The 72,089-nt window shown below is 47.0% G+C and overlaps 4 protein-coding genes across 4 annotated transcripts; all 4 read left to right on the top strand.

Moving 5' to 3' along the window:
• The first annotated feature begins 16,383 nt into the window (after positions 1-16,383).
• LOC144145517 (uncharacterized) lies at positions 16,384-18,281 on the top strand. The gene is made up of 2 exons (XM_077677170.1): positions 16,384-16,395; positions 17,838-18,281. The coding sequence occupies exons 1-2, from the start codon at positions 16,384-16,386 to the stop codon at positions 18,279-18,281; spliced, it is 456 nt and encodes a 151-aa protein (XP_077533296.1).
• Positions 18,282-26,879: 8,598 nt separating this feature from the next.
• On the top strand, positions 26,880-28,770 carry LOC144145516 (uncharacterized). Its single transcript, XM_077677169.1, has 2 exons — positions 26,880-26,891; positions 28,308-28,770. The coding sequence occupies exons 1-2, from the start codon at positions 26,880-26,882 to the stop codon at positions 28,749-28,751; spliced, it is 456 nt and encodes a 151-aa protein (XP_077533295.1). The 3' UTR covers positions 28,752-28,770.
• A 5,760-nt stretch (positions 28,771-34,530) lies between these two features.
• On the top strand, positions 34,531-36,410 carry LOC144145515 (uncharacterized). The gene is made up of 2 exons (XM_077677168.1): positions 34,531-34,542; positions 35,979-36,410. Exons 1-2 carry the CDS (start codon positions 34,531-34,533, stop codon positions 36,408-36,410), a joined length of 444 nt encoding a protein of 147 aa, XP_077533294.1.
• Positions 36,411-46,073: 9,663 nt separating this feature from the next.
• LOC144145514 (uncharacterized) lies at positions 46,074-47,782 on the top strand. The gene is made up of 2 exons (XM_077677167.1): positions 46,074-46,085; positions 47,381-47,782. The coding sequence occupies exons 1-2, from the start codon at positions 46,074-46,076 to the stop codon at positions 47,780-47,782; spliced, it is 414 nt and encodes a 137-aa protein (XP_077533293.1).
• The last annotated feature ends 24,307 nt before the right edge of the window (positions 47,783-72,089 follow it).

Here is a 72,089-nt window from a genome sequence, read left to right as displayed (position 1 = left end):
AGTAGCTATAGTTTTCGCAGTGCTTCCAAATGCGAAGAAGAGTGAAAGCGTTTATCGAAAGTGTTGATTTATTTATTTATTTATTTATTTATTTATTTATTTATTTATGTATTTATTTATTTATTTATTTATTTATTTATTTATTTATTTATTTATTTATTTATTTATTTTTGGGTTTAACGCGCCCACGGAACGCCGACGACGAGGCGCGCCATAGTGGAGGGCTCCGGAATAATTTTGTCCACCTGGGGATCTTTACGTGCGCCGAAATTTCGGACACACGAACGTTTTCGCTTTTCGCTTCCATCAGAAAAGTGGCCGCCGAGGCCGGGAATCTAAATCGCGTCTGTGTGCTCAGCAGCGCAACGCCTTAGCCACTGAGCCACAGCGGCGAGTTTATCTAAACTCTTGAAGAGCTGCTTTAACTGTACCTGCAAAATGTTTTCTATGGTAGTGTGACGAGTATGTGGCGCCGACTGCCAAGCGTGGCAGGTGGCATTTAAAGAAATTTCCTTCTGCTCATCTTTTATCTGCTAACAGAGCTGTTAGAAAGAAAGAATGGATACAAAGACTCATTGGGCGGCGTGTATAGGACGGCATTGGATAGGGAACCACCGGAGATAGGAACTTGCTAATGGCCCTTCAGCGACTGGTGACAGCAATTGGGCTCTAGGAAAGATGATAGCCAAGTGAAGTCACAAGCAGCAGTAATGATCACTTGTAGAGAGAGAGAGAGAGAGAGAGAGAGAGAGAGAGAGAGGGGGAAGTTTAATTCAATCGAGGCAAAGTTTCAGAGAGGCGACTGAATCGACAGCCTTTTCCATCATGAGCACCTTATCTTCCAGGCCGGAGCTGGCCATGGCTGTCTCCCAATTCTCTATGGAAACGTTGAGGTTGGATGGATCTACGGTACACTTGTCGCAGCCGCCTACTATGTGGATGATGTTCCCAGGCTCTCTACAGAAGCAACGAAATGGAGAGAGTTGTGTCCTGTCAAATAGGTGAAGTCTGGTGTTGTGTGGGAAGGTGTATGCCCACAGGGTGCGGAGTAATCTTTCCTGGTCAATCGGTAGCGATATGTGCGGGGAGGAATACGTTCTATGGAAGAGGCCATAGTGCTGAGTAACTTCCTGGTCTGTGACTGCAGGATGCATGCACTCGGGCCGGGCTTCATCAGCGCTGGCTAAGCGAGTCAAATCTCGACCCACGAGGTTGGTGATCTTGTTTGCCGGGGATGCCAGTATGAGCTGGTGCCCATACAATCGTGACCGGTCACGTTGGTGGTCTTTGATTGATCATTGGAAGTGTTGTAACATGCAATCGACTGTTGGAAAAGTTGGGCCACTCCTGCTAAGAGTCTGTTATGAGAGTTTTGGCGCCGCTTTGGCTAAGCGCACGTGCTATCGCCGCTTCCTCAGCTTAGAGGGGACTGTTTTCGGGGGTTGAGATGCTACACGTGTGGGAGGCTGCAGAACGGTAACAAAAAAAGAAGTTATTGAGAATGCTATCGGGCGTCTTTGCATCAAACCAGTTGATCGTCCTTCCTTTTTTTTCTTGCAGTTTAGTTTCTTTCCAACTGTCTCCCCTCACATATACACACGCTTTGAAAACCCTTTGATGAATATAAAATATGCATTAGGCAATTAGTTATTAACTTTAGTCCGAGATGTCAATGTTAATATAGCAACAACATAATAGCGCAATACCGGCATAAAGAAAGACCTTTTGTAGCATTCAGGCGGTCGTCACATAATTACATAATTTTGGGGCTTTTTTGTGCGTGACAAAATTTCCTGATTGGTGGAGAAGGAGAACGCTGCAAAATTTCCAAATGCCAAGGACCCCAAAGATATCATGTTTGGTCCGACCGTCGAATCCGCCTTAATTGACCCGCTAATTCCTTTAATCCAAATTAATCAACACACCAGTCCCACTAATTCACATTAGCTCATTCACTCACCTAACTAATTCACCCCAGTCTACCCGCTAACCCGCACTAATCGACTTCATTCCATCCGCCTTTTAAGTTTAAGGTTGAGCAGATTCAAGATAACATGAAAATGCTATCAAATATACTTTAAAAGTGGAAATTATGATTCCCCTTTTTTTAATATCTCATGTTCTCTTAGAGCAGTAACCAAAGGACACAACGGCACTGTATACAAGAAAAAGTGACGTTAACTTTGAGAACTGCGAGTGTTGGTGTCTCAGTGCTGTTTGTATATAACTGCCCATTCAAACTAGAATAAGTGGAAGATATGGATTTATTGTTGATGGTGTCCCTGAAGGCCTTCACAAGCGGACAGGTATGCATGCGAATTAACTGCACATTGAAAACTTTGCACGATTTTAAACACCATGCAGATAGAAACCATGAAGAATATTCCATGATATGTTGCCTCGTAATATGCCTTATAACTTAAGTTACGCTAAATGTAAAAGACAATTGGGAGAGAGGGGTTGTACCTAACGCAAACTGATAGTATATGCGGACAACTTTACATTAAATCGAGGGCAATAATTAGAAGAGAACATGATGGGCCTTGGGAACTGCAGACTACGCAAAATATTTCATGGTTCTGTCTGGAGAGTGGAAAAATATCTTCAGACGCAAGGTATTGTACCGAAATGGAAAACTATAGAATTACATTTAGAAATTACATTTAGAAATTACAAATTACATAGAAATTAGAAATTACATTTAGAAATTACAAATAGAAATTACATTTTTGAGGCCCCGGAACGGGTTCGGAACGGTTCCTTCGATTCGTTCCGGTTCGGGTTCAGTTCCAAAATGGCGGAAAAAATACGGTTCCGGTTCAGTTCCGGTTCCGGGCAAAAATTCGGGTTCGGTTCCGGTTTTCGGTTCGGTTCCGGTTCCGGTTCGACACCCTGGTTTCGACAAAAGGACACATCGTTAAAGCAGTCGCTTCAGACCCAAACGCAACGCACTCGCGTGCGGCGAGGAGAGGGGATTCCCCGACAGATCGCAACCGGCTTGTTTTGCTCAGGTCTGCCCGCTGTTGGGAACTTTAGGATTAGCATCGCGGTGGATATTTGACCGCCACTATCTCTGCAACTGCGAATTACAATCCATAGTACATTTTTTCATCGCACTAAAATCTGCGTTCTCGCATGTGGAAGTTCTTTTCCACGATAAGATTGATTTCGAAGAGCGGCGATAAGCTGTTTCTGCCGTGGTCTGGGCCGGTCCGAGCCGCTTGCAGTGCCGCGCTGGCAGGCGCGCTGGCGTGTTTGCAGGCATGGCCGACGTGCGCGCCGATCGTTCCCGGGAGCTGAAAACGCTTCATGACTGCCTGATTTATCCTTTTAAATGCAGAGCATTTCTTAGCCTCGCCTCTTCCTGCGTCGGACGGTGTCAACAGCTACGCGTCTGCAGCAGGTGCGCCTCTCCTTCCCTCCTCTCTCTCAACACCAGCTGGCGCGCGCATGCGTCGTAGTTAGCCCGTTCGCTCCGTCGTGGTCTCAGCGTAACAGGTGCGTGATAGCAGCGCGGTGGGGCGTGGAAGGGCGCGCGTTGTTTGCGCATGCGCGCTCTCCTCCCCGTACTGCTCTCCATCTACTGCGCGCGCTGCAAATATAGCGGCTAGCGGTCGCTCGTGTTTCAGTCACTGCGTTGCTCCTTCCTTCCTTGGTTGACGCTCGTGCCCACGTTTACTCGTGTCTGCTTCTCCAGCATCACGGAAGAAGCGATGGAAGCAACAGTACCTTCAATCAGTACTGAGGCCCCAATGCTCTGCATTTACTCGTGTTCCCCTAGCGGGAAGGCGCGGGAATTTTTTTTTTGGCGGACAACGCGTGGAATTTACAAATTTAGCACGGCTTTTGTCGTAGTTCATGGGGTGTATCGGGAAACGAGCCGCTGCTGACGGGTAGTCGCGCTGATTGCGAGAGCGACGCAAAGAGACGCAAACGCCTCGTTTGGGCAGCTTTGGGGCTCCCGCTATTTGGGAACCTTCGTCTATCCGAACGCCAGCAGATTTTTTTTCGCCCCCGCTCATGCGCCGGCACTTGCGTACGAACTGACTTGTCCGATTTTGTGCACTGCGGCTGCGACAACTGCGGTTAGCATGACTGAACTGAGGTGGCAAAGCTCAGTTTGCGTTAACCATGGTTAGCGTGGTAACCGCAGTTTTGTCTGTCGTGTACCGCAGCAAACTGCGGTTTTGTCTAACCGCGGTTCACTTAACCGTGGTTAACTGTGCACGTGTAACTAGAGTATTACTCTCATCTTTGACGGCGTTTTCCGCCTCCTAAGAACGTGTACATCACGGTCTACCCTGCATTGGTTAAAAGGGAAAGGGGGGGGGGGGGGGTTTGCGTGCCAGCGCCGCCAGGCTGGAAATGCTCACCGATGAAACCATTCGCCGCTATGCCGACTATAAACTTACACGGAGTTGCAGTGACGTTTCTTAATAACGTTGCTCACAGTGAAGTTGTAAATGATGTTGAAATGTAAGGTAATACTGCTCCAGCTTCAATTGCTAGCTTGGTACTGCTGTTCCAATTAGGCTGTGGTTATTACATTATTTCAGAATTGCACCTTCAGCAGCTCTGTGCTTATAAAATTTCACTGGGGTCTTAATGGTTACTAATAAAATCAGTTTACAAGAGCCCTGTTAATGGCAGGAATGATTGATGCGTAATCACAAAAAAAAATGCTTCGTAGCTTGCGGGGAGCACTCCATCCTGTAAAAGTAGGTAGAAGCTGGCACAAAATAAAATGGACGTAGCGAGCAGTGGGGAAAAATCATCGGCGTGACACCTGCGGCCCAGTGGCGAAAAGGGGGCGGGGGGAGTCACACCGGGCAAGTCACGGAGGGAGAGAGAGAGAGAGAATCAACTTTACTGAGCTCGAAAATTCGATGGTGCGCGCAGGCACCAGACGGGGTGGTTCCCTATTCACGGGACCCATGGATATGTCTCCAGCAACTCCTGACCCCTGGCCGTCAGTGCTAGCTGAGTTGGCAGGGCGGGGCTGGACCACAAGGTCTCCCATCGCTCGGGGGGGTTGGGGATTGCGGGTGTTGGGGGGAAAGGGAGGTGGTGGGTTCTTGAGGTCTTTAGTCACGGCGGAGACGCGCGTGAATGAAGGCGGCCGACTACAAGGTTTATAGAACCGCGTGGCCGTGCTCCACGTGCGTTCCAGGCAGAACGTGGAACCTATCTCTTATCTAAACAAGGTAAATATACCTACTTAACTATTCTTATGAAACAATATTATTGATTTTTTTCGATGGGCGTAATTCACGTTCACCGTTGTCTGATAGAAAGCGCCGAGCTAAGCAAGAGAAGACGGCGGTACAGGGAGCGATTTTAATTATTGGATAGAAAACAGGGAGAGGTCATACAGGCGGTGCCCTGATATTATGTGCACGAGTGAGAGGGAGTGTAGAAGATAGCAGGTGTGATGCTTATGAGATGGGGCTGAGGGTTTAACATCATAGCAAAAGAGAGGAGTTCAGCGTGACCTAAATTAACCGCGTGACAGCGGGTCACAATAATGGAGCGGAGATGAGTGCGCGTGGGTGGGGGGAGGGAAGCAGAAATAAAAAATTCTCCGCATTTCCCCTAGGGGAAGAATGTGAAAGTGCGAATGCACGAGTTGAATTTGCGCGGTTCGGTAATGTTCGCGAAAGAGAGATCCCACTCACACACAACTACAAAGAAAGAAAGATGCATTTATTCACAGACACCTATTTGTGTTGTCGTTGTACTTGATTGCTAGAGCGGATCTGAGCTTTGAAATTTCGTGTCAGTACTCCTTTAAGCGGGTGCATTAGCCCTTTTCACGCCCGATTCCTGGCCAATCCCCCACGTGGGTATGTGCCATGTCAGCGGCCAGGCAGCGCGCGCCCATCTCCCCCCGTTGCCAAGGAAGACGAGGAGATGTCTGGCCAATCCCCCACGTGGGTATGCTATGCGGACATCGCCGGTGGACGCAGGTTCAGGGTCGCTTAAGAAGTGCATCGCACTTAAAAAGGTAAATGAAGGAATATGTCTTAGAACACACAGTAAGTGGGCTGGTTGGTGGATGTTAAAAACGTGACAAACACCACGAACTGATGGGACGCGAACTGGCGGGACACACGGCGCTAAAGTAGTTAGTCAGCGCCGTGTGTGTCTGTGTTTCTTACTCTGCGCCCCATCAATTCACGCTATTTCTCATGTTTTTGAATGAAAAGGTTGAATTCAAATTTGAATTAAAGCAAACAGCCCGAGAGATTTTCCGCGAAGCGAGTGGTGTTTCGTGAGAACGTTTTCTGGAGGTAGAGAACAGTGAAAAGTAACAAAAAACAAAAAAAAAACAACAGGATGGCATAAAATGTTATACCAAACTGAAAGCCATCTCCAGAACCCACCGCCTCAACTCTCCCGGATTGTTGTACGTAATTCCTCAGCCACTGGGGCGGAATATTATAATTTTAAACTGTCTTATTTTACAAAGGTGCAAACTAACCGGTTATGGAGGCGAAATTAAAAAACGCCCGTGTTTCGAGATTTTAGCGCATGTTAAAAATCTCCAGATGGTCATAATTAATCCGGAGCGCTCCCCTACGGCGCGCCTCATAGCCCCGTTTTAGCTTCAGCGCGTTAAGCCCCCCCCCCCCCTCCTACCTCCCCCCAATCAGTAAATCAGTCAAGGAATTAATCAGCCCGACAGAATATCTGTGCGTTTTTCCCTCTTATGCACTTCAATGTGCCTCTTCAAGACGAAAACTGATTTCATTGCTTCCGCTGCCCCATGTCTACAACTGAAATATGACTGATTTGCTGTGTACATGACGTAAATAGTGTACACAATTTTTATTTTTCGCTGAAGAGGAACGGCTCCTTTCTGTCAGGCTCTTGTGCCAAACTGACTCTTAGAATCGCACTTGTTTTGTTCATGTTTGCCTCTTATTTACGCATCTCGTTGATGCTGCCTCTCATTTCGTTGATTCTGCCTCTATTTGTACTCGCGTATTTAGTTCTTCAGCTATTGTCAACTGCAAAATGTTTTTATTTTATATTCAAATTGGTTTTCCTTCCAAGTGGTTTTTGGCTTCTAGCCCTGTCCGTTTACTGGCTTTAAAGCTTTAAACCTACATGGCTTTGCTAGATGAAGTCAGCTCCCCACATTATTTCCCTCCTTCCTCATTCTGAGAGAGGGAGTGTGGAATTTTAAAGGGCAAAGAGCCCTGCAGTGATACTTGTGGACACTTGCGCTACTCTCTTTGTGTTTGTAAGTACTGAAAGCTGTAAGTACACTGTAAGTACCACCAACCGAGAATGGCACTGCATGTTTTGCCTGATACCCTTTTAGTCTTTGGAAGGCTAGCTGAACGCAGTCATGCCGTGTCCAAACTGTTTTTAATGCGTAGAATTCTTTGCCGAGGACCCCCACAGCCAGGACCCTCTGACGCCGTGCATTTCCACAAAAATGCAGATATCGCGGACGTTCCACCTGCAATCGCTATAATGGCGTAAATATAGATAACTGGTCGCACGACATTTTGAAAAACTAAAAAAAAAATAAGAAGAATATAAAAAATTGCTGGAAATCGCGAAACGTGTAACGCCCTGCATTTCCACAATAAGGCAAACTTCGCGCCAGTTCCACCTGTAATAGTTTTAATAGCGTAAATAAAGGTAATTGGTCCGACAAAATTTCGAAAAAACTGAGAAAATTACAAAAATAAAAAATATAGAATAATTACGGAAGACGGCGAACTATGTAGCGCCTAATAGTGCAGATTTTGCGAAAGTCCCAAATGTAATCTTCAGTATAACGTAAATGAGGTAATTGGTCAGATGATTTTGGCGAAACTCTAAAAAATAAGAAAAATAAAAAAATTACACAAAATGGCAAAACGTATAACGCATGGTTATCAACAATAACGGAGATTTCGCGATAGTCACACCTGTAATCGTTCTAATAGCGCAAATGGAGATAATTGGTTGAACAAAATTTTCAAAAACAATAAAATAAGAGCTAAACTAATTACGGGAATTGGCGAACTGTGTAACGCCCTGCATTTTCACAATAATGCCGATTTCGCGAAAGTTCCAAATTTAATCCTTATAGTAACGTAAATGAGGATAATTGGTCGGGCGAAATTACGAAACATCAGAAAATAACAAAACTATTAAAAAAGTATGGAATATGTCAAAACGTATACGCACGGCATTTCCACAATATTGCAGATTACACGAAAGTTGCACCTGTAATTGGTATAATAGCGAAAATGGAGATTATTGGTTATTGAAAAATAAAAAATAAGCAATATGTAAAAAAAATTGCGGAAATTGGCGAACCGTGTAACGCCCTGCATTTAGACAATAACGCAGATTTCGGGGAAATTTTAAATGTAATCGTAATAACATAAGAGGGGATAATTGGTCGGACGAAACCATGAAAAACGAAAACAATAAGGAAAAGATATTAAAATATTACGCAAAAAGCAATCCGTATAACGCATAGCATTTACACAATAATGAAAATTTCGCGAAAGTTTCATCTGTAGTCATTATTAGCCTAAATGAAGATGATCAGTGAAACAAAACTGTGAAAAAATAAGAAATAATAAAAATTTAAAATAATTACGGAAAATGGCGAACCGTGTAACACCCTTCATTTTCGTCAATAATGAAGGTTTCGGAAAAGTTTCACCTGTAATCGTTATAATAGAAAATTGGAGGTAATTGGTCGGACAGGATTTAGAAAAAAAGAAACTGGAGAAAAATTTCCACTCAAGACACGCGGCATAAGAATGTTGCGGATTAGTAGATAATTCTCTGAATTCTTGCAGAATTTTTTCGTCCATGGCGCCAACAGACTTTCATGCATCGACATTTGTCAAGGCGGAGTGGGCGGAACACATTCTGCGCATGCACCACCGGCACCGGCTTGTGGGAAAATCGTGTTATTCGGAGTTAGTGGTGCTGTTTTGTATGTTTCTACTTATCTCCACTTTGAAAAATGGTGCGCCGTATGCAACGTTTGCGATTGGATTTGCAGGGTTCATTGTTCTTCTGTTGGTGCGGTTGCAGTGTGTTACGAACTGCTTGCAGGTTTTATTTCTGGTATTGTCTCACCCCAGTGAGCTGTAGTTTGTTTTCTTACATTTCCCCTTTTCACAGGAACCAAACATGAAATTGTCATTGCTGTCACGCCGGCGACTGACCGATGCGAGAAAGGCCTGGATTTTTTGAAGAAATTCGTAGTTTTTTTACACTAATAATTATTAATCCCAATCAAACTGTAAATCATATAATAAAGTGTGTGCTAGTGTGCTGCAGTCAATTCAATAGAATGTTTGTGGTGATTGTGTTTCGATTACTCTGAAGATTGTGCAACATACGTATGGTGCGCGGTGCATTGTATTTGGTCGCGCAATGCAGTATTTCCGTTTTTTCGTTCGACAATGGTGTGTAAAGCGAGATCAAGAGTCCCGTGATTGTCGTTTATCAGGCCACCTGTATGCCTATAATATCACAACAGAGAGATATCAATGGTATATTCACGACCAGATATAAACCATTTTGGAGGCGTTTACAAGACTTCTTATACACCGATTCAGTACTACACCAAAAACGAATTTTACAGGTTCTTCTAAATCCGTATTCTAAACCAGACTTTTTCGACGTTTACAAAGCCGGTTTTAGATCGTATGGAAAAGGTTGAGCCAGCCGTACATTAGCAGACGTATAATACGTGCTCTTGACGACGGGCGTCTTTTCCGAGCTATTTTGTAGCCATTTGTTTTCGTCTTGTTTTGTAACCTTGTAACCTTTGTAACCTTTGTAACACTTTTGTAACCTTTTTGTGGTAGCTGGGTGTACACGCATACATCCAGTGTTTGATATGAGTCTGCTGAGTCGGACGTTTTGGCCTAAAGCTGTTTTTTCGCCACCGGTGACCTCCCAGCTTTGAGAACCATGTGATAAGGACAATAATTCCACGCGAAGGAACGCGAAGCAACGCGACTGGGGTGTAAAGTTTGCACACGCATTTCTTGGTAGCATTGTCGTCTTCAAACTTCTATTCGCTACAGAAGCAAGCGGTGTTAATCAGCAGCCAACGGAGCGCAAAGAGACAATCAGCTGATGCATCCGGGGGGAAGGAGCGGGGGGGGGGAGAGAGGAGGAATGCGAAACGAAATATGGCAGCAGAGACAAGACAACAAGGAACAATCTACACAGGACTAGCGCTGGAGATCAACTGAATTCTTTTACCGCACACAAAAGAATACATACCGAAACAACGCACGCGTGAACACTGCTGGCCGGAGTCATGCTGCGTCCTGGAGACGAGAAGCCTCGAAGGGAACGGTGAGGCGTTGGGACGAGCTCGCTGTGACGAGGAGCGAAGTATGCGGCGGTCCCGGCCACTGCGAAGTTTTCGGGAATCGAGTGCGCCCGACCGACGGGTACTGGGGAGCGGGAACTGGGCACTCGACCGCCCACGCCAACAGAGCCAAAGCCGGGCGACATCCAAATCCAGTGCGACCGCCCGCGTGGACAAAGGGCCGCCGAAACGAAGTCCCTTCGAAGCGGTGGAGCGCGAAAAAACACTTCCCCTCAGCTCCGAAGCGATGACTAAAGTCTCCTGACGCATGCGCAAAAGCTAGCGCCGAGCGTACGAAGTACGTGCTACTCAACACGCAACCCTTTTAGGTTGCGGGGAATTCATCACTGCATATAACGCGTTAGCATGGCATAAAGTTGGCTACCTACCGCAGGAACAACTGCACACACGAAAGTTGCCCCGCGGTATTCACTGCAACGGAGGCAGCCATGATGGAATTCCTTGGTTGCTAGGTGGATAATCACTACTGCCACCAAGTTTAGTAGGCGAAAACACAGCGGGCAACGCTGTAAGGGTGTCATTATGGCTGCGCTAGGGTTTAGCATGGCTCAATGAACGGGCTGGCCGGGCAGCCTTTCCTCTAGAATCAGTAGTATTGACTTTATACACTGAGCCCAGCACTCTCATTCTCCTGTGTTGTTTCCGGTTTGGTAACAGCTTCGCGGCAGGGCGGATCGCGAAAGCGTCAGGATGGGAGAAGTGTTCGGGAGCAGACGACATGAGCATTGTTGGGGGCCGTACAGCATGGCGGTCTTTGTGCGCTACTTGTCAGCTGCGATGAATTTCACTTCACGTGGATAAGTGGCTGCACTGGTTTGCAAATGTCGGATGGTTGAGTCCAGGGTTGCCGGTTGCACCCGGCAAAACTTGCTGAAGCTCCTAACGCGCTCATTCTCACCGGCAGACCGATAAGGATGGAAAACGACTGCGCGGAATCGACGAGATATCGCCGCAAGAGAACTGCAACTATGCTCACCGACGACTCCAATTATGAGCCATCGCATGTTGTCTTCGAAGGAATATACACCACACAGGAAAATGCAGTAGAAGAAACTGTGCGAAATCAGCTGTAATGCACAGGTTGCAGACGCCGATGACGCCATAGCGACGGGCGCTGTGTAGCCAGCGTAGCCAGGCAGCCACAGTCAAAGCGCCGTAAAAAATGGCCCGGGGCATTTAGCCAGATTTAGCCGCTGCAGCAGTAAAGAACTAGCAACACTGTCTATGGGCTCACTAAAATTTACGTCGTTTCCTCCGCTCTTTCTGCAATGCATTGGGATGCTAGAGCCGCTCATGAGTATTTTTTCCTCCATGCTGGCGAAGGACATACAAGCGCACGCAAAAAACTGACAGCAAGTACTGGGCCGGAAGGTGTCGCGCCAAAAATTCTTGCGCACCGCTGGCTTGATTCGTTTTAAAGACGATAGTCTTTCCCGGGCTACTTAAACACAAAACGTTTGGTCTGTCTGTCTGCCAGTCTGCCCTTCCATTGAGCCATGCGGCAAGAGGCAAAATTAATTCTTGAACGAGACGTTTATATAGCCATAGACTCTCCAGACCATTAAGCCTGCATGCGTTTTTCACGCTTGTAAACATTGTAGAGGAAAAAAAAACATTGGGCATAACTGAATGGAAACATCAATGCATAACGTGTTCTTGCTGTGTTTTTCTTATTTAAAATACACGTGTCCTTCATGTTTGTGATAGCATATAATTAATACGTATTGAAAACAATATTGTGCCTGAAAAAAAAAACAAGAGCTCGCGGGGCACTGGAACGGAGAAACGCGGGAAAATCAATCTACGTTATTTATTTATTTATTTATTTATTTATTTATTTATTTATTTATTTATTTATTGTTTTATTTATTTATTTATTTATTTATTTATTTATTTATTTATTTATTTATTTATTTATTTATTTATTTATTTACACTGAGGGCATTACCCAGGGACATTACAGAGGGGAGGGGGATAACAAAATTATTTGAGAAATATACAGCAAGTAATAATATGATGACAACAGCTCTTTACACAAACAGTAAAGACACTGCGATAGTTATATCAACAGCTGCTTTCTTGAAATCGAGGGTTGGACAGAAACCGGTCTCGTCAGGAAACCACATGACAATAATAACTGCCACCGACCAAGAATGTTTAAAATCCAAAACACGGCAAGCACATTTTCACTCAAAAGTCTGGAAACTGCACGCCTAAAAGCCACGACGTCCAATATTTCGGAAACTGCACATGGTAGTTGATTCCATTTAACAGATGTCCCCGGTAGAAATGAATCGTGAAAGCACTTTGTATGACAAGATGGAATGCCTACTTTGAATCGATGATCAACGGGCGCTGACATGTACGATGGATTGGTTAGTAGTCTGCCCTTAAGAATGGAATTCCCATGATATATTTTGTAGAAGAGCACAAACGCGATATTTTCCTCTGTTTTTTTTACTGTGGGAGGATCCAAAGGAAACGAAGACCACGAGATTGGGCGGAGGAGAGCAGACAGCCATTCATGTGGCAGGTGCTGCAGCTGAATACAGCGTTTCGGTGGCATTTGCAGAAAAGTGAGGAGACATGCGACCATTTTTTTTTATTTTGTCGCTGCCTGTGCTTCTGTGAAGCCATTGGGCACCACTGCGCACGAACGGCCATTTGGGCTGCAGTTATTCTGTAGCCGCAGTGGTTCCTGGAACAGCGACTAATGCAATTCATACAGTACAATTACGCTTTAAATGGCGACAAAGAGGAGCGTTGCATCATTAGGAATGCATCATTTTGACAGAGCAAAAAAAAGGAAAAAATAGCCAATTTTTTACGCAGATATTCATACCATACTCGCCAAAGTATTTTTTTTCTGTAATTTGGGCAATGCTAAAATGGGTTCGGGTAACCGTGAAAAATAAAAAAGAAAACAGCACAAGGATTTATGAACACTTTTATACCCTGGTCGGGGATTAGGACAACAAAAGGTTGGCAACATTGCTCAAGACAAGGTGGCGTGCTGCATTGGTTAAAACAGAGACCTAACGACGGCGCGTTAGAACGTTGCATGCAATTTAAGTATCACTCATCTACAACCGCCCTCCCCGCCCCTCAACCCCCTCCCCCAGGCTTTTCATCCACAAAAGACACATCGGGCAGAGGTGGAACGAAGCAGGGCGTCTTGTGGCCGCCCATGCTTACAAAGGGTAGGATGTACGTTTTCGCGGTACATCAATACGTTGGCGCCGTACTGGCATATGAGCTACTTGAGTGTGCACAGACCATTTGTAGCTACCGCTAGACAAGATCCGCTGGTAGGATCCGTAGCATGATGACTTAATGTTCGCTGCCAGAACAATCGACATTGCGGCTGTGGCACGCTAATGTTTTGGGAACGGGTGGTGCTGCGTGCGGGGCGAATAAGAGAGAAGGGTAATATGAACCAACCGTCATCACCATGCTTAATGTTTCCTCAAAGCGTACAGTCATCCGCAGGCTTAGCTGGAGCATGACATTTGTTTTAGCGTGCAATAAAAAGTTTATAACGAAAACTGTTCAAACGAATATGGAGGGCACTAAGCAATTTGAAAGAAATGGTGTAGTTGTGACTAAATTACCTTACAGCAAAGCAGGAAGAGACGATAAGCGGGTAAAGCGTTGCTCCAGCTAAGCCTTTGGACGACCGTATGTGCATTAATGGAACAAGACTGGCACCGTTGGCCTAAGGGCCCTGAACGGTTGACTTGTTAAGCTTCCTGGGAGCAGACAAAAGTTTCAAGAGCAAAAATACTTGGAAGATGCAAATAAAAAAACAGACATGCTCTTTCCAACTTAATTTTTATTTTCAAAACGACACGTACACGTGCAACAGCCGTTAAAGACAACTAAACGAGGTGGCTGCGCGGCATATAAACACCCACTCGTTCCTCATCCCGTATACATGTTATGCGCGCACCCTTTTTAGGGCCTCCTTTTCTTTGACTGCGAAAGAGATGGGCTTCCAGGAAGCGTACATGGCATAGTGGATAAGGAATGAGTGCGCGCCTGTGTACTGCGCCGCTACTGTGTTTTTTTAGGGCTGTTGCCTATACATTTGTCGTTTTGAATATAAAATTTCATTTGGAAAGCGCATGTCTCTGTGCTTTGCGTCTTTCATCTAAATATTTTGGCGCTTGAAAGTATTATCATTGGTTACAAACTTGGTCGTATCCACATGTTGTTGAGCCGACGGGGGTTTTCAGAATAGTTCATAGGTTACGTTTCTGCCTATTTTAAACATTCTGTTGCTGGCGCAGCGTGAGGTGCATGCTGCTAACCGATGTCAGAATTATTTGGGATGTTCTCAAGCTTCCTGAATTTAGCCGTAGATGCCACCCCAATAAGCCTTTTATCTACCGGCGAAGTCGCCTGCGCTGTTGTGAACAACACCTGAAAGAGTTAAATGGGCCATGAGACAAAATACCGCTTTCTTTACTTTGACATGACTAGGCTTAAGTACGTCGTACAGTTACATTCCATCCACAAAAGATGTTCTTAACCAAAAAAAGGCAAAAGTCGTAGTAAAATGTCAAATTTCGCGCTACAGTAACGTGTTATGGGCATCAGTGACGTCATATGAGCGAGCGATAAAAACATAATTTCCGGTGTGCTGACTGCACGTTTGCACATTGAAGTTATACAAGCAACAGGAACTAGGTCAAGACCCCACTACGATCGTCCAATCATGTCTCTTAGTGATGGGTAAGATAGGCGGTGGCCAATAACACGGAGATTCTGTGACGTCATAGAGAAGTTTCCGAAAAGTGGCTCGGGAGTCGCCACTGCTTCCCATGTTTGCCTTAATATCTCCATTATTTGTTCGAAGTTTGCGATAAAACTGCTGTCCTTCTCGTCGGGACAAAGCAGTATTTCGCGTGAACCAAACCTGTATTTTGTCTACATGGCCTCTTAAAAGCGTACGTGTCGCTGGTGTGGGCCGGAAAACACCAGAAGACAGTTTTCAACCATGTACGTAATGTACTTCCGACATACGTTCCTGTACTCTACGCAGCCGGGAGCAGATATATGCAAGGGAACAACGTGCACGGGCCTATGCCTTGCTTCATTTTATAGATCCTATAAAAAGTCCAGGATTCTCCACCGTGTCTATGTACGGGCACTACTTTAGCTAGCGCCCTGTAACAAAAGGAAGCTCACGGCACTGTGTATAGGTATATGCTCATCCGCCTTCTTTTTCTATCACCGCATTCTCTATACGTTATGTTTAACTTTCCTCCTTTGTCCAAGCCTAGGCATATCAAAGGCAGAACGCGACGCGGATTTTTGTTCGAACGTGTCTTTGTTTCTTTCCATTTATTTCCCCTTTTTGATTCAACGTGATTTCTATTCCATGCGATAACTACGCTCGACGACCGATACTGATCGGAAGTCTCCGCAAAGCGTCTCCGCGTCTTATCGAAGGGCTCTCTCGGCCGTAAAGCTGGCGTGCGGCTATTTAGCGCCGCAGGGGCTGCCTTCCGTGTCTGATGGAACGCACGCGGCAGTCACCCCCTTGCTCAGAGCGGGCCCTAGGAGTAGTTCAGGCTTGTTTGCATAGTGACACAAAAACATTGGGCTATTTAGTAGATGTAGAGATGTTAAGTATTCATAACTCCAAAAAACCTATACCGATGTGACGGCAAGAGATATTATAAACGATTACTAAGACCTTCATGCGGAGGGTGCTGTCGGTGTGTAGCGCGGCGCCGGCACGTAACCATACTCTTGGCGGCAGAAAAATGGCGGAAACAGAGGTTAAAGCGAAGCAGTTTCTGTTTCCCTACGAGGGTCGTCGTCACCTGAAAAGTCGCCCGAGGCGTGAACGGGTTGTATCGATGCGTGCTCGAAATTAATGTGAACCCGCCCTCGTAACAGACCCATGAGAGGGTTCGAGGAAAACGCGTTTTGTATAAAAGCTCGCTCGTTGTAGTGAACCAACATCCGCTTTCGTCGGGACATCGTTGAATCCACAGTCGAAAATGAATGCTCTGGTAAGAATTCGTGGTGTTTGGTGGTCTCGGTACCGAAAGTAGATGATATTACGTTGTTACACTTGATACTTTCTTTTGAATGAATAGACTAGGCGCGCCCACGTTCTTGCATGTTAATATTAAAATGAGTGATTCGTACATATCACTGTTACGGCTTTACGTCTGTAACTTACGCGGAGCACCTGTATTCGGATTATTGGTTTTAAATTTAAGCTTTAACCCTCCACTGATGTTTTCCGTAGTTCACACTAAACGCTCTGCAGGAATGTCAACTTTGTCTGACGATGATGATTATCCTGGGTGCAGTAAACAAAAATAAATTAACCAATCAACACTTTCCGCCGTCGGAATGAAACCCGGGTCCGACGCGTGTTGAAGCCGATGTCTATCAGATTTCGTCATTGCAGAAGGTCAAAACAGTTTGGATTTGGCAACGGATACACAAACATGCAAAATTAGACAGAAAAAAGGGGGAGACATGGAGTACCCGTATCCGTAAAGGACTAGAGAGCACAATTGCAGTGCAGCAAACCGTCCAGATAAGAGACAGGCATTGGCGTAAAGAGGGGGGGGGAGGGGGGGAGGGGGGAGGGGAGGGAGCATAGTTTTGGAAAACTTCGCGTTCCGCCATTGCGGTCGTTTCGATATTTTTACTATTGCTTTGTCAAATATCTTTCAGTGTGTCCGTTGCGGGCGATAACTGAGTTGTATCAGTGTAAAACGATTATGCGTTGGCCACTTTAACATCAAGTATGTACCCCAGAATAACGGGTGAAAAACGGCGCCAGTGTCTAAAATAATGAAAAGGGGCAAACTTTAAAAGGATACGAACACAATGTGTCGATATTCGTAATGATCCTACCGGAAGTTTCGAAAAGCCAATTTACATGATCAGGGCAGTTGTTAAAACCTATGCCGAAAACTTAAGGAGATCTCTTTGCACTTAGACCCAGTGCTCTTGCCTTTGACACATTGCACCGCCACGTTGGCTGCTCACTCAGCCCATGTAATGAAGCCGTAAGGTGTAATTATTTTCATGGGGGAAAGCCAACTAAAGATGTGCGCGAAACCACTGGTGGGTGGGAGGAGGGTTGCCCTCTCTCTGCCTTTCCATATCCGGGCCGAAGAGAAGATTGTTTTTGCACCTTGTACCAACCATCACCAACACCCCAACGCCAGCGCAGCCTGGCCCTACAAGACGTGGGCCCACTGCTACGCTGGAAACTATGTAACGACATGCGTCTACAAACGCCCTTGAGTCCGATCATTGGTTGATTGTGTCTCAAAAGAAAAAAGTGTGTGTGGGGAAAGAACGCGCTTGGAATGAGTGTACGCTGTTGCAGCTGGCGACCATTATGCAACATGTTTGGTTTTAACTACCTCTTGAGACCGCTGAAGCTTGTTGCTCCGGCTAACATTATTTTTCTTGTTTTTTTTTTCAGAGCATCGCCCTGGTCATCTGCGCCCTGATGGCCACTACAATGGCTGGTGGTCTCATTGGCGGTTACGGAGGCTATGGTGGCGGCTACGGCGGCGGCTATGGAGGCAGCTACGCAGGTAGCTACGGTGGCTCCTATGGGGGAGGTTATGGCGGAGGAGTTGGCGTTGGCGGCGTAGGCGTCGGTGGCAGCGTGGCCCTTCTAAACGGAGGACCCGGCTTCACTAAAGTTGTTGCTGGACCAGCCTTTCTGGTGAAGACGGTGCATCAAGTCAACAAGCTTCACGGTGGAGGCGCCATCGTCGCGCACTCGGGTCTTGGAGGAGGATACGGAGGTGGTTACGGAGGTGGCTACGGAGGTGGCTACGGAGGCGGCTACGGCGGTGGCTATGGATATGGTGGCGGCTACAGTGGTTACGGATATGGCGGCTACGGCTTGAAGGGCTGAGTAGGCTGACAAAGTTATTTATTTTCCCCCATTGGCCCTGTGCTGTGGGAGAAACAATGGGACGCCGACGACCGTGTTGGGAGATTCCCGTGTTAATAGACGACCCTGCAGAGTCTGCCTGACATCCCACGAAGGATTCCAACTTCAGTTCCTGCAGCAGCACCAGCATCATCTACCTTACACAACTTAGTGGAAAGAGTGAACACGAATTTCAGGTTTCCGCGTCGTCAGGGTGCTTGTATATAAAGACAATAAAACTCTGTACGCAAAATATGTCGTTAACAGTGCGGATTCATTATTTCGAGAAACCTCACTGAGGTTTATCATTTGTAAACCATGTGATCACAAACGGACGCAAAGACGATGCACACAGTACTTCGGAAAAGTTTACCTTTGCTTGATATTTCGCAGTGCTGTCTGGCTATTTGTACTGGTTAGTTGGATTCATCCTTTCGCTTCCTCTGGTGTAAACGCAAGACAGCCCCGTCGCCGCGCCATCGATGGCGATACTGAGGGTCCAAGCGCCGGTGAATCAGCCTTTAAACTCTCGCACAGGCACGTGGTTCTCTGGCGCTGTACCTCACACATAGACGGGCCAGCCGGGGCTGAGTGATCAAGCGCAGGAGAGGCAGCCGTTTAACTCTCGGCTAGTAACGTGGTGCCACTGCAGCGAAGCTACAGGCGAGAAAAGTATTTGAAAAAAATGCACAGCTGGCACACCGGGGGCTGAAGGTCACTTCCGAAGAGATGAACAACCTTTAATTATGTAGAGTAATAGACTTTTTCGTGCAATAAACTTTGCCCTTCAGTACTGCGCTTGGTTTACGAGCGAAGAGCCAGACGGAAGTTGATTATATGGGAAACGCAATGAGAAAGAGGTTACCTTACAGGTTCAATACGAGAAACGTATTCATACCTAGGAAACCTCGGGCATTATATATTAAAACAATAAAATAAGCGCAAAGGACGTGGACAAAGAAGGACAATTAGATTTGACGATCGCTTAGACTGGAGGAGCGTGTAGTTAGGTTTCTTTCTCCAAGTCCTATGCGATCTTTTTAGTTTTTGAAGCCATAAACCAACTGACCCATGAAGCACTGAATTAGTGTCTTACCCATAGATTCCCTTGGAGGTAAACGGCCTAAATGTCTAAATTCGTACGTCCATTGAACACGGGCTGACCATGCCGCTTCAAATCTACTGCCCTGAGTATTGGTTGCCATACTGCCTGCCACGGACTAAACATTCCTCACAATGCCTGCACCGCTAACGACCACGAGTGGTTAGTTAACCCAATGCTTAATAGACAAACTGTGTGCTCAAAAGCAGCCACTCCTTCGTGTACGTCTACCTTTCCCCTTAAACGCGAAACGTCAAGGCAGCGAAGAAGGACTGATTGCAAAGGCATAGTTGAATAATTAGTCAGGGCTCGTGTGGGCTTGTGTGTTCTTGTCTACTTTAAATTCTATCTGCAGGCTTCAATATATGCGCATCGTCTTGACCCACTGAACATGCACAGGTGAGGGGGAATGAGGTGGTTCACGCCACTGCGCGTGTACATATACCCTGGATATTCCGTAAAGGGGAGTTGGCCCGTACCAGTCGCCACAACGCTTCCCCGTCGATACGTGACATCCAACACCATTATTGCATCTCATGACGGTCACACCACCTCCTGCACCGTAACCTCACAAAGGAAGAACGACCACTTGATGCCGCTTAGAAAGAAACACCTTCCTACAAGCCCCCGCTGCCCTAGCGCTACAGGAACCACATTGTTCAGCTAAAATACAAATTCGCAAAAACCTCCTTCCTCGTAGTTTCCTCACCATTGAGCAGTGTAAAGTTGCACTGGCGAGCTCCTTGGGGAACACCTGAAGACCCTAGTGTCTTCAAGCCCGAACAACTGCCAGGTACTCCACCCACAACCGAAAGAAACAGCCCCACTATTCGCCCCGAGATCGAACACAGTCGGCCCCTGGCGGCGGCGGGATGAACCGCTGCTAGTGTGGATGGCGCTCTCGCGTCGTCTGCTCGTTCACGTTGCGCTCGGCGCAAGATGCGCGCTGCACACGATAAGTAATGAATATGTGCACTTGTTCGGCAGTAAGCAATGACATAGTTACCTCTTCTTGCCCATTTCCTTTAGAAACGCAATAATCAGCGGCCGTTGCGGGTTAGCGCGCTTGTTGAATTCACAGAAACATTTTCGCCGTGGTCACCGCTTGAGTGTGAAACGTGTTGTAAACATCGCTTCGACACATTGCAATTTTCTTATTGATGAGTGCAGTCGTCCGGCGTATCGGGAACGTCAAAGGGTGCTTTCTGAAGGGGGCGTGGTGGGTAATAAAATGATAAGAGAATACACGAAACGGGTAAGTAGCGAGAAGGCGTGTGCATACCCGTGGATTTGCCACACCTTTTTAAAATTGCTCTGTGACCCAATAGAAAAAAGAAAAAACAAAAACAAATACACTGCACACGACCCGTGCGCTATCGCCCATACATAACCGGGAACGTATTTCACACCCGCAAGCGTCTGTGTGATCGAATTCTTCCCGTACCTTCTCGAAAAAAATACAATTTATTGGCAGTGGTTGCTTATACTGTGTTTCTAATTTTACGAAATAATTAAAATACGTTTCTGTGGACGCGCAAGAGTATTTCGAGGTGATTCCTCTTTAAAATTAAGCAGTTGTCGGTTTGCGACTGTCCTGTGGCACTTCGTGTGTTATTTTTATATATCCCGTTTTCTAACCCATTGCAACGCTTACCACGACCAGACTGGCAACTTCATTTGCGGAAATTCAAGGCAGAGAGTCGCAAGAGGCTTCAAGATACCACCCCAGTGGGTGTACTGGGCCCGCTCAAGACGCTGACACGCTCGGGCGAGGTGGCAGCTAATAAGATTTACGCTAACAAGGCCCTAACCCCTCATGTACTACATAAATGGACCCACGGAGTCAGCTCGCACATCCAACGCTGCCCGCATTGTGACGAGAAGTGTATCCCTAACCTGAATTATTTGATATGGCACTGTGAGCACTTCAAGACCGGTCGCGAGCCCCTATTGGACCTCGGTTCTCCACCCGGGGATGAAGAAACGCACCTGCAACGCGTTCGAGAGGACCCCTCAGTGCTTGAGAAAGTTATTGAATACGCACTAACCAGTGGTCTTTACAAGCTAGTGTAATAACCAGGACCGACACCTATAAATATCGTCGCACCTATCTCTTCACGGTTTTTGCGAGCTATATGTTCACGGACTTTAAAATGCTATCCACCATTTCAGGTGATTGAACCTTGAGCACTGTTCTTTTTTCGATTATTCCCTCCCTTCCTTCATGTCCCTTTCCTTCCCCAACAGGGCATTCATGCCCCCTCTGATAATAAAGGCATTCCTCCTCCTCCTCCACATGAATCACCTTCTCCAAAAATGCGTTTCACTCAGCATCACGAAATGCCTAATATGGTCGCGTCTTAACCTCTTAAGGTGGACATAAATTTAAAGAAGGAGGAAAAATCGCGACTCGCTGTTTTTTTCCCACAATGATCGCTTTCAATAAAATCATGAAAAAGGCGAGCCACAATTCCTGGACAATCTCGGGCCAAGAGAGGGTTAATGTGTTTGGAAAATGCAGGCGTCTACTGGTTGAAGTACTCCTTTTTCTGCACTACGGAACATGACGCCTAGCGTACTTTCAATTGCAAGTTATACTGATAACCAACGTTTGGCTTTTCGCGTTGCATGCTTTCTCTTCTCGCTGCACTTGGAACGTAGGGAGAACCCTCCCCCCCCCCCCAACCTCCACTACACAAAAAAAAATGCACATAACACTTTTATCCGTGCCCTTTTCAGAAAAACCAATACTCAAGAATTAAATGCCAAGACAAAAGCGAGGGGATCAGTTTACAACACAAATTAGTTACCGGGAACCCATTGCGCTGTTTCATAACGAGAAATAAAAAGGAATGTTTTACTACATTTGCACAAGGGCAACTTTATTTGACATTCTTATGGATTGTAAGCACCATTACGCAAGAATGAAAACACAGCGCGCGGTTCTAGGAGCCTTTTAGATTTTAAAAAGAACGCAAATGGTCAACAGTGCAGCCGTAACAGAAAATCTGTGCTTACTGTGAGGTTCCAGAAGCTTGGTTGACACACTGTACAGCCGGTAAAAGGCTTGTCTATAACACAGCGTTCGTACTCTCAGCCCTATCCTGCCCCGCCGGAGCGGGATTTGAATAAAACTACTGCGGAATTCTGAAGTCTTAGCCATTCGCTTTTGCCTCCGACATGTTTGGAACGAGTATGTCTCGGCAGTTTTCGGATGTAGCTGATTGAAGTTGAAATCGCTGTTATAGACAAGCGTTTTACCGGCTGTACACCTGCTTCTCACTTGACAAGTCTAGTTAAACATGAGATGTTGATTATACTGCGCGCGTTAGCAATTTAATTCTCAAGTTCACATGCGACGAAAGACTTAAATAAGGGATCCGACACCGTCATTCATGAAACCTGCGATCAGAGCGGCCAAAAATGTCATTTAACTAAAGCGGCGGGCAGAAGACCCTTCAAAACGGTTGCATTTATATCTCTGCGCTGTTTAAAATTCAGTTATTCTATGTTGTCTTTAGAAGGCACAAAACTATCGTAAGCTCTTAGACAAACTGTTGAGGTCTAGTTAAGTGCTGTAAACATTTCAGGGCATTTCACATATGCAAGAATACGTCATGCAACCAGCGAAAGCGATTAAAGCTGGTGTTGTCAACTGAATTCCTGAGATCGAGGCTTCCTGATCTGTATCTATCTGATTTTATTGAAGGCTCAAAGCCATAGACTGGAAATATCGAGCTTGCTACAAGCCATGGCGTACAAGTTCATTGTCACTATTGCGGCCGTTCTGAGGTTCCAGATGGGTCGCCGCTTTTTTGGCGTACTAATGAAAACTTACTCCCACTTCCATGCTATACATTGAAAGTTGAGGAACCGAACTATAGTATACCCCTCTCGTCTGCACCTTGAATGCTCACATACGGCACGAAAAAAGGCACGAAGCGCGCCCACAGTGTACATTCCTCCGGGCCGCTCAGCGGAGCATCCACACTATAGAAGCACGACGCTGTCGCCACTTACATGTCGATATCGCGGCGAATACCACACCGTTCCCTCAATAATTTTTTTAAGGCGAACGCTTTCTTTGAGGGAGCGATGACGTCCTGTCAAAAAATTTATGTATTTATGCATATACCGCGCAAGGCGGAACACGAAGCTGTGAAAAGATCTGTGGACGCGCGGAGCGCGCATGAAACCGGGATTCCAATGTGAGAAAATGGTTACTTGAAAACTGCGAGAAAGAGAAACGGTTCTGGATAAGACCTACACGCATCTATCATGAACAAGAAGTACAATGGTACACCTTTATACCTCGCCACTGCTTTCCATGTTTTCCCTAATATCTCCATTATCTTCTGAAGTTTGCGATAAAACTGCTGTCCTTCTCGTCGAGACAAAGCAGTATTTCGCGTGAACCAAACCTTTATTTTGCCTACACGGCCTCTTAAAAGTGTACGTGTTGCTGGTGTGGGCCGGAAAACACCAGAAGACAGTTTTCAACCACGTACGCAATGTATTTCCGACATACTTTCCTGCACTCTAAACTGCCGGAAGCAGATGCATGCAAGGGAGCAACGTGCACGGGCCTATGCCTTACTTCATTTTATAGAACCTATAAACACTCCAGGATTATCCACCGTGTCTATGTACGGAAACTACTTTAGCTAGCGCACTGAAACAAAAGGAAGCTCACGGCACTCTGTATACGTATATGTTCATCCGCCTTCGTTTTCTATCACCGCATTCCGTATACGCCTCGAGATTCGCGATCGCTGCGCCGCCTGCCGCCGCTTCTCCGCGGCGTTTGCGGGATTAGTGCTGCGTGGCTGATAGGTGGCCATGCAGTGTTTTGGTTCTATTTCGCTTCTCTTTGCCTTTCTCGCGCACTAAAGAACTTGCTATGGTGATGTTTGTAAGCAAATCGCATGTTTAGGGCACTTAAAAAACACAGCTGCGTCTTGGTATACCACGCGAACGCCAACAAGAGCGACCTGGGGAGGCGGTTCTGCGCGTTTCTTGGCCACTGTTTCGGGCGTCGGCGATGGCAGCAGCATATCACTCACCTTCGAACACGTCAGCACAAGTGAATTCTATTTATTGTCGCCTCGTTTATACCTGATAGTTGCACAGCAAGGGGTTGGTTCGTTTTGCAGCGCAGACAACAAATACGGCTTTGCTTCGAATATGTACGTCGTAGAAAAATATGTTTCGGCTTTCGGGGATGTGATAACCCAATAGGTGACAATAACTTGTGCCTTTCATGAGAATATAAGCCACGCGAAAATTGTACACTCAAAGGCTGTGCTTTGTCAAATGTGTGCCCACTCATGTCTTATAGCAAGCACCAAGATTTAAGTTAATGAAACCACGGGAAAATGAATGGTCTGCAAGTCAGGAATGAATAGAATAGTCGTACGGGAATGAAAAAAAACCCAGTGAACTTCTCAAAGGCTATAGACGTTTTTTTAAGCAAGGTATAATTCAACCATACCAACTAGATGCGCAATGCACTCATATTTGGCAAGGCATGGAGGGGGTGGGACAGGAGGGGACGCTCAACTATATTGTTGTTTACAAATTAATGCGGAGCGAAATCAACGAATGAACGTTTTAGTAATCACACACACACACAAGATGCGTGTTTACTTTTTGTTTGTTTTTGGCCTTCAACGAACTGAGCACTCGGCGGACGCATTTTTTGAAGAATACAGGGTAGGCAGTTCACAAGCGATACGAGGTGTCGTCGGAAAAGTTGATTGATTTATTGTAGGTTTTAACGCACCGACGCAACGGAGGCGATGAGGCGCGCCGTCGTGGAGGGCTCGGGATTAATTTTGATCACCTGAAGATAATTAACTTGCGCCGAAATCTCGTACACACGGGCTCGTTGGAAGAGTGGTATCTGATAAGGCTCTATGATTTCGGTTTATGCTAGATTCTGCAGTCTCCCTGTGTCATATGACGATGTTTCGAAGAAGAGTTTAGTCGCCGACGCGGGTTACTATATAAGCCCGTCTCTGCGCTTCTCGTGGAGGATAAATGTAACAGATGAATCTTTGCGAGCGCTCACCTCGGGGCAAGACGACGCAGCATGAAATTTGTCGTCGTGTAATGACTCCCGAGTATAATTTTGGATTATCCATCGTACTTCTTTCGTAAAATGTTTGTGAAATTTATGTCGCATTGGCTGATTCAGGGTAGTGATCAATATAAGCGTAACTTGCGTGCTGTCAGGTATGAGTGCTATAGATTATGTATGCTACAGATTATGCTACGCTATAGATTATGTAAGCGCACTAAGCCGATTTACATGATGCTGTGTATGGCCGCAACATGGCCATCGGAGGAAACACGGCTTACGGGGACACTGCCAGTAAATTTCAGGGCAGCGGAATTGCAATCAGCTGCATGCATATACCGGCTTCGGAACGCCGGCCTGTGACACACAACTGGCGCTCATACAGACCGAATTTACATCACTAAGATCGCGTCATAAACGTTTATACTCCCGTAAACACACCACGCTTCCAAACAGAGGGCCTGATTCATATTATTTTGTATTTAGAACGCGTAAAAACGGTAAATCGCTGTCTTGAACGAGCCCCAAAAGCAACGGCGACAGCGGGGAGCGGGCCGTAGACTCCCGCGGCTGCTTTCGAAACGGGCCGCTAGGGGGATTTCAGTGGCGCCCCTACAGGCCGCGCTCGAGGCGTATAGGTTATGTTTAACTTTCCTTCGTTCAAGCCTAGGCGTTTCAAAGGCATAACGCGACGCTGATTTTTGTTCGAACGTGTCTTTGTTTCTTTCCATTTATTTCCTCGTTTTGATTCAACGTGATTTCTATTCTATGCGAGGACTACGCTCGACGACCGATACAGATCGGAAGTGTCCGCAAAGCATCTCCGCGTCTTATCGAAGGGCCCTCTCGGCCGTAACGCTCGCGTGCGGCTGTTCAGCGCCGCAGGGGCTGCCTTCCCCGTCTGACGGAACGCTCGCGGCAGTCACCCCCTTGCTCAGAGCGGGCCCTAGAAGTAGTAATTCGGGCTGGTTTGAATAGTGACACAAAGACATTGGGCCATTTAGTAGATGTAGAGATATAAAGTAATCATAACTCCAAATAACCTATACTCATGTGACGGCAAAAGATATTACAAAAGATTACTAAGTCCTCCATGCGGAGGGTGGTGTCGGTGTGTAGCGCGGCGCCGGCACGTAACCATTCTCTTGGCAGCGGAAAAATGGCGGAAACACAGGTTAAAGCGAAGCAGTTTTTGTTTCCCTACAGGGGTCGTCGTCGCCTGAAAAGTCGCCCGAGGCGTGAACGGGTTGTATCAATGCGTGCTCGAAATTAATGTGAACCCGCCCTCGTAACGGACCCATGAGAGGGTGCGAGGAAAACGCGTTTTGTATAAAAGCTCGCTCGTTGTAGTGAACCAACATCCGCTTTCGTCGGGACATCGGTAAATCCACAGTCGAAAATGAACGCTCTGGTAAGAATTCGCGGTGTTTGGTGGTCTCGGTACCGAAAATAGATGATGTTACGTTGTTACTCTTGATACTTTCTTTCGAATGAATAGACTAGGCGCGCCCACGTTCTTGCATGTTAATTTAAAATGAGTGATTCGTACATGTTACTGTTACTGCTTTACGTCTGTAACTTGCGCGGAGCCCCTGCACTCGGATTATTGGTTGTAAATTTAAGCTTTCAGACTCCACTGATGTCTTCTGTAGTTCACCCTAAACGCTCTGCAGGACTGTCAACTTTGTCTGACGATGATGATGATCGTGGGTGCAGTAAAGAAAAAATCAACACTTTCCACCGTCGGAATCAAACCCGGGTCCGACGCGTGTTGAAGCCGATGTCTATCAGATTTCGTCCTTGCGGAAGGTCAAACCAGTTTGGATTTGGCAACGGGTACATAAACATGCAAAATTAGACAGAAAAAAAGGGGCGCCATGGAGTCCCCGTATCCGTAAAGCACTAGAGAGCACAATTACAGTGCAGCAAACCGTCCATATAAGAGACAGGCATTGGCGTAAAGGGGGGGCGGGAGGCGGGCTGTTGGGCTTGATTTTGGAAAACTTCGCGTTCCGCCATCATGGTCGTTTCGATATTTTTGCTATTGGTTTGTCAAATATCTTTCAGTGTGTCAGTTGCGGGCCATAACTGAGTTGCATCGGTGTAAAACGATTATGCGTTGGCCCCTTTAGGATCAAGTATGTACCCCAGAATAACGGTTGAAAAACGGCGCCAGTGTGAAATAATGAAAAGGGGAAAACTTTAAAGATACAAACGCATTGTGTCTATATTCCTAATGATCCTACCGGAAATTTCGACAAGCAAGTTTACATGATAAGGGCAGTTGTTAAAAGCTATGCCGAAAACTTGAGGAGATCTCTTTGCACTTAGACCCAGTGCTCTTGCCTTTGACACATTGCACCGCCACGTTGGCTGCTCACTCAGCCAATGTAATGAAGCCGTAAGGTGTAATTATTTTCATGGGGGAAAGCCAACTAAAGATGTGCGCGAAGCCACTGGTGGGTGGGAGGAGGGTTGCCCTTTCTCTGCCCTTCCAAACACAGGCCGAAGAGAAAACCGTTTTTGCACCTTGCACCAACCACCAACAACACCGCAACGCCAGCGCAGCCTGGCCCTACAAGACGTGGGCCCACTGCTATGCTGGAAACTATGTAACGACATGCGTCTACAAACGCCCTTGAGTCCGATCATTGGTTGAATATGTCTCAAAAGAAAAAAGTGTGTGTGTGGGGAAAGAACGCGCTTGGAATGAGTGTACGCTGTTGCAGCTGGCGACCATTATGCAACATGTTTGATTTTAACTACCTCTTCAAACCACTGAAGCTTGTTGTTCCGGCGAACATTATTTTTCTTGTTTTTTCTTCAGAGCATCGCCCTGGTCATCTGCGCCGTTATCGCCACTTCAATGGCTGGTGGTCTCATTGGCGGTTACAGAGGCTATGGTGGCGGCTACGGCGGCGGCTACGGAGGCAGCTACGCAGGCAGCTACGGTGGCTCCTATGGGGGAGGCTATGGTGGAGGAGTTGGCGTTGGCGGCGTAGGCGTCGGTGGCAGCGTGGCCCTTCTAAACGGAGGACCTGGCTTCACTAAAGTTGTTGCTGGACCAGCCTTTCAGGTGAAGACGGTGCATCAAGTCAACAAGCTTCACGGTGGAGGCGCCATCGTCGCGCACTCGGGTCTTGGAGGAGGATACGGAGGTGGCTACGGAGGTGGCTACGGAGGTGGCTACGGAGGCGGCTACGGCGGTGGCTATGGATATGGTGGCGGCTACGGTGGTTACGGATATGGCGGCTACGGCTTGAAGGGCTGAGTGGACTGATTTATTTATTTATTTTCCCCCATTGGCACTGTGCTGTGGGGGGAACAATGGGAGGCCGACGACCATGTTTGGAGGTTCTCGTGTTCGCAGACGACCCTGCAGAACCTGCCTGACCTTCTACGAAAGATTCCAACTTCCGTTCCTGAAGCACCAGCATCATCTACCTCACACAACGTAGTGTAAAGAGTGAACACGCATTTCGGGTCTCCCCGTCGTCATGTTGCTTGTATATAGCAACATTAAAACTCTGTGCGCAAAAGATGTTTTCAACAGTGCGGATTCATTATTTAGAGAAACCTCACTGAGGTTTACCATATCTAAACCACGTGATCACAAACGGACGCAAAGACGATGCACACAGTGTTTCGGATAAGTTTATCTTTGCTTGATATTTTTCAGTGCCGTCTTCCTATTTGTACTGGTTAGTTGGATTCATTCTTTCGCTTGCGCTGATGAAAACGCAAAACAGCCCCGCCGCCGCGAGGTCGACGGCGATACTGAAGGTTCAAGCGCCGGTGAATCAGCCGTTATACTCTCGTACAGGCACGTGGTTCTCTGGCGCTGAACCGCACGCATAGACGGCCCAACCGGTGCTGAGGGATCAAGCGCAGGCCAGGCAGCCGTTTAACTCTCGCCTAGTAACTTGGTGCCACTGCAGCGAGGCTACAACCGAGAGAAGTATTACGAAAAAATGCACAGCTGGCACACCGGGGGCTGAAGGTCACTTCCGACGAGATGAACAACCTTGAAATGTGTAGAGTAATAGAGTTTTTCCTGCAATAAACTTTGCTGTTCAGTACTCCGCTTGGTTTACGAGAAAAGAGCCAGACGGACGTTGATTATATGGGAAACAAAATGAGAAAGAGGTTTCATTACAGGTTCAATGCGAGAAACGTATTCATAGCTAGGAAAGCGCAGGCATAATAGATTTAAACAATAAAAAGGGCGGAAAGGACGTGGACAAAGACATACGATTAGATTTGACGAGCGCTTAGACTGGAGGAGCGTGCAGTGGGGTTTCTTTGTCGAAGTCCTATACGATCTTTATAGTTTTTGCAGCCATGAACCAACACATCTATCAAAGTATTACATTAGTGTCTTACCCATGGATTCCCTTGGAGGTAAGGGGCCTAAATATTTAAATTCGTACGTGCATTGAACACGGGCTGACCGTGCCGCTTCAAATATACAGCCCTGGGCATTGATTGCCAATACTGCCTGCCACGGACTAAACATTCCTCACAATGCCTGCACTGCTAACGGCCACGAGTGGTTAGTTAACCCAATGCGTAATAGACAAATTTTTAGTTCCTACGCAGCCGCCCCTTGGGATACGTCTATCTTTGTCCCTAAACGCGAAACGTCAAAGCAGCGAATAAGGACTGGCTGCGACGGCTTAATTTAACAACTCGGGTGGGCTCGTGTGGGCTTGTGTCTGCTTGTCTATTTTAAATTCTATTTGCACGCTTCAATATATGCACATCGTCTTGACCCACCGAACACGCACAGATGAAGGGGAATGAGGTGGTTCACGCCACTGCGCGTGTACTTATACCCTCGATATTCCGTCAAGGAGAGTTGCCCGTACCAGTCGCCACAACCCTTCCCCGTCGCTACATGACATCCAACACCATTATTGCATCTCATGACGGTCACACCACCTCCTGCAGCATAACCTCACAAAGGAAGAACGACCACTTGATGCCGCTTAGAAAGAAACACCTTCCTACAAGCCCCCGCTGCCCTAGCGCTACAGGAACCACATTGTTCAGCTAATATAGAAATTCGCAAAAACCTCCTTCCTCTATTTGTAGTTTCCTCACCATTGAGCAGTGTAAAGTTGCACTGGCCAGCTCCTTGAGGGAACACCTGAAGACCCTAGTGTCTGCAAGCCAGAACAACGGGCAGGTACTCCACCCACAACAGAAAGAAACAGCTCCCACTATTCGCCCCGAGATCGAACACAGTCGGCCCCTGGCGGCGGCGGGACGAAATGCTGCTAGTGTGTTTGGCGCTCTGGCGTCGTCTGCTCGTTCACGTTGCGCTCGGCGCAAGATGCGCGCTGCACACGGTAAATAATGAATATGTGAACTTGCTTGGCAGTAAGCAATGACATAGTTACCTCTGCTTGCGCATTTTCTTTAGAAACGCAATAATCAGCGGCCGTTACGGGTTAGCGCGCTGGTTGAATTCCACGAAACATTTTCGCCGTGGTCACCGCTTGAGTGTGAAACGTGTTGTAAATATCGCTTCGACACATTGCAATTTTCTTATTGATGAGTGCAGTCGTCCGGCGTATCGGGAACGTCAAAGGGTGCTTTCTTAAGGTGGCGTGGTGGTTAATAAAATGATAAGATAATACACGAAACGGGTAAGTAGCGACAAGGCGTGTGCATTCCCGCGGATTTGCCACACCTTTTTAAAATTGCTCTGTGTCCCAATAGAAAAAAGAAAAAACAAAAACAAATACACTGCACACGACCCGTGCGCTATCGCCCATACATAACCGGGAACGTATTTCACACCCGCAAGCGTCTGTGTGATCGAATTCTTCCCGTACCTTCTCGACAAAAATACAATTTATTGACAGTGGTTGCTTATACTGTGTTTCTAATTTTACAAATTAATTAAAATACGTTTCTGTGGATCGCATGAGTAATTCGGGGGGATTCCTTGGTTAAACTAAGCAGTTGTCAGTTTGCGTCTGTCCTGTGGCATTTTGTGTGTCATTTTAATATATCCCCTTTTGAAACCTAAACATGAATCACCTTCTCTAGAAATGTGTTTCACTCAGCGTCACGAAATGCCTAATATGATCACGTCGTAATCCCTTAAGGTGGACATAAGTTTAAGGAAGGAGGAAAAATCGCGTAATGTAATGCACGTTGTTGCCCACACATGACTCGCTGTTTTTTTTTCCACAATGCTCGCTTTCAATACAATCATGAAAAAGGCGAGCCACAATTCCTGGACAATCTCAGGCCAAGAGATGGTTAATCAGTTTGGAAAATGCTGGCGTCTACTCGTTTAAGTACTGCTTTTTCTGCACTGCCGAACATGACGCCTAGCGTACTTTCAATTGCAAGTAATACTGATAACCAACGTTTGGCTTTTCGCGTTACATGCGTTCTCTTCTCGCTGCACTTGGAACGTAGGGAGAACCGCCCTCACCCCACTACAAAAAATAACAAAATGCACAGAACACTTTTATCCCTGCCTTTTTAAACAATACTCAAGAATTAAATGCCAAGAGAAAAGCCAGGTGATCAGTTTAAAACACAAATTAGTTTCCTGGAACCCATTGCGCTGTTTCGTAACGAGAAATAAAAAGGAATGTTTTACTACATGTGCAACAGGGCAACTTTATTTGAAATCTTTATGGATCGTAAGCACCATTACGCAAGAATGAAAACACAGCTCGCGCTTCTAGGAGCCTTTTAGATTTTAAAACGAATGCAAACGGTCAACAATGCAGCCGTAACAGAAAATCTGTGCTCACTGTCAGGTCCCAGAAGCTTGGTTTAAACACTGTAAACCTGCTTCTAACTTTACAAGTCTAGCTAAACATGAGATGGTGATTCTACTGCGCGCGTTAGCAATTTAATTCTCAAGTGCACTTGCGACGAAAGACTTAAATAAGGGATCCGACACCGTTATTCATGAAACCTGCGATCAGAGTCGCCAAAAATTTCATTTAACTAAAGCTGCGTGCAGAACACCCTTCAGAACGGTTGCATTTATATCTCTGCGGTGGTTAAAATTCAGTACTTTTATGTTGCCTCTCGAACACACAAAAAATACCGTAAGCTGTTAGAAAAAATGTCGGGCAGATAAGCGGTGTTACCATTTCAGGGCATCCCACAAATGCAAAACTGCGTCATGCTACCAGTGAAAGCGATTGAAATTGCTGCTGTAAATTGAATTATAGAGATGAAGGCTTCCTGATTTGTTTCGATTTATGCTTTTATTGCAGCTCAACGCCCTAGTCTGGAAAGATCGAGCTTTCTACGAGCCACGGAGTACAAGTTGGTTGTCATTATTGCGGCCATTTTGGGGTTCCCGATGGGTCGCTGCTTTTTTTGGCCTTGTAATAAAAACTCATTGTCGCTTCCATGCCATACATTGAACGTTAAGGAACCGAACTACAGCATACCACTCTCGTTTGCGCCTTTCATGCGCACATACGGCGGGAAAAAGGCACGAAGCGCGCCCACAGTGTGCATAATTACGGGCCGCTCAGCGGAGCATCGCAGCGCGACGCTGTCGCCACCTGCATGTCGATCTCGCGGCGTATACCACACCGTTCACTCAATAATTTCTTTAAGGCGAACGCTTTCCAAGAGGGAGCGATGACGTCCTGTCAAAAATTAATGTATTTATGCATAGACCGCGCAAGGCGGACCCACGAAGCTCTGAAAAGATCTCTGGACACGCGGCGCGAGTATTAAACCGGGCTTCCAATGTGAGAAAATGGTTATTTGAAAACTACGAAAAAGTGAAACAGTTCGGGATAAGACCTACACGCATCTATCATGAACAAGAAGTACAATGGTACACCTTTATACCTCGCCACTGCTTTCCATGTTTTCCCTAATATCTCCATTATCTTCTGAAGTTTGCGATAAAACTGCTGTCCTTCTCGTCGAGACAAAGCAGTATTTCGCGTGAACCAAACCTTTATTTTGCCTACACGGCCTCTTAAAAGTGTACGTGTTGCTGGCGTGGGCCGGAAAACACCAGAAGACAGTTTTCAACCACGTACGCAATGTATTTCCGACATACTTTCCTGCACTCTAAACTGCCGGAAGCAGATGCATGCAAGGGAGCAACGTGCACGGGCCTATGCCTTGCTTCATTTTATAGCACCTATAAAAAGTCCAGGATTATCCACCGTGTCTATGTACGGGCACTATTTTAGCTAGCGCACTATAACAAAAGAAAGCTCACGGCACTGTGTAGACGTATATGCTCATCCGCCTTCTTTTTCTATCACCGCATTCCGTATAGGTTATGTTTAACTTTCCTCCTCTGCCCATGCGTAGGCATATCAAAGGCAGAACGCGACGCGGATTTTTGTTCGAACGTGTCTTTGTTTCTTTCCATTTATTTCCCCTTTTTGATTCAACGTGATTTCTATTCAATGCGAGGGCTACGCTCGACGACCGATACCGATCAGAAGTGTCCGCAAAGCATCTCCGCGTCTTATCGAAGGGCCCTCTCGGCCGTAAAGCTCGCGTGCGGGTGTTCAGCGCCGCATGGGCTGCCTTCCGCGTCTGACGGAACGCAGGCAGTCACCCACATGCTCAGAGCGAGCCCTACGAGTCGTAATTCGGGCTTGCTTGAATAGCAACACAAAGACATTACGCCACTTAGTAGACGTACAGATGTTAGGTGTTCATAACTGCAAAAATAACCTATGCTCACGCGACGGCAACAGATATTACAAAAGATTACTGAGTCCTCCATGCAGAGGGTGGTGTCGGTGTATATAGTAGCGCCGGCACGTAACCTTACTCTCGGCGGCAGAAAAACGGCGGAAACAGAGGTTAAAGCGGGGAAGAGTTTGTTTCCCTAGGGGAGTCGTCGTCGCGTGAAAAGTCGCCCGAGGCGTGAACGGGTTGTATCAATGCGTGCTCGAAATTAATGCGAACCCGCCCTCGTAACGGACCCATGAGAGGGTGCCAGGAAAACGCGTTTTGTATAAAAGCTCGCTCCCTGTAGTGAACCACCATCCGCTTTCGTCGGGACATCGGTGAATCAACAGTCCAAAATGAACGCTCTGGTAAGAATTCGCGGTGTTTGTCGGTCTCCGTACCGCAAGTAGATAATGTTTCGTTGTTACTCTTGATACTTTCTTTCGAATGAATAGACTAGGCGCGTCCACGTTCTTGCATGTTAATTTAAAGTGAGTGATTTGTACATGTTACCCTTACTGCTTTACGTCTGTCACTTGCGCGATTCGGATTAGTGGTTTAAAAGTGAAGCTTTCCGCCTTCGCTGATGACTTCTGTAGGTCAACCTTAATGTTCTGCAGGAAAGACAACTTTGTGCAACGGTGATGATGATGATCGTGGGTGCAGTAAACAAAAATTAGGTAACCAATCAACACTTTCCGTCGTCGGAATCAAACCCGGGTCCGACGCGTGTTGAAGCCGATGTCTATTCGATTGCGTCATTGCGGAAGGTCAAAACAGTTTGAATTTGGCTATGGATACACAATCATGCAAAATTAGACAGAAAAAAATGGAGACATGGAATACCCGTATCCGTAAAGCACTAGAGAGCACAACTGCAGTGCAGCAAACCGTCCAGATGAGAAACAGGCGTTGGCGTACAGAGGTGGGGAGGCGGGGGGGGGGGGGGGGGGGGGCTTGATTTTGGAAAACTTCGCTTTCCGCCATCATGGTCACGTCGATATTTTTATTATTGATTTGTGAAATAGCTTTCAGTGTCTCAATTGCGGCCCATAACTGCGTTGCATCGGTGTAAACCGATTATGCGTTGGCCCCTTTAGCATCAAGTATGTACGCCAGAATAACGGGTGAAAAACCTTGCCAGTGTCTAAAATAATAAAAAGGGGCAAACTTTAAAAAAGATACGAACACATTGTGTCGATATTAGAAATGATTCTACCGGAATGTTTGACAAGCGAACATGCCTGATCATGGTAGTTCTTAAAAGCTATGCCGAAGATAACGACATCCCTTTATGCTCTCACGCCCACTGCGCTTGCCCTTAGCACATTGCACCGCCACGCTCATGGTTGTTCCCCCAGCACATGTAAATAATCCGTAAGGTGTATTTATTTGCAAGGGGGGGGGAGCCAACTAAAGATGTGCGGCAAGCCATTGGAGGGAGGAAGCAGGCTTGCCCTTTCTCTGCCCTTCCAAACACAGGCCGAAGAGAAAACCGTTTTTGCACCTTGCACCAACCACCAACAACACCGCAACGCCAGCGCAGCCTGGCCCTACAAGACGTGGGCCCACTGCTATGCTGGAAACTATGTAACGACATGCGTCTACAAACGCCCTTGAGTCCGATCATTGGTTGAATATGTCTCAAAAGAAAAAAGTGTGTGTGTGGGGAAAGAACGCGCTTGGAATGAGTGTACGCTGTTGCAGCTGGCGACCATTATGCAACATGTTTGGTTTTAACTACCTCTTCAGACCGCTGAAGCTTGTTGTTCCGGCTAACATTATTTTTCTTGTTTTTCTTCAGAGCATCGCCCAGGTCATCTGCGCCGTGATCGCCACTACAATGGCTGGTGGTCTCATTGGCGGTTACGGAGGCTATGGGGGCGGCTACGGAGGCGGCTTCGGAGGCAGCTACGCTGGAAGCTACGGTGGCTCCTATGGGGGTGGCTATGGCGGAGGAGTTGGCGTTGGCGGCGTAGGCGTCGGTGGCAGCGTGGCCCTTCTAAACGGAGGACCTGGCTTCACTAAAGTTGTTGCTGGACCAGCCTTTCTGGTGAAGACGGTGCATCAAGTCAACAAGCTTCACGGTGGAGGCGCCATCGTCGCGCACTCGGGTCTTGGAGGAGGATACGGAGGTGGCTACGGAGGTGGCTATGGAGGCGGCTACGGCGGTGGCTACGGATATGGTGGTGGCTACGGGGGTTATGGATATGGCGGCTACGGGTTGAAGGGCTGAGTAGTCTGATATATTTATTTATTTTCCCCCATTGGCCCTGTGATCTGGGTGAAACAATGGGAGGCCGACGACCATGTTGGGAGGTTCCCGTGTTAACAGACGACCCTGCAGAGCCTGCCTGACATCCCACGAAGGATTCCAACTTAAGTTCCTGCAGCAGCAGCATCATATACCTCACACAACTTAGTGGAAAGAGTGAACACGCATTTTGGGTATCCGCGTTGTCAGGGTGCTTGTATATAAAGATAATAAAACTGTACGCAAAAGATGTCGTTAACAGTGCGAATTCATTATTTCGAGAAACCTCACTGAGGTTTACTATTTGTAAACCGTCTGATCACAAATGGACGCAAAGAAGATGCACAGTGTGCTTCGGATAAGGTTACCTTTACTGCGCAGTCTTTGCAGTGCCATCTGGCTGTTTGTACTGGTTAGTTGAATTCATCCTTTCGCTTGCGCTGATGAAAACGGAAAACAGCCCCGCCGCCGCGCCGTCGATGGCGATACTAGGGGCCCACGTGCCGGCGAATCAGCCGTTATACTTTCGCACAGGCACGTGGTTCTCTGGCGCTGAACCGCACGCGTAGACGGGACAGTCGGGGCTGAGTGATCAAGCGCAGGCCAGACAGCCGTTTAACTCTCGCCTAGTAACGTGGTGCCACTGCAGCGAGGCTACAACCGAGAGAAGTATTACGAAAAAATGCACAGCTGGCACACCGGGGGCTGAAGGTCACTTCCGACGAGATGAACAACCTTGAAATGTGTAGAGTAATAGAGTTTTTCCTGCAATAAACTTTGCTGTTCAGTACTCCGCTTGGTTTACGAGAAAAGAGCCAGACGGACGTTGATTACATGGGAAACAAAATGAGAAAAAGGTTTCTTTACAGGTTCAACGCGAGAAACCTATTCATAGCTAGGAAAGCGCGGGCATTATAGATCTAAACAATAAAAAGAGAGCAAAAAAAATTGTGCCCATCTCCCCACGAGGGGGGACTCGAGTAAATGCGTCGCGTAGGGGGTGAGTGTGTTGCGTTAACGTTAGTGTTTGGGGGGTGGTGGTGGGGTGGTAGTGAATGTGTTAACTATTATTGCTTATTACTATTAATTATATTTTTTTCATATATTAACTATTACTTTCGTGATTTTGCGACTCGAGTCCCCCCTCGTGGAGAGATGGGCCCAATTTTTCTTTTTTTTGTGACGCAAGAAGTGAAGGCAATGAGTAGGTTGTTGTAAGTCGTTATTTATTTATTTGTTGCTGTTGTCGTTGTATTGGAAGCTGAGAACGACGGCTTTGTGGTTGCTAAAGTGTACTGTTAGGGGGTCTGTAGGCAGTGGTCGTGCGTTGCAGCAACTGGTGAAGACGAGATCGATGCAACTGCTGCCGTGTATCAGCAGCTTCTTGACGTAGTTTGAATGAGTCAAGGATATAAGGCGCGTTCGTAGCCTTTGATTCTGTGTCGCTTTTGTGGCGCAGTGGGAAGAGCAGCATGTACCTCGCGATCCGCCCAACGGGTCGTGGGATCGAAGCCAGGCGCCGATAACTATTATTTTTAAGTGAATGCACTTTATAAGCGACCCCAAACCATCCACCGCCGGCGTCGGCGGCGGCGTCGGCGGCGTCCGCAGTGCTCCTCTATATTTAAAAAAGAAACAGCATCCGGCGCCAGGTTTCGATCCGAGAACTTTGCGGCCGCAGCGCGACGCTCTACCGACCAAGCCACGGCCGCGACGGTGATATCAGTGTTAGTGACGCGCCTTATATCTTTAACGCATTCAAACTACGTCGTCAGCGGCGTGCGTTGGCGACTCAGCGGCGTTATAGCGGCTTGATAACTGCGTGGTGTACACGTGATACTACAAACCCGATGGAAGAGATGGAAGAGAAGGCGGCGAGGCGGTGGGCTGCGGGGGCCGAGCGCAAGCGCCGCAAGCGGGCCGACAACCGTGCATTCGCACTTTCACATTGTCCCCCTCGGGGAAATGCGGGGGAATTTTTTTTTATATTGTAGGGGGAGGGGTGCGGACTGACAACAACGCTGCACCTGTTGTTGAGAGCGAGGAGGGTACGGGGGAGAGACGCGCACCTGCGCCTCGAGGCGACGCGCATGCGCAGTGAGCGTGTGGACGCACGGCCTCCGCGATCGGCTGCCGGCGGCGCGCCGGCAGCCGATCGCGGAGGCCGTGGTGGACGCCGCCGCCGACGGTCGAGGGACATCGTGTGGCTAAGAAACGCTCCGCTTTTAAAACGGGGACAAAGAACCACACATCGATTTGAAGAGCGCTTAGACTGGAGGAGCGTGCATTTGGGTTTTTTGTCGAAGTCCTATGCGATCTTTTTGTTTTTAAAGCCATGAAACAACTCATGTATCAAAGCATTACATTAGTGTTTTACCCATGGATTCCCTTGGAGGTAAACGGCCCAAATATCTCAGTTTGTACGCGCATTGAACACAGGCTGACCGTGCCGCTTCAAATCTACAGCCCTGCATATTGGTTGCCCATACCGCGTGCCACTGACTAATCATTCCTCACAATGCCTGCACCGCTAACGACCACAACTGGTTAGTTAACCCAATGCGTAATAGACAAACTGTGTGCTCAAAAGCAGCCGCTCCTTTGTGTACGTCTACCTTTCCCCTTAAACTCGACACGTCAAGGCAGCGAAGAAGGACTGATTGCTAAGGCATAGTTGAATAATTCGTGCGGGCTCGTGTGAGCTTGTGTCTCGTTGTCTATTTTAAATTCTATCTGTCCGCTCTAATACATGCACCCTGTCTGGACTTACTGAACACAAATCGTTGAAGGGGGATGAGGCGGTATACGCAACGGCGCAAGGCGTTTCCTGGGAATTCCGTGAAGAGTACATTGGCCCGGACCAGTCGCAACAACCCTTCCCAGTCACTACCATAACATCCAACAGCGTTACTGCATCTCATGCCGTTCACTCCGCCTCACACACCGTAACCTCACCGAGGAAGAAGTACCTCTTTATGCCGTATAAAAAGAAACACCTTTTTGCACGAAACTTACCTTTACCTGATGTTCCCAACTCGGTGTTACCCAAATGCGTCCACTGCCCTACAAAAACAACATTCTTCATTGTTGGTAAGATAGGAGTTCGCAAAAACCTTCTTCTTCTATTCGTAGTTTCCTCACCATTGAGCAGTGTAAACTTGCACTGGCAAGCTTCTTGGTGGAGCACCTGAATACCCTGTTGTCTCGAGCCCGGACAGCGGCCAGGTACAACACCCACAGAAGAAACACCTCCCGTTACCACACCCTGTGTTCAATAAAATTTTGTGGCGAAAGGTTTCTTACAGGGACCAATGGTGTGCTGTAAAAAAACTAATGCATCTATCCATAAGCCGGTTGGTGGACCGCAAAGCCCTGATAACATCTCTAAACATACGTGGTTGTATGGAACCGGGCTTCCATTGTGTAAAAATGTTTACTAGAAAATGGCGAGAAAGAAACCGTTCTAAGTAAGACAATACTCGCATCGATCATGAACAAGTACATTAGTATACCCTTATCTCATAAATCACGTATCGGTATACATTTAGATCGCTCGTAGATGCATTTACTTAGTGGGCTAAAATACGCTGCATGGGTTCCGTATTCGTTTACGGTTTGGGTGTTTGAAGGTTTCACGATAGATTGGACGCACTTTCAGCGAAGGGTTTGAGGCACGCTATCTTTCGCGCTCCTTTCAACTTTCTTTACGGAGGAAATCGAGGGATGGTAAATTTTCCCTCCTCTGAAAAGATGATAAACTGTGGCTATCCTGCGTACCGCTCAGTGACAACGTATACCCGCATCAGCAGCGTATTAGCGAAAAGCAATGGCTGGCACTCTTGTTTCCTGTTGTTGAGGGTTTTCGAAGTATAAGCGGCAGCGCGAAACGTCGAGTTGAAACCGATTGTATGAACGACTAATCATTTATAAAATAAAGGATATCACTATTGACGCGGGCCTACCTCAGTCTACCACCAATACCTCCCGGTTTATAAAAATAGGCGAAGGGAAACACATTCATTGTCGGCAAAATAGATCTTTTTTATTTAGAGAATGCTGCGGGCCACAGAAAATGGCCCAAGCAGGGGTGGGATGGGTCATAACAAGACCATAATCACACACATAATGGTACAGGCGGGCAAAACAACAGACAGGTATACAAAGTATGAAGGGATAATATTGAAATCCCAAATCGAGCTTCGACACTAGCATTTTCATGGGGAGAAGGCGATACAAGGAAACGACGGGGTGCGCTGCACTCGGTTGTACACGAGAATTCACGTGAGGCAGCGAGTGGGCGCCCTCCACAGCAGCGCCGCAGACAGATCTCTTGTTATGTAGTGCGTTGTTTCCATATATGCTATTAGCGGACGCGCTCGCCGCATGCCATAGTAATCGCCGCGCCATCGGTGAAGACACGATAGCGCGCACTACTCTGGCGCCATCTGGTAGCAGGTCGCCGCTGCCGCAGACCACGGCTCGCGCGGCACTCGCGGCAATCCGGTTTCCACCTCGCACTTTTACCGTGCTCCCCTCATCGGCATTCGTCATCGCTCTCTTTTCAGCGTCACCCTCGTTCTCTTTGATACATCGAGGGGCAACGGCGAGGGACGCGGCGAAGCCACAGGAGAGGCCGCATAAGATCTGGGCTCTGAAATGAGGGAGGCACTTGAGACTGCGTACGCGTGGAATTGCAAAACAAAAAAAACACTATAAATAACGTCACCTGTGTGGTCCTCTATGTTTTATTGTAAATCTGTCGTGATGATGCTCTCTTCTGTTCCGACCAAAGAAGATCGAAGTAACGTTGGTTCCGGCCATTTCTTCCTTACCAGAGCGGTATATGTATGCCTAGTACCTTAGCGTCGTAAGTGTTGCTGCAGTGTAAACAGGGGGTAGTTCTAGCCCCAGCGAGCGCCCGCCTCTTTACTGGTAGCGGGGCATTTTTTCACCCTTGCAGGTTCTTCTGAGGCAAGGCGTGGCCTAGGCTGGCCTTCACTGTTCACGAGAAAAATCCTAACTAATAATACTCCTAGCCAACAAATGTAGAGCCCCACGAGCCTCCTCAATCGCGATACAGCATACACACGTACCACGGGTGATGCAACTAAACATACCTGGACTGCCTGGACAATAGGACCGACGCAACACAGCGTACATCAGGAAATTATCAGCTCATGTAGAGCAAATAATCGGACTTCTCAGACGAATTGTAGCACGACGACATGACCTCAAAAAAAATATAGGCTAAAACTTATACAAGCCTTCCTACTAAGTAGGATTACTTACGCGCTTCCGCATATTATCCCTACGGAAATGGAAATTCGAAACGTGGATTGCCTAATTCGGAAGGTTTATCGAGCCGCTGTACAAATACCACCAGGAGCTTCCACTGCCAGACTGGAGATGGAGAGCACAGGCGTGTACAATACGGCTGCATCAGCTGATCGAAAAATATCGCACGGGGCAGCTTGGCCGCCTGACGCGCAGTGCAGCGGGTAGAGCCCTCCTAGACCATCTATGCATTGGCTACCTACAAGAGCCCGAGATGAAATCACTCACCGAAACCGTGACTAGAGAGAACATAATTATTCGGCCCCTTCCTCGAAACATGCAACCCCAATATCATTCCCAAAGAATTGGTCACAACGAGCCCGTGCATTAACAACCAAATACCCCATTGATCCAGGTAGACTGTATGTTGATGCAGCGGAGTATCATCACGTGGACGCTTTTTCCCTGGAAGTCATCAACTCACCTGATTCTCCCCCACTCCCGACCCTCACTATCCGATCCTGTCACCTTGAAATGGCGGAAGAGGCGGGGATAGCACTTGCACTCACACATAGGCCAACACCCTGATTCATAATCTCAGAGTCGAAAACGACCGTTCTAAACTATGCCAGAGGCCAGATCCCGCCTCAGGCCCACCAAATTCTTAATTAAAAACCACCTACTGATCTTGTAGAATTGACCTGGTTCCCTGCCCACACGGGTATTGGAGGAAATCAAGTGGCCCACACCGCAGCCCGAGCTCTCGTCTCCGGGCCTGTGATGCCAGCACTACCTCTCATGGAGCCAGATCAACCCGTGATAGTTTACTCACGTACAGAGAAATCACGGAACAGTACCGCCTGTCCCGCCGCAAATACCCTCCATCCCACCCATCCCTATCAGTGGAAGAGGAACGCCTTTGGCGTCACCTTCAAACTGAATCCCTCCCCTGTTCAGCCGTACTTCATCAGATTCACCCCTCCCTATACCCTACAACACTCTGTCAGCACTGCGGAGAACGGGCCACATTACGTCATCATATGTGGGCCTGCAAATCTGACTCCTTCCGTCTTGACCCGCCGCGGTGGCTCAGTGGCTAAGGCGTTGCGCTGCTGAGCACGAGGTCGCGGGTTCGATTCCCGGCCGCGGCGGCCGCTTTTCTGATGGAGGCGAAAAGCAAAAACGCCCGTGTGCACGAGATTTCGGCGCACGTTAAAGATCCCCAGGTGGTCAAAATTAATCCGGAGCCCTCCACTACGGCGCGCCTCATCGCCTGCGTTGCGTCGGCGCATTAAACCCTACAATCAATCAATCAACTCCTTCCGTCTCATCATAGGCCAGTGGGAAGCAGCGCTAGGTTGTTCAAACCTGGATCTTCAGAACTCGCTCATGGTTCGGGCAGCCACAGTCGCCAAAGCTCTACGGTCTTCGTCCACCAAACTGGGCTAACCCTTGGTTAAATAAAGTTTTATCTCTCTGTCTCTCTTATCATGTACATGCCCTGCTACTTTTGTAATTAGTGTGCTCATAATACTTGTACATGCTCCCGGTGTTGCAGTTGTTTCCCACCATTATTATCGTCATGTCCTTATCCCTTTTTATTGTTTGCGTTATCTCTTTAGACGGTTCGTCTTTTCGAGGTACTGTAAAGTACCCTTGGAAGATTTTCGTTTTTTTCTTTTTTATTTCCTCCTTGGAGTCATTGTAACCCATATACCTATTCTGTATTAGAGTAAACGGACTACACTACCTCCGTAATTAGCCTACCTATTCAATAATAGAGTAAACGTACTAAGCTACTTCCGTAATTAGCCTGCTGGAATTACTCCCGTAAGCATAACACATGTGCCTGTAACACACGTTTCTAAGTAGAAGACCTGTAAATAGAAGAAGCCAAGGCTCTACGACTGTGCAGTTGCACACGTGTGGGAGCCCGATAAGTCATTTTAAAAGTCGTTCCACAGAATCATGTTGTTCTGAGTGAAATGAACCTGAAAAACTCTGGTTACGTTAGGTCAGATTACGTCAGGTTATCTTTAGATTGATTTTTTATCGCATTTACGTTTAACTTTTGTGAATTTACGTTACATCAAACAGCTTTGGAACTACTCGCAAAGAGAATCTCCCTTAGTCTTTCAGTTTCTTGGATCCCGGCTCGAGAACCCGAGCCGCTTCATTCCCGTTTCTTCGTTTTCAATATTTGCTTTATGGGCCATTTCTTGGACCATCATTAGGTCACGCCGGCACCGGACGCCGCATTTTCGCTTACTGATTTTATAGACGGTATTTCATTAGATGAATCTAGGTGACTGCCAGGCAGTCCTCTATTTTTGATAAAATGCTACACATAAATGATAAAGCTTTCAACAGCTTCAGGGTTATCAGTAGTCTGGGGCGGTTTGTTCTGCCGAAATTTCAAAATCTTCGCATTTTTCGACACATTTTACTGTCCTGCGAAGCTACCCACAGGCCCCTTTCACTCCCTCAACCACCCGTCCCCGATCACTGGCTCCCGGCAACGTGTGGTTGCCGCGCTGCTTTCCTAACGTCTCTAGGCACTCCGAATACTTCGGTTTAACCCGCGAACCCCAATGCGGTTGTCATCCAATTGAATTGAATTTTTTTTTTCAAATAGTGAACACTGGTACATGAATTGTTACAATAAGTCTCGGATGTCCGCTGATGCAGTGTCCCGAGACCTTTCACAATGATAGTCACAAAAATAAATATAAAGCAACCTCATCCCACAAATATTGATTTAGAAGAAAGACAACGAAAAAAGCATTCCGCATAAAAATACAGAAATAAAAGCAAAATTTTAATGCTGCAATAACTCCATAAAAATATTAAAACGAGAATGCGCACAACGTCAGAATGTAGTCCTTAAACGGGAATATAAATGCGATAATATTCACAAAGTGAACACACATTGCTACAATTACAATTCGCTCAAGCACGAAATATCTAACAGGACGGTTTAAGCCGAGAATTAAAAGCATAGAGAGTGCTGAAAAATTTATCACCACTTAGCAAATTATAAAGCGAGATCACTTTCAATATAAGGTCATGTCCTTATGTCGATGTAGACAAAGTTGGAAAACTGCCTGAACTTTCGTCACAGGTAATTGTTTTGCCAGAAGAGCGGACGCCACTCCTACGACGGGCGATGGGTGTTAGCCGCTGTGGTGGCTCAGTTGCTAAGGCGTGGTGCTTCGGAGCACGAGGACGCGGGTTCGATTCCTGGCCACGGCGGCCGCTTTTCTGATGGCGGCGAAAAGCAAAAAAAGCAGCCGTGCGTTCGAGATTTCGGCGCACGTTAAAGATCCCCAGGTGGTCAAAATTAAACCGGAGCCCTCCACTACGGCGCGCCTCATCACGTGCGTTGCGTCGGCGCGTTGAACCACAACCAGTCAATCAAGGCGATGGGTGTTGGACACTACAAAACGGTTTGGACCTGCAAATGAAAAAAAAACTAAAGAAAATCGTTGTGTGAGCAATGAAACAAATAGGCAGGTTGGAAAGGCCGCACAAACTGTTACTTTTCTTACTTAACCTACAAACTTATGGCTTGGAGGAAGCAGTGACTTATCTGAGATACAGTGGATACGCAAACTCTGGTCCGTCTTCTTTTTTACAATCGCTATAGTGGCGAAGGGTTATGTTTAGCTTCATTATCCACCGACACACAACATATCCCATGCGACACGCACCGTTTCTTTATTCCTGTTGCTTCCATTGCTCCTATATTTGCCATAAGGTTTTCGTTCTACGGACGATAGAAATCGCAACTCTCTACGGACTATCTGTGCTTTTGATCAGAGAACGGCGCTATGCGGCGTTTACGTGCGGACGTGGCGCACCGCACGATATTTTCCTGCACGGAAAGAGCACTCGCCGGCGTCACCTCGGAGTAAAAAGCAGGCACTAAGAGCTGGCACAACCTAGCAGACGTGGACAACGGTGTTTGTAAGTTTACAATCGCCGACATAAAATTATTTGGAGCAGTGCAGGTCCTATAAACGGCAAACTAAAGCGTGAAATAAAAATAAGAAAACACCTGGGCCTTCTTACCTCGAAGGAAGCTTTTGTAAAGCTCTGAGCTGCGGTGTATCCTTTCGATGCGGAAAGATGGCGGAAACAACGTTGCATGAGACGCAACGCATCGGTCTTCATGAGAGGGTGGTCATCGTTGGGAAAGAACCCCCATAGGATATAAAGGGTTGTTAAATGCGTATTCAGAGGTTCCTGCGTACTTTCCCTTGTTCACTCGCCTTTGAAACCGGCCGGGAAGACGCATTTTGTATAAAACCCCATCGTGGGAGCGACCAATTATCCGTCTTCGTCGAGACGTCGGTGAACGAACATCGCAACATGAACGCTCTGGTGAGAATTCCCGGTGTCCCTAATTGTCCCTGTAATACCCAAACACCGAAAACCATAGATAAAAATTCTAAATCAATTCAATAATTTTAATCCAATACATTATGATTTATGACTCACACAATTAAAAAACGCGAAGAAAAATTCTTTCTCCTGGAGTTATCAAATTAGATAATGTATCATATACCCATAAAAAGGGGGTATATGTTTGCCTAATGCAGGGGTATGATGTATATTTACCGATTTATATGTTGCTATATGTACATCTACATATACCAATTGGCATACAATGTCTCATATACCCATAAAATGTGTTTCATATACCCTGAAAATATAGTGTAATCCCGCCGGGAGGGGTTACGATAGAGGAAGCCATCTTCCAAACTGTATCTCGGACTCAATGCGGCGAGTTATAGAACTATAGCTTATTGAAAAACATTTTGGAGGTATCATAAAGGATAACGTGAGAATTTCTTGGCAGTGGAAAGGCGCAGGTGTGAGTAAAGAAAAACGAAACATTGCGTATCATGTATGATACATTGGACATTACAGGGACAAAGTAGCGAATTCAACCCAACCGTAATTGGATCATGCTTCTCGTAATGCAAATTAGTGAACGTGCCTAAATAAGGATATTCAATTTATCTATATTCAGAAACAGTGAGTTGGGTGCACATTTGGCTGTCTCTTAGTCTCGCATACAGCTTAGGATTGGTTTCGGAGTCTCCTTTCCACCAGAATTCAGCCAATGTTTCCGTGTGCGTGCGTAAAATCATGCTTTGCCTTAGTTACAATTACAATGTTATTCAAATAGCACTACCCCTGCGGCGTATTTGTTTGTTATTCACGAACTAAAATTTTCTGTATTACCTGTGTTGGCTAGTATTTTCATTTTTGTACATCATTTGTTCATCAATATACCTTGTTAGGAGAAAGATGCATTGACACGTTAAAATAGCGCCAGGTGCATGGTTTCGCGCTCAGCAATCTTCGAGCAACTGTTGGTCCTGCACCCGAGGTTCTCCTTAGTGCGTCTGATATAATGATGTGAACATCGATGTGCTAGTAACTAAACCATTCCACTCAATCGGGCCATCCGCAGTGTTCCACGAACATCTAATACCAATCTTATTTTGACACCTGTCCTTTCGGATACGTGACTTCCCTTTGTTAAACTAATCCCGTAAAGTTAGACCGGATGATTTTATTTGCCGCCATGATGAAAACACCTTATTTTCTATTTTATTGTACAGCTGTCATACCTCTCGTGATCCGTTTAAATTCTTTATCTTTTCCAGAGCTTCGCCCTGATCTTCTGCGCAAGTGTTGCCGCTTCTTCGGCTGGCGGGCTTGTTGGAGGTTACGGAGGCGGTTACTTTGGTGGCTACGGTGGTGGTTACGGAGGTGGCCACGGCGGGGGATTCGGAGGCGGCTATGGTGGCGGCTACGGGGGAGGAGTTGGCGTTGGCGGCGTAGGCATCGGAAGCAGCGTGGCCCTTTTAAGCGGAGGGCCAGGCTACGGCAAAGTCGTGGCTGGACCAGCCTTTCTCGTGAAGACGCTGCACCAAGTGAACAAGCTCCACGGTGGAGGAGCCATTGTAGCTCACTCAGGTCTCGGAGGAGAATATGGTGGAGGCGGCTACGGATATGGCGGCGGCTACGGCGGATACGGATTTGGCGGCTACGGCTACAAGGGATAATTATAATTTATTTAGTTGTTTTTATCTCATTTCAAGTGTGAGCGTGGAAGCAAAAGACAGAACTAAGGGAGAACACTGTGTGTACCGAGAGAGTGCGCGAGCAACGCTTCTTTGAGGTTCGTTCATCCATCCAATAATCTGTGTGCGCACGGATGTGCTTCGGTGACGCCATCTTTAATTTATTTACATAGGCTTCGTTGGGTACAAACGGGTATCCGGATAACGTTCACACGATTCATGTGACGGATCCATTTCTGTAACGCCTGTGAGAATGACATACGGAATGCAAAGTAATGCGTGCCTTAATTACTGTACATACTATTCGTTTCAGCATCACATTTTGAGGCAGTGTCGAGTCGGGGAATTTTTTCATTCTTTTTTATTTCATGTTTCAATACCTTTGCCGTGTTCTAGCATTTAAGGAATGCTACATTGGGTGTTCACAGCGTTGAGCACAGTGTGAGTGGTTTTTCTCTATCAAGTGCCCGACTCTGTTGAACGAAATGTTGATTCCTGAAATTACGGTTTGGCTGATGTGATTGTGTATCACATGCCCATGGTGTGTCGAATAAACAACTTTTATTTGTTCTCAGTCATTTTCATTCCAAGAAAAGGAACACTCACACGGGTTGTTCTGAAGTGTTGAAACTTGCTGCTGCTTTCTGCACCATGGTTTTGCAATGGGACGTGTGGAAAGTGTTCTTTCGATTTTTTAACGGCGGAGCTGTTAAAGGGGCATGCAGACAAAATACCAGTTACTTTTATACGAACTATTTTGTGCTTTATAGTGCCCCAGCGCTTTTCCGGCCGCAAACGATGCCGCATTTACTAGGAAATTATTCAATTTATGTTAAAAGTTTCATTCTCCTGCCAAATCGTGCGCTTACGTGAAGTCTGCAATTATGTCATGAGAGCGGGTATTTAAACGAACTTTCAGTGCGTCGTCAGGCTCGACAGCCTAGCTTACCGGTAGTACTCGCAGATGGCGCTACCATAGCCAGGCGCGGACCGTTGTCCGCCGTTGCTCTGTTTTTAAGTGCGATGCACTTTATAAGCGACCCCGAACCTTCCGCCGTCCGCATTGCTCCTCCTCCTCTCCCCTAGCAACGGCGCGAGGAGCGGAGAGGAGCGTCTGTAGCAACGGCGCAGCGACGTCACACCCCACGTGACCCGCGCGCACTCCGCCTCCCGCGCCGTGGCTGCGCGCGCCCGCGCCGGCTCCCGCACCGCTCCTCGCGCCGTGACGTCACACTCCCACGTGACCGCGCGCTGGCGCCTTTGCGTCTGCTCCCCCTCTCCTCGCGCCGTGACGTCACATGCTCTGCAGCTGGCGCGCCTCTCCCCCCGTTAGGTTTGCACTCACCCACTGCGCGCGCCTCTCCCCTCGCCTGACAGCTCCCCCTCGCCGGTACTGCGCCTCTCAAGGCGATGGCAGAATTACTACGCCGTGTACTCTCGGCGCAAGAAATGCATTCGCACTTCCTCACGATTCCCTTCGGGGAGGTGGGGGCAATTTTTTTTTATCGTATCTGCTCTTATCGTATCTGCTCGTAGCTTGCTTTTGTTTCGGTAGAAAGTAATCGTTTCGTGAAACATGTGGTATGCTCGACAAACAGGGTCACGTAAGGCAAAGTCGTGTAAGCCAATCGGCCAGTGTCATGTAAGACGACTCGAAACCGGCGGACTGCTGTGCAGCTAAAAAATTATAGTGCACCCAGTACCAAGATCAATGCGCATCGGTACTTCTATGTGTACGTGTATTTTCGTAACTTTAAGTGTTTACCCCACCAGTCTTGTTCTGTAAGAAGAATATGCATTACAATTAAGCGTAAACAGCTCGTTCGGTGAGGTTTTAAGCCGTGCTTAATTAGCGTTTGCTTTTGTCGGCCTCCGGATCGCCCAGCTGGGCAGATGACATCACAGGTTCTGTTGCGGAAAATGAGGTAGTGGGTCGCATGGCCGTTCCCTTTTTTCCAAATTATGTAGCTTATTTGGGCGAAGTGCGCAATTAAAGTGGGGTCAGTATGATTTTAACGAGGCAGTCTTTCCAATGACCCGACATTATGCTTTGCCTGCATGGCCCGTTAAGCTTGAGTTCCATCCGCGCCTGGCATCGCTGAAGACACGGTGCAGGAAAGTGAAGAGGACGAAAATGCGATACCATGATGTGTCCAGGAAAGGAGCGTCGAGGCAATGAAGCCTACGAGCAGGTGGTGGTGGTGGTGGCCCATAAAGTGGCGCATACCCACTCAGGGGGATGGGCCAAGAAGAGTGTATTTTTAACTAAAAAACCAGATAGGCAAAAAGGTGCAGTCGAAGAAAGAATTTAGACTATAGGTTGAAGACAGAAATAGAAGGAGAAAGAGGAGTGAGAGAGCCTGATCAGAATCATTTTAACAAGGCAGACGAGCTGTCTCTGAAATGAAGGAATGAATGGCTTGACAGACATCCACATGGCAGTGACCTAGCTGTGTGCCTCCAAACGACAAAAGCACTGGCAAGGTTAGTGGCATTCCAAGACGCCGCAGGGGAGCCTCCAGCAGTCTTCTCCGGTGATGCGAGAATCGGCGGCAAAAAAGGAAGAAATGCTCATCCGATTCAATTTCATGGCAGAAGTGGCACAAGGGTGAGGTTGCTAGATCTGCCCGGTAAAGATACCTGTTAAGTGGGGGAACACCACACCGAAACGAAGTCAGCGAAACTTCGCACGAGCGAGTTTGGCAGAGGCTTCTTTTCCACCAAAACCTGAGGTGTTCGAGTTCTGGAGAGGTGTGCAGCCCGTGATCGGACACGTCCTGGGCCAACAGGTATTGTCGATAACGGGCTAACAACACGCAAGCAAACGGGGGAAGCACCTCCACAATAGGTAACGACAATGCCATTTTCGCTAGTGTATCCGCGGCTTCATTAAGGGCTAATCCACAGTGGCCAGGCAGCCAGACAAGCCTAATTGCCCGCACATACGTGGGAACGAAGGAGTAAAAAGTTTTAAGCATGGGACTGACAGTTTCTGAAGAAAGGACCATGCACACGGAGAGGGAATCCGTCAGTATCATCACTGAAGATTGCGCCGAATCGAGTTTCAGAACAGCAAGAAGAATAGCCAGAAATTCTGCATAAAATATGGGAACATAATCTGGTAGACGGAATGAAAAAGACCAATTCAATGCCGGAGAGAAGATACCCACCCCAACTTTCTCATTTTTTCCAGAGGCGTCGGTTGCAATAACCACGTGCGATGGGTATTCGGATTGGTGAGCCAGGAGAATGTTTTTAATTAAGTTGGTTGGAAGCAACTTAGCATTTTTTGGGAAAATGTTATCAAAAGAAACCTCCATTACTGTGGGTTGAGACTGCAAGAGGGGGACTGATAGGAGCGTGGAGTTCAATAGATGAAGTAAAGAATTGGCAAAAATGACCTGCGGGCGCCGGATACGAGACCAATTAGTGCCGAAAAACGCAAATGCGTGTTGGACAAACACAGCCTGTGATCTGGCCAGCGGTGACTCTAGGAACTTTGCAAATGCATTGAAAGGAGCGCGTGCTTCAATGAAAAAAAAAAGCCGCTTGCCATGGTGGGGATCAAACATTGGTTCTTCGTGTTAGAAAGCGGTGTCTATACAATTGCGCGATTGATATTTTTTTATTTAATACAAAAAAAAATTTTACGCACACTCACAGTCACACATAACGACTACGAGACAATCGAAAAGCTAACAGGCATCGATGAGGATGCACATAAATCTGACAGTGTTTTGTCGGCCTTCAAAACTCAGGCGAGCAGACACACGCGTCCAAAAGATACAACCACTCTCGCGGATTACTCTGCGCCGCAAAAAGTGTACGCTTCAAAACGTCCGAGAAGAACACTGCATCACGCCACAACACAAAACAATGCTCAATTGTCTCTGGTTGCTTTAAGAGGCGACAATTGTCCGACCAAGGAATAGACATTTCCTTTTCATGCAGCCATGTTTTAACGGCGCATGTGTGAAGAACGAAGCTTGAAGAAAAATGTTTTCACATTTGGACAAACACACATACTCATGACACGTTTAACAGGATTACTTTCATGATGACTATGTAAGGCTGGCGATCAATAGGCACCGGCAATAGACTTTCAATTATAATGCTCGTCAAAGTTTTTTTTGGCATACTGAACAAATGCTACAAGGAATATCGCGCCGTAAATAATTTAAAATCATCTACAACAACGTTGTGGAATCCCCATAGTGGTTTGTGTTTACTGCGTCCGTACATATAAGCAAAAAAGGCAAATTGGGAATCTATGCTCAACTGCCGGGGCGCTCAGCGTTGCCTTGGAGTTGTAGCACGGGCCTTGCATTTGGACGTCGCTGATTTGAAGTTGAATTCGCTTCGGACTTTGGCAATTTGGATTTTGGACTTAAAAGGATAGATATATCGTGGACTTTGATTTAACTCAGTTCGCATGGCAAAAACTCGGCGCAGCAAAGTCAAGAGGAGGAAGATTGCTCCACCAAGAAGTATGAGGAGAAGTGGTGAGGAGGGAAGGATTCGACGAGCTGGTGTGGTAAGTGTGTGCTGAGGCGCAGATGTTCGGGTGGCGAGGCGCGCATCAGGGATTGGCTACGCTAAGTGAGGACGTAAGTTCCGCTGCTTCCTCAGTCTTGGAATCTCAATTGGGAAGGAGCCTAAATTTTAGGGGCGAAGGCTCTTAGGGGTTGGGGCTGTTGGCGTCTCCTGACGTCGTCGTCGCAATCGTCGTTAGTCTCATGTCATCACGGTAGTAAAACACCGGGAAACTCGTTTACGCCTCGATCTACAACGTAACGCGTACTAAAAAAACACCGGAACAGTCGGTTACGCCTCGCGTTGGAGCGCTTCGTAGCGTGTACCAAACAAACAAAAAAAAAACCCGGGGTACCCGTTTGTGCCTCACGCTAGAGACTTTCGTGCTTCAAAGACAGCAGACTTTTACAGCAGAGCTGTACACCTCTCCCCTCAACAGTTTCATCTCCGTTGGCAAAAACGCCAAAGCACAAAGAATACACTTATGCACTGCATTCTTCGTCCCCCATCAGATTTCACGTTTCTGGAGATCGCCCCGGAGTTTTTCCATGTAATTTCACATTTTATAGAAAGAAAACTTACCCGACATCCTTCCTTGCAGAAAAAATAAAAAGGATAGTTGACCGTTGCTAGAACTGGTTGGAAAGCCTACGGAAACTATTGATGAAAAATAACATTAATAAGATAATCAAAATCTGAAAATACTTGTGGTAGACGACTAATGCAAGCCAATATATGTGAGAATGCGATTCATACTGCAACAATACAAAAACTGCAATAATCAAGAAGGACAATGCTGTGCGTCACAAAACACTCATAGTGGGCCTAAATACCAGTAAAAAGGACACGAGATTAAGTGAGAAGCTCCTACTAATATTCTCATCAGCAGCGGAACAAGAAACCCCCAAGTATGTTTCTCAAATACCATAATGACGATGAGGACGTCATGCTGGCAAGAAGACTAATGAAGGCTGAAATCGCTTAAGATTGGGATATTCTCTAAATCTAATTACTAATGGCAATAGGTAGTGACTAACATTGGTTCGCTGCAATCTAGGCAGAATATTATTTTGTAAAAAATGCGCGTAAGTTGGGAAAATAAATTTACTCGAACTTGGACCAACCGCATCGCAATGTATGGTATTATGATTTTTTAACAGACATGACATTGTTATGTTGAAAAAGAAATACTGGCATTAGAAGGGGACGAGCCGTGAATATTTATACGAACTGCTTGGGTTTCAATATGTTGTAGGCGTGACAGGAGACTATCAAAAGTGTTACGTGTGTGAGCGTGAGTGTTTTATTGATACAGAAAGTAGAAAAGAAGCGGACTGGAGATATTTTGAACTAATTTGGGAGTTCACCAGCATACAAACCACTCCGGGAGAAGGAGAGAAGGGGAATGAAAGGGGATAGGTGCGAACAAATGGGGACACAGAAAGGAGGGGAGAGAGAAGAAAGAGATAAGGAGTGCGTAAGGCTGGCCGGCATGCATTGGGCTACAGCCGTCGTATGAGGTTCGCCTCCTCTAGGAAGGCCAGGATAAGTCGGGAGGCTTCCCGCCGGATGGTGTTGGGGCCCGTCGGGAAAAGCAGGTCCATCAGGGTGTGGCTTGGCAGCCCGAGATGCTGAAGTGCGGCCCGAAGCTCTGCTCGCAGGGCATCGTGCTGGCGGCAGAAGGAGAGCAGGTGCTCCAGGGTCTCCGGTTCTGGGCAGTCAGCACATTTTTGGAGACGACCGGCGGCCTTGTCGGTGCAAGGGGGCTGCCTCATTGCAGCAATAGAGCCGCATGCGGAGGAGTATGCAGCGGGCTTCCCTGCTGATGCGGCCAGGCAGGACCTGTGGAGCTTGGCCTGTGATGACTTTGGGATCCTGGTCGAGGTAGGAACCCCGTCCTGGCGAGCAGCACCTCTGGCCAGGGCGTCAGCAACTTGATTGCCGGTGATTCCGACATGAGATGGCAACCAGTGGAGCCGCAGGTCACAACCGCTGGACTCCACCCGGTGAAGCTTCGCCGCCAGCGACCGCTCCGCGTATGCGCTAGACCTCGATATCTGGTCCGCCACTCGCTGTCACAAGAGAGCGGGCCGAGAGTCGGTGAAGATGACAGCCCCCTGAATCTGAAGGGCCTTCTCCAGGAGCAGGTCTGCAACAAAGCGCAGTCCGGCCAGCTCTGCATGGGTGGAGGAGGCGGGGAAGGACAGGCAGCACACACGACTGGTGCCAAGCTCCATTGCCGTGCAGGCGGCTCCAGCTCTGCCGATGAACGGTTACACGGAGCCGTCTGTGTCGAGCTGTAGGAGTCGGCCGTCTCGTCCTGCAGCAGGGCAGCAACCTCTTAATGGATAGCCTTGCCAGGCAGCAATGCCAAGCGTGGCGTAGTGTGAATCAAAGCAAAATGAAGGGAGAAAATGGTTTCGTGACTGAAAAAAAGCAAGATTCTTAAAGTGATGGCTAACTGACACCAGTAGTTTTTTTTCGAAAATGATTGATATGATTCTGCAATTTTAGATGCGAAGATGCTGTCAAGATGCGAAGGATGATGTCACAAGCGAGTATGTTACTAAAAAAAGAGTAACGGATGGTACTTAACTACATGCTTCGGAATACGCCAGAGAATCGGGAATTTATTTTTTGAGAGAATAGTAATGGCTACTTCTTACTTATGTTAAATAAATATTACTTGTATTAATTGGAAATTAGTTACTTTCGTCAGAAAATGACTCAAGTTAGGAATGAGAAGACAGCGCTGTACCAGCCGAGGAAACCTTTTCTCATCTGTGTACAGAACATAATGATGTGTATAGATGAAATCAGTGCGATCACAAAAAATTATGAAGGGCAAGTAGCGTAGTACTGAACTTCGCTGCGTGCGGCGTCTAAACTAGCGATGAAAACCTTCGGAAAGACCGGGTTTATTTTAGATCTTGCTGTCCAAACGGCGTTATCAGATGTAAGTATACACAGTAGTCAAAAACATCGACAAAAATCGCGACTCAGCCGCGCTTCGTCATCCACGCCCGGCCATTAGAGGCGCTCGCCGACGCGGTCATTGGTTGCGGGAATAAAGGAAAAAGATAAAGAACAATTATAGAAAAAGGAACATTGCTCGCGCTTTATCACTGTCGCACTCTCAGAAACGGTTTTTCTTCTCGCCCTCTTTTGTCTCCGCAACCGGAGAGTACAGTTCTTGTATATAGCTCCCCTAGGGGAGCAGGTTTGCGCGTCCATCCGCCATCTTGAGTTCTAGGTCATGCGGGAAAGCAACCCCTCTCGCATGTAGGAGCTGCCGCCGGGCCGCCGCGATGGCGGCAGCGGCGAGGATGAGCGGTGAGGCCAAATGCTGGCGCACGATAGTCGGCTACGTATCAGCTTAGCGGCTTCCGCTGCTGCCGCAACCGCCGATGCTCAGTGGAGCAGAACTGACTGAATACGGGATCTTGAGCGCAGCACTGTAAGCGGGCTTTCCTGACGAACTTAAACCCGCGGCATGTAACAATCAGATGCGCAACTCGTACGCTACGCGATATACAGGAACTCTACCGGAGAAGGTCTGCTAGCGCCGTTGGTGGCACCGCCACGTTAGCCGTGCTAATTGATCCGGGTGCATTCGCTGCCGCCTGGAACCCTTTGATAAACACGTTACGCTAGTACAATGTGTATTCCTTTGTCAGAAGTTATTGCCACACCTATCAAACATTTTCTTTTTTTTAATAACCAGAAGATGGCAGGTCCTCATGGCGTATATGAAAACATGAAGATCAAATATTTGAAAGTGGTTCGTGGCCATCCCGCTTCTGTATAACGCGGAGAATGAACGATGGGCAGCTGTGCAGTTTGGTTCTTCATGAGGGAGTGACAAATGAGTATTTGGTAAAACTTTTAACTTACCGAAGTTGAATGCAGGCGTTATTTACAATCCAGCTTCGTAGAAGTTCACTTCAGGCGGCAACTTTCAGCATGAAGAATTTTTAGCCCCCTGGAACAGCGAAGACAGTGCGGTGGGGGTTTTAAAGCTCTTGTGTCTTTTTTGCGGACTCTGGACTCGACTCCGGCCTCTGACTGCCTCGGTCGCTATTTTTATGTGTGGGCGTGTTTCTGTCGGGTGGCTTTTTTTCCGTTTCTTATTTCTTATTTCTTATTTCTTATTTGTATTACTCACGTTAGCATTTAACCATCATCGCATGTTCACGAACCCTCTGACGTAGCAAGCACAGCATTATGCAGGGCTGCCCTCTTCGGTCTCATTAAAGAATTGTTTCTCCCTCTCTCTCTCTCGTCGTATGATTCTACGGTTTACTGGGAAGCTCAACTAGGTGCCGAACGGCTGTCTGTGTACACAAGTAAATATCGACGGAGGAGCAGACATGTGAGTAGGAATTCACTTTCTGCAATCCACCTCATTCCTCCCATCAGAAATCAGTAACCTTCCACCATTTATTCAATGCAGAGAAATGTCCTATTGCACAGCATAATTCCCTCTCACAAGAACGTATGCGTTTGATCTATACCCCCCCCCCCCTTAGGTGTGTCAGAGCGGTACGACGGCCTCTAACACGCCGGTGCCTTAGCGTAGGTACGCGGGTGTAATGTAACAAGGTGTTCATGGCGAGGCAAAGTAAGTAATTGCATATGCGCAGGAAGATTTTCCCTGGGGTCGGGCGTACATCCCCTTTTGTTATAATGTGAAACTATAAACTTCTCATTGGGCCGGAAAGTCAGTGTCCGGCGCTTGTGCCACGCAAATGGCGCAGAAAGTGGCCCATGTTACAAACAGAACACAAGGGAAGCAATTAGGTTGGGAAAATAAAAAAAATGGAAGCGGCTTAGCTCAGTTAACTTTGGATATGCAAAGCAAAACATTCGCTTAGTCCGGTTGAGTCTTGGTTTCACTTGGTTAACCTTTGATGAAGCTCTATTGCCGACCATGGCTCTCAAGCCGTTCGGTCCCGTGCAACGCTCACAGCAGGAGGCCCGGCCTCGCCTTCATTCTTCGCGAACGCGGCGTTACTCTTTCACTGCGAACGCGGCGCAAGATGAGTCACATAGCCCGACACGCCCCAGCGGCGCATGCGTGGGAGGCTGTGGGTTTGTTCGGCTGTCGATCAGCTGAGCGGCCGCGTCGTTGCCGCGATGGGAGCGAGTGCGATGTGAACAGAACAACTTAAAATGGGGCCTTGTGCGCAGCGCCGACAGCGGTCCAGGTGAATCGCGCGAGGCGGTTGAGGGCTGTGTCGTCGGGGGGGTTCGCCGGTCGAAAGGTTAACTCACGCATCCTCCGCGAAACCGCGGGACGAAAGTAGTAACGCTTTGCTTTAAAATTTAGGCCTAGGTTAGCATCCAACCCCCGACATCCGGAATGCCAGCCAATAGTGCGTTTGCCACACCACTGCGATACTTGGTTGTGGCTGACTGTGGGGAAACCATTGAATGCGTTGTGGCCTTCAACATTTGAAGCGCCCACATCTGGAACTCCCAGATCAACGTGGAATAAGATTTGCGTTGCTTGGAACAACGTTAGCCTCAACATTATGGTGTGGCTCAACCACACCTTAAGGTGGACATTGGTCTCAAAAACACCTACTCCGGTCGATCGGACAGGCAAGATTACCGCAGCCTTCTGGAAAGCTGGGCGAGTTCATTTCAGTTTAGCTTGGGGAAGAACAGCTCAATTTGACAACCGCAGAGAAGGGCAAAAGACGGTTGCTTAGTCACAGCTCATATCGTATACGAAGGAACAGCGGCGACTCCCACCTGACTTTTGAACAAAAAAACATGAACTGAGAACACGTGCCCTTTCTCAGAGTAGAAAAAAACCTCAAAGATGTGGTGACAAAAAATTTTGAAGGCGAGATAACTTCGGAGACAGATTCATGGGAACACACATATATCATCTGCAAAATAGGAGCGGCAAATGCAGCCTAGAACATATTTAAAATCAATTTCAAAGTGTTGCGTAACGCAAACGAGCAGCCAGCGGAGGATCTCGCGCAATCGAAATTCCCTGGATGTTGAGTAAATAAACAACATCGAAAGACGTCACGAGTTTGGGCTGGCCAGTTGGCGGCTTCCGCCGAGCTGTAATTTCTCGCCGGCTGGAAATTTTCTGCTCTCAAGCAACGAACGATGCGATCGTTGGCGGTGGACACGCCGGGATTTCGTTGGGCCATCGGAAATCTGGCGGCATCCTAAGTTTTGCAGCTATTCCAGACACTCTATTTTTGTTGCTTTTTATTACACTGCACACGCGAAAAGGCGCCTGGGACACGAAAAGCGCACTGAGCGACCCGCACGGTCGTTGCGCCTGCGGTGGCCACGGCTGCGAAGTGGCGCTGGTAGCTTGAGCGATAGCTTGTTACCGCTGCACGAATCGGGACGTAAGTCCCCAACCAGGCAGCAAATACGAGAAAGGAGTTAATGATGCATCATAAATGGTTAACAGCGCACAAACACGACGACACACAACGAAGAGAAGACTGAACAAGAGCTGAACTACAACTGATTTTTTTTATTTCGCCATGAAAGACATATAAACCAAGACACATCCAATCACAAGCCCCCCAAAATATGACAAACACTTATCTCGCGCCCCGCCTTCTACGCTCGTTGCTCCAGATACTGCTTTTATTTTTTTGAGAGTGCAACAGATGGTCTGCTGACGCAGTTTTCATGAAGACGTTCAATCTCGAGGGCCTCGATAACCTCCCGTGTATGTCTATCCTTCCCTCTAGCAATGACTGAGCAATGCCCGAACAGCGGCAGGCAGGCGCAATCTTTGCAGTGCGCAGCTAGGTGGCCCGAAACAGCCGTCTTTCCTACGAGGTTTTTTTTTTGTTCACTAACAACTTGTACAAAATACATAACACAAACTGTTGGGCCAATAGGCGAAGCTAGTTTAGGCCCATTACATAAATACAAAATACAGCAGCAAACATTATACAGGTGAGTGAAAAGATACTGATCACAAAACACTGCACGAAAACCAAATAATAACAAAAAATTGAACATAACAAAAGGAACCAGGGTTCATGCGATGTTCGATAGGTAGTACCTTTTTAGTGTAAATACAAAGTTATTAGCTGTTTTTATTTCTATAGGTAAAGTGTTCCAAACTTTTGCTCCGTAATATTGTAGTAGCCGTTCACCATAGGAATTTCGGGTTACAGGCAAGTTAAAATTCACGTTACTTGCATTCCTAGTGTTCCTTGTAGGTAACACAAACAAATTTATTGAAAAAGGATGGCAATGGAGAATAATTTTGTTGACAACTATACAGACCTTCATTTCACGGACAAGCAAGAATGGAAGTATTTGAAACTCAGAGAATAACGGACGGGTGCGAACACAAGAGATACAAAATGTCATAATACGTAATGCTTGTTTTTGAAGGCGCACGATGGGATCTAAATACGTTTGATATGTGACTGCCCAAGATTCGCAACAATACGTCAAGTGACAATAAAAGAGTGAGTAGTAAATAACCTTCAGAATTGAGATACTAAGTACGTTCTGCTTCTTAAAAGGGCGAAACAGGACGATGCAAGTTTAGAGGAGATCATTTGTATGTGCCCTTTCCAGTTCATATGGCAGTCCAGGGTCACGCCTAGATCAGTCCAGGGTCACGCCTAGATATTTGATGGAATCAACCTGCTCCAGCAAACAACTATTAAAATATATTGTCATGGAGTCTCCATCAAATTGTCTATGCGGGGAACGGAAAAGCATATACTTCGTTTTTGAACTGTTTATAGTTAATTTATGCCCGTTAAGCCAATTTGATAATCGCAACAACTCATGATTTATCACAATTACTACATGTTCAGCTGATTTACCAGTCACTGTAATTGCGGTATCGTCCGCATACATTATAACCTATTATAACCTTGGATGATGTCAAATACGTAGAAAGGTCGTTAACGTACAGGGAAAATAGCACCGGACCGAGGACAGAGCCCTGAGGGATACCTGTTGATATTTGTAATTGTGATGATGAAACATCGGCAACAGAAACATACTGTTTGCGATTGGCCAAGTAGCTGGAGAAGAATTCTAGGGTGCGTCCCTGAAACCCGTAGTTGTCTAAGATTTCCAAGAGAATCGAGTGCGTTACGGAGTCGAAGGCCTTTCTGAGGTCAAGAACAACCACACCCGCTATTTCGCTGTTATGTAAGGAGGAGTACACTTCTTGAGTTAAGGCCATTACAGCAGAGGACGTGGACCTATTTGTAGTAAATCCATGTTGGGCTGACGTCATAATTTTATTATATTCTATGCATTTTCGTAGACCAACGGAGATAAGCTTTTCAAACACAGTGTTTATAACGCTCAATACGGATATTGGCCGATAACTGCCTGGTTCATTACGGTCACCCCTTTTGAAAATTGGTGACACTCTTGCTACTTTTAGGTTGTCAGGGTATACCCCTTTAATAATGGCATAATTAAACAGACGAAGTAATTGGGGCCCAAGTACATCAATATTCTCCTTCAGCACACGAACGGTTATACCATCATGACCGGCGGCTTTCCTGTCTGCCAGCATTGATATCACGTTCACAATTTCAGGATAGTCAATTTCGTCAATTCTAAAGGAGCATAACATCGCGTTGCCGCTTGCATCCCATTGAGTCGAAGGAACCTGGCTAGCTAAGTGCGACCCTATGGTAGTAAAGTATGAATTAAATTTTTCTACGGTTCTAGTATCAACTGAGTCTGGAATGACAGATGTTTTAGTGTGTTTGCTTACAACGTTATTGATAACATCCCACATTTTTTTAGCATTGCCTTGCGCTTGCTGCACCTGTGAAGTATAGTATTCTTTCTTTCTTTTTCTTATCATATCGACCACTTTGTTCCTAACGAGTGGGAATTGCTGCACGCAGAAGTCGTTCTGTTTATGTAGCTTCCGTGTACGATACCACGCGTTTCGTTCTTTTATGGCCTTCAGTATGTGCTTTGTCATCCACGGGCAGAGTGGTTGCTCGTACTTACAGTTATGGTGGCTTGTGCAGCTGGAAATTATGGACGATAAAAAACTAACAAAGTTGAAAAACTCTGTATGCACGTCTTCAGACAAGATGTCATGGTAGTGCGTGTTTTGAAGCTTACTGCGCAGCTGGGCATAGTTGATCCTCGCATTCGTAGTAGGTTTCTTGTTATCGGGAGCGGCCTTATCAGTGCGAAGAAAAGCAAACACAGGGGAATGGTCGCTAGCGCATTCATCGTAAACGGCAGCAAGGACTGAGACCTTGTTACTCAAAATATGGTCAATGGTCGTGGCGGTATTTTTTGTGATTCTGGTAAGCACATTAATCAGGTTATAAAAACTATATGACTGCAGAAGTAATGTATAATCAATGTTTTGTCCCGCTGAGGTGTCAATGTTCAAGTCACCTGTAATTAGTATAGGATGCTTATTGCGGAAGCTCAAAACGTTTAGAATATTTTCCATTCTGTCAAGGAAGAGCGGTACGCTAGAACTAGGAGGTCGATAGAGGACGCCTACAACTGTTCCAGATGTTAGTGTTACGAATATGGTTTCTGAGACATCGTCAATAACCGATACATCTTGTCTAACGTTATACAGCACGGAAGACTTGATAAGAAGTGCTACTCCACCACCACGCGATGATGTATCCCTACAAGATGACAGGACATTATACCCATGGAAAGAAATATGCTCGCCGTTCTTCAACCATGTTTCGGATAAAGCAACAACATCGAAACTAAACTGGTGCCTGCTCAGAAAACCTAAGAGCAAGTTCTCGTTTTTCCGCAGACTTCGAATATTACAGTGAACGACGGAAAAATATGAATGCTTGGAAAACTCTCGGTTAACCTGGCTACACGTAAAGGCCATATGAAGCTAGATGTGGTAACACAAAGAAGTCGCAGACATTTAGTTTACTTTAACCAGATCCTCCTCAGTCGCTACGTGCAGAACCCGAGAATTCTCGGTCTTCCTCATCAGTATTTTGCCTTGGGAGACCCAAGCAAATTTCCAATTCATTTATCTTTTTTTCTGCACCGCCTTACCAAGGAGCACCTTATTCTCTGGGCACAAATGTTCGTTCACATACACTAGCTCGTTGCCTTCGTACCCGCGCGTAGATGCCAAGAGCCTCTGCTTACGTGCCTTCTGTAGAATTTCATCTCTTTTGGTCCTCGAGATGAATCTCACAACAATGTTTTCATGGTCGTTTTTTTTAGTTGGAACGCGGTGAATCGTATCGATGTCGTCTGGACACAGCCTAGCTTTTAACGTAGTAGCAATCGTTGCCATTACGTCAATTAATGACTGTTCGGCAGAGGAAGGAACGCCTTTTATCTCCAGGTTGTTACGCCTGCTGTATTGTTTTAGTTCCACGATTTCTCTGCGCATGTCCTGGACTTGCTGCTGCAGCAGCTTCGCTTCGGCCTCTTTTTCCTTTTGCTGTTCCTTTACCACTGAAAGTTCCGCGCATGTTCTTTTGGTTGATTGTAGGGGTTAACACGCCGACGCAACGCAGGCGATGAGGCGTGCCGTAGTGGAGGGCTCCGGATTAATTTTGACCACCTGGGGATCTTTAAAGGGAAGGTGAAGCGGTTTTAGAATTAAAAGAAAAGTTGACTAGCAGCAAGTGCACATTGAATAGTTTATGTGTACGAAATATTTTCGCAATACATGCAATAGAAGCGGCGCAATGAGCAAACAAAAGTGGCCCGATGCCCCGCCCCCATCTCGCCGCGCGATACCGGAAGACCGAAGAGCGCGGGCGAAAACCGACTGAAAAACGTCATACCTGGACTTCCGGCCGGATCGGCCGCCTCGGCCATGCTCTTTTAGCCGTGTTTCCTTGTGAATGATACTTGTTGTTGTTGTGGTTGATAGCACTCATTTGTACAATTTTCGTGTTCAAAAAGTATGCACGAACGCCAAACGAGGCATACGTTATCATGCCGTATTCCTAAGCAGAATAATGCCACGCCGGGATGCTTGATAACATACGGAAGCGACAGCCGAGGTGGCTGTGCTTGATGACAGAGAATATACTACACTACGTTAAATACTTTGTAAACCGCTCCAATGCGGTTTTTTTTTTATGCGACGGACGTGAATGTTCACATTAGATTCTAGATTTAGGAAGGATGGGGAATACTGCTGTACTTTGGCCGGGGATGTTTCGTTCCATTCCAGAAACCAAGTGACATTTGTTAAGGAGATACTTGTTTCGTTAAACGCGTCGGTTTTCTTTCCCTATGGGCTCAGGACAGTGTTCAAAAAAACAATTTTTTGGCGAAACTAAAACAAGGGGCCAGTCCTGATAGAAGTTCTCTCCCGGCTAAGAGGTAAACAGTATTCCTACAAAGTAAAAGAACCAAGACAACCACATTACTTATTTTGCAAGTATACATGTCACGATAAGGTGATGTTTGTCTGGAATTTAAAAAAAAAACACCACTCCGAACCACCACCGTGCCATAATTTGTGTTGACTGCGGGGGCCTAATTTTTTGCCCAAGATTTCGTGTGGCTGCATATTATAACCTGGCAAGCATTTGTTGTCACTGAACCTCAAGTGTGCTCCAGTGATAGTCGGTGATATATATAATGATGATACTAAAAAAATTAGCAGCGAAGAGTAAATATACGGCCTTTGTCCGAATAGCGCGGTAAATGCTTAAATCTAGAAATGCTGAAACAGGCCAACGATTCATTATCACAAACGTTTGGTGATTGTTACCTAAAGTAACGTAACTACAACGTAACTGCCTCGTCCGACTGGTCTGTTAATTATAACGAGGTGGCCGTAATATTGTAGCAGAATGCGCAACGCACAAGCGAAAATCAAGCCCTACTACAGCCAATAATGCTGAGCAGGCACTAGTATGCTGCAGTGTTTTCAGAATAAATGCATGTGAAGCAGTAAGACGCCACTCACCGAAGTGCAGCTAGCAATCGCGGAGGCGCCGTAGTGGCGCTGCCGAAATGGCGCGCGCGTGCAGGTCTGTGTACGGGGATGAGTAACGGGGCTGGGGTGGGCGACAACGAACAAAGGAAATGCGGAAGCAGAGTCTGCTTGTTGGTTTATGCGTGTACCGGCAAGATGTGTCTCGCATATACGTTTACAGCGCATGAACGCTATTTTTTCGCGCAGTGCACGTACGTGCTTTTCGCTGGTAGATTGTTTATAAAACGCCCATTAATCTTCGGCATAAATGGTTTTGTGTATAATAAGAAACAGCTAAGGCAGTACCTAATATTATCATAAGGTATAAAATCCCCCTATGCTGGTTGCCTAATTCAAAAATATTTTGATGGAACCCACTAGTCGACGTCACAGTCACTGCTTTGGGGTTCTCTGTCGTGTAAAGCAAATTTAAGCTCCAAGAAAATTGAACCAACAGCACGGGAAATTATAAAACAAACTTGCAGTCATGTGCGAAAATTAAACTGCAAGCTAAATTGCCGCAAAGGCTACCGTGCGATCGTTCGCGATGCTTCCGACAACCCGCGCGGCCGAAGCGTGTCCTCCTTTGACGTCATGACGGGCGCAACCAATCAGGGGCGGCAAAAGACGAAAAGCGCGCGTCTTTCAAACGGGGCCGCGCTTTTTGCAAGATAAATGCAACTTGGACTCATTTACGATAAATTTCAATGTGGTATTCGGAATCAGTGCGCAAGAAACTATATAACTGTTAATCTAACTCAAATTTCTTGGAAAGCGCTTCAGCTTCCCTTTAACGTGCGCCGAAATCTCGTACACACGGGCGTTTCTGCTTTTCGCCTCCATCAGAAAAGCGGCCGCCGCGGCCGGGAATCGAACCCGCGACCTTGTGCTCAGCAGCGCAACGCCTTAGCCACTGAGCCACCGCGGCGGGTGCGCATGTTCTTTTGACGTCAGTCTGTAATTGTTCGGAGGTCTTATTCATGAACTGCATGGATTTTTTTATTTCCTGCTTTTCATCTAGAGAAGTCTTGTTGTTATCGGCAATACCCTTGATATCGTTTCGAATGCCAGTGGTTACCTTTTCGATCCCTAGCGCCAGTTCAATAAGAGCCTTTGAGAGTTCCTTAATGTTCGAAGGGGGTTTGTCAGCGAGCGCTTGGCCAAGGGTTTTCAAAGGGTTTGTCGGTGGATCCATAGACACTGCTAGTGAAAACAAGTGTGCAAAACAAGCGAAACAAACGGAACGAAACAAACGAAGCGATCCAGGAGCCCTTGCTTAGTTACAGAAATAAGATATGTAAAGATATACCTGCAGTAGGGAAAGCACACGCTTAGTGCCACCGAGGTGTTTCCGGCTGCCTGGATCGCTCCGTTATGTGCTGTGTGGAGCTGCGGCGGTCCTTATATACTGCAACGCGATGCGCCGATCAGCCCAGGACCGTGACGATGTGTGCAGGCGGTGCCTCCTCAACTCGCCCACTGCTGCAGGAATCGTTGCGCTGTCGACGTGAACCACCGATGATCCGCGCAGCCAGAAGATTCCGACAAGCAGACCAGCCACGCACAGATGGAAATCCGCCGCAGTGTAGGACGAGGATGGGCCTGCAGTAGGGAAAGCACACGCTTAGTGCCAAGGAGGTGTTTGCGGCTGCCTGGATCGCTCCGTTATGTGCTGTGTGGAGCTGCGGCGGTCCTTATATACTGCAACGCGATGCGCCGATCAGCACAGGACCGTGACGATGTGTGCAGGCGGTGCCTCCTCAACTCGCCCACTGCTGCAGGAATCGTTGCGCCGTCGACGTGAACCACCGGTGATCCGCGCAGCCAGAAGATTCCGACAAGCAGACCAGCCACGCACAGATGGAAATCCGCCGCAGTGTAGGACGAGGATGGGCCTGCAGTAGGGAAAGCACACGCTTAGTGCCAAGGAGGTGTTTGCGGCTGCCTGGATCGCTCCGTTATGTGCTGTGTGGAGCTGCGGCGGTCCTTATATACTGCAACGCGATGCGCCGATCAGCACAGGACCGTGACGATGTGTGCAGGCGGTGCCTCCTCAACTCGCCCACTGCTGCAGGAATCGTTGCGCCGTCGACGTGAACCACCGGTGATCCGCGCAGCCAGAAGATTCCGACAAGCAGACCAGCCACGCACAGATGGAAATCTTCTGCCGCAGTGTAGGACGATGATGGGCCTGCAGTAGGGAAAGCACACGCTTAGTGCCACCGAGGTGTTTGCGGCTGCCTGGATCGCTCCGTTATGTCCCCTCAGCCTATCATTGAGTCATCTGCCCGTCTGGCCGACATTGGTTTTTCCACAATCCAACGGGAGAGAATAATGACGCCTTCATCACATTCAACAAATTCTTCCCAGTGTTTCTTCGAGCACCCCGCTTTTTCTCTGCCACCGCCATTCACCATCGGTCACAGCTTCGAAAGCTTGTTGGGAGCAGATGAAAGTACATTAACACCTGCGCGCATGGCAATCTTGTTGAGGTTATGCGCAACCCTGTGCATATAAGGAACCACCACAAAGTTTTCTTTCCTTCGCCTTATCGCCGGGCAGTACTGGTCACCATGTTTTAACTCTTTTAGTAAGTCACGAGCCACTGCGGTCAGCTAATTCTGCAGGTACCCAGCAGACAACAGGCGGCTGATTTGAGCCATGAAGCTGTTTTCTCGGAATGCGCACATGACTTCAAAAACGATTTTTTTAGACAAGACTTAACAATGCCCCGTTTTACCAGTTTTGTGTGATTGGAGGAATAAGGAAGTAGCGGCTTTGACGCACGGGGCTCGTACATCCTACACACCTGTTCTTGAGTAAAATTAAACATCATATCAAGAAACTTGAGAGAACCGTCCAGTGGAATCTCAAGCGTCAATTCCAAAGGCGTAAGACGGTCCAAAACATGGGATACCGAATCTTCAAACTTAACAGTTTTACAATTTAAAACTGCCAAGTAGTCATCGACATACCTAAAAACTCGTTTCACATTCGACCCAGATTAATGCTCACTTAAAACACGATCGCGATAGGCTAAAAACAAATCACTTAAAATAGGCGCGATGCATGACCCGATGCAGATCCCATGTTTTTGAATTAACGTGCACCCTTCCCATGAGATTTCGTGAAGGTAAAAGTTTAAAAGCTCTAAAAAGGCAGCGTCTGTGATACCAGCTGAGTTCTGCTAGAGGTAAGAACAGACATACACGGGAGGTTATCGAGGCCCTCGAGATTGAACGTCTTCATGAACACTGCGTCAGCAGACCATCTGTTGCACTCTCAGAAAAAGAAAAACAGTATATGGAGCAACGAGCGTAGAAGGCGGGGCGCAATATAAGTGTTTGTCATATTTTTGGGGGCTTGTGATTGGATGTGTCTTGGTTTATGTCTTTCATGGCGAAATAAAAAAAAATCAGTTGTAGTTCAGCTCTTGTCCAGTCTTCTCTTCTTTGTGTGTCGTCGTGTTTGTGCGCTGTTAACCCTTTATGATGCTACACCAACTAGTCCACCAAGCCATCCTCGTGAAGTTAACGATTTCTTCGCAGATTGCTTTTAAAAAGTGTCATCTGCATCGCTTGCGAGAGCGGCAATCGAATATCCGCCGCAGTCTCAAGCCTGACACAAATGAAGGCGGACCTGTAGGCCGATCGGCCGGCTTCTCACAGCGCGCGTCTCCCAACCAACTGTCTCCACTGTCGCGCGTCGTTTCCAAACCGCGGCAGCAGTTCTCATTCACATCGCCGATGTCACGTCCAGGGTCACTTTTAAAGACGATAGTCTTTCTTGGGCTACTTAAACCCAGAAATTTTGGTCTGTCTGTATGTCTGTCTGTCTGTCTGTCTGTGACTCGATTCAGCCACCCGGCCAAAGCAAAACAATGCCTGCGCAATAGTCTTATATAGTCACAGCTAAATCTACCCGTATATGTCCGGTGTAATTTTCATACTTGTCAACATTGTTGAAGAAGAACAAGACGTTACGCAAATATGAGACAACAAATCAATACAGAAGTGATATTTGCAGTGTTCCTTTATAAAAAAATCAAACATGCTTGACTTTTCGGAAATTAAATACTTCATCAACTGTAGAAAAAGAATTCACTCCGCTCTCGCCTGCTGTCGCCCGCGCCACTATAGCTTCTGGCGCCATTTTAAGAAATCAACCGGAAACAGTTACGCAAGGTTCCACTAGATAGGTTACACGTTCTGCTTGCAACGCACATGGAGTAGTGAAACGCGGTTCTATAAACGTTGAAGTAGGGCGCCTCGATTAACGCGCTTCTTCGCCGTACGGCAGCGTTCGCATCGAGACACCCGGTTTGGTGCAGTGGAACGCGGAAAATTTAAAATGACTTAAGCAAACCTTTGGCGTCTTTTCCTTGGGAGGAACGCAACCCAAGAGGAACAACATGAGAGGTGAGCGGGAAAGCGAAGGGAGGCATTTACTTAGCAAAAGCCGATAAAGACTATCGTCTTTTGACGGCATTTGCAACGAAAGGAGCAGACACAAGGCCATTTTTTTAATTAAGGGGCGGACGAGGTAAGTACGTACGGGCATTCGCAGAAACTGCCGGCGGAGCGGAATCGAGAGTGCTACGACAGCTATGCTCTGTGATATCCGTGGGACGGTCACGTGGACAGATTTGTTTATAATAAATCTCACGTTTGGGGGCACCCGCTGGAAGCGAAACTGCAACTGGCGGCATTAAAAACGCCTCTAAGTAAACAACCGACGCACGCTGAAGCAAATGAGGTTCGCACACGGGATAAGTACGTCATTAGCTACTTATCGTCCCAGAAAAACCAAGATGCAAAATGTTTTGTGTCAGTACCTCTTTAACAGCAAATGTATACATAATAGGGTAACTAAAACTTGCAAATGGATGGAACACTGAATAAAAGGTTTCTACTCTTCAGACAGCTTCACACGCTGTGTAACACGTGTCCACATGTTTGCGTATTGGATACGCCTCCACTGCACCAACTACTTCTCGCCGTCAGCTAATTTTTGTGTGTAAACACAATATCCTGGTCTCCAAAACACGGCGAGTAGTCATTTGCTCGGCAGTGCATTCTTAAGCGTGAACATGAAAAGCCACCAAAATATTTTTGTGTTCCTGTACGCGCGTGTTGACGCAACAGCTCAGGTGGTCAGTGTATATGTTACAGCAAGTCAGGAATGCGTAGTACAAGACTCCAGTGCGGCAAGGAGTGGACTGTGACACCGGAGCTGTTGCACAAGCCGTAGGTTCAATGCTCCAGGAACAAATACCAAGAAAAGGCAAACGCTCGTAAGCGCGTGCCTCGTGGCGACCGCCGAGCGTCCCCAGCACGCGCAGTGGCCATAGCAAAAAAAAAAGCTGGCGAGGAGCGAGAAACTTCCCACTGCTCGTGAGCGTGTGCCTCGCGGCGACCGCAGGGCCCCGTTTGCGAAGGGGCTTTAGCAAAAAAAAAAAAAAAGAACGCTCCAGTGCTGTCGTCAAGCGCTACCACGCATGCAAGCAAAAAAACAAACGACAGCCCTATGCTACAGATGAGAATACACCCTGATTGGAGGAGGTCACCGCGGCCGCCACGTTCTCTAAAAGCTAGAGACATGGCTACGAGTGTGCCAATCCTTCAAGAAACGGCTTGCAGATCCCGCCACCGCAGCCTCGAGTCGATGACGAAGAAATAGTGGAAATCTACAATATTGAGGATTATTGTATTCGTCACTCACTGCAAAGAAGACGACGCCCTCTTCTATGCATATGACGACGATGACTAGCACCGCAACTAGGCCAATAAACAACGATCCTAAAACTTAACTACGTCTCCGGCAATCTAACGTAAAGCACTTCTGTCATTTAGGTCTTGCGTTTGAGTGGAGGCTTAAAAAAATTTTGGAGTATTTTTTACTATAGTTATGCTTTGCGTACGCCAAAATCTTATCAGTCTTTCTTTGCACAGCCGGGCACACGTAAACAAACTTCAGGGGTGCAGTGAAGGCACGTTCACGCCGCATTTTCTTCGTAGAAGATTAATTTTCATGGGTACACAACGTAAGTAGAAAATGGACGCTAACTTATTCCTAGTGTCCTCTTTTCAGGAAAAGTGATTGATTACTTTAGCAAAAGAATGGATGAATTTTAAATCTTCTACACTTAGTTATCCTGGGTGGAAGCAATGAATGTGCGCACTGTTTGTCATCAAACTTTACCTTCGCTCAAGGATTCGCAGCCTGCCGTCTGGCTGTATCTTGTGAATGTTTGCATATCTCGTCTCCTCGCTTGCGCTAGAAGGCAGGCACACAAAGTCTAGCCACAGCGCAATCCATGGCGAGACTGAGCTTCGAGGCGTCGGCGAAGCACCCGTTAAAGCCTCGCCTAGTCACGTGGGTTGACTACGCTGGAGCGTATGCCCAGACCAGCTAGCCCGGGTTGAGCGATGATGCGCAGGCGAAGCAGCCAATTCACACTTCACCCTAGCCTAGTCACGCGTAACCGCACCAGCATGTCTCTGAGCGAGCAAGGGATAAAAACGAAAACCAGAGCTTGCGGGTCAGCTGCTGGACGTCAACTGCCACGCGATGAATATCCTTCGACGACCTAGCGTAGTCACAGCTTTCACTTTAACAGTTCATCAGCCTTCCAATTTTAAACCATTTTCCGAATAAGCGGAGACCGCAAGAACACCTCCGCGTGCACTTGTATGCTCTTTCACGTATTTCGACTTCGAGGAAAACGTTCCTGATCATCACGCGAAAACTCGCTGGCGCTTTTCTCACCTGCGGGAGGGGAGGCGAAGCGGGCGACGTCAGCTTGAAGCCGCACCTCCTGGAATAAACGTACTTGAAGAAACACTTCTTTGACCGCAAGGTGTTGGTAAAACGCGGTGTGGTTTCGGCATTTACTGGTTTTGTAGCAGTGGAAGGCTGGAAGACATAGCAGACATCGGGTCATTAATCCAAGCGACACATAAAAATCAATCAAAATATAATAACTAGTTTGTACAATAATGTCGTTTTTACAAAAATACGCAAACAATACCATTGACAACAATAGGGCGATTGTACAAAAGACTAGCTTCTCTTTGCCTAATTTTCTCTGATTTGAAAAAAAGCGCAACATCTCGAATATTTCTTAACGGAAAGAAAAACATCAGACGGCTTGCTCTTGAAGGTTTTATTCAGAATTAGGTACGCATTTATATTTACGCCACAACACTTGCAGTCAGCAATGGTAGGATCTTTAAATCAGAAGGGAAGTTCCTGGCGCAGACTAACGACACGGCGTGAGCTGATTACATCAAGAATGCGCGAACCGAATCACGACGTGTGCTTTACGAAATATGCCCATCGTTTAGACATTCACTTTGCTGTGTAAAAAAAGTTGGCTGTTTTCACAGCGCAACACTTTTCTGTGTGGACGCGGTCTACGCTGGTGATTGATCCGGCCAAAAGCTGGGTTTTGTTCGCGGGTGCCCGAGCACAACCCGTCATTTCATCACCGTTAAGCGAACGCGTTCACCCCGCACTGGCTTGGCAACAGTCCTGGCTTATCTTTTCCGTGCATTTCTTGCTTGTATAGCACAAAATGCGCATAACTATGATTTGAAATGTAGAGTTTGTAGAATAGTGTGTGTCGCGTGACACTTGAAAGTGGTAGCTCGTGAGTAGACGTGGTCCACACTAGCCGCGCGGAAGCCTCCTTCAGAGGGGGAGCTGCAGTGTTCACCAGTTTGCCTGCTGACGTAATTTTTATTGTAAAATAGAAAAACAAAACCGAATAAATAAGCGAAATCACGGTCTGTGAGAGAAGTATCCAGTTGCAGTAATTCTCGC

The sequence above is a fragment of the Haemaphysalis longicornis genome, unplaced genomic scaffold (genome assembly GCF_048455015.1).
Source record: "Haemaphysalis longicornis isolate Haplotype H1 unplaced genomic scaffold, Haemaphysalis longicornis Haplotype H1 scaffold_7, whole genome shotgun sequence".
In the NCBI taxonomy this organism is placed as follows: Eukaryota; Metazoa; Arthropoda; class Arachnida; order Ixodida; family Ixodidae; genus Haemaphysalis; species Haemaphysalis longicornis.
Note: the sequence above shows the minus strand (reverse complement) of the source record. Positions and strands in the feature narration are given on the sequence as shown.